This window comes from Vidua chalybeata, chromosome 14, assembly GCF_026979565.1.
Source record: "Vidua chalybeata isolate OUT-0048 chromosome 14, bVidCha1 merged haplotype, whole genome shotgun sequence".
NCBI lineage: Eukaryota > Metazoa > Chordata > Aves > Passeriformes > Viduidae > Vidua > Vidua chalybeata.
Window position 1 is genome coordinate 3,039,299 of NC_071543.1, and position 55,174 is coordinate 3,094,472.

The window sequence follows — 55,174 nt, forward strand, 5'->3', positions numbered from 1 at the left end:
AAATCCCAGGGAAAGGCAGCAGCAGAGCTCCAGGGGGTGGTGGAGGGATGGAGGAACAGAGGCCCTGGGTAACCTCTCCTTGCTGTACCAGCATAGCAGTTAAAATCTGACACTGAATTATTCAATTCTCCTGCTCTGACCCATTCCTGCACAGGTTATAGGGATGCAAACACAGCAGGATCAGGATCCTCAGCCAGCCAGCAGGCTGGGAGAAGTTAAGGAGTGAAATTCAAGGAAAAACCTCTGGGTGCTGTGGGTTTGATCATAATGACCTTTATTGGAGACAGGTGGGGTCATTTATTATACAGAAGTAACATCACACCATTCTCTTCCCATTTAATTCCTTTTAGTCTCCTTATAAATCTGTAGCAAAAGTGCACTTTGAACAGTTTTTAATCTATAGTATATATCTTTCAATATTATCTCTCAGTCAGGTATTTTATTTGTAAAAAGGTATCACCAGATATACAAAATACATGTCTAGTGTACTACATTGCTTTTTGTATTTACTGTTTAGATTATTTTTACCTCAGTGCTCTTTTTTTTTTTTTCCATTTTTTGCAAGACTCAGTGATGAGAGTCTTCTGATGGCATCACCAAGAGAGGACTCACAGCTTGTGTGTGGAGAAGGGGAGAAGACTCTTAGCCAGGAACAATTGTCACACAACAGGAACAAGATGACAAGTTCTTTTGCTGCTGTTGAATGTGTCTCTTAAAATGACAGTAGTCTGTATAATAAAAAAGAATTAAAAAACCCAATGTCCGTATTTTATCTTCTGGAAGAGATGTGCCAGGAGAATGGAAGCTGTACCCAGCTGGAATAAAATGGCAATGGTTCATTTGCATTTTGAAGGCAGGAGTTAATTGCTAAACATCACCTTTGTGGTCATGAGAGGAAGGAACAGACACAGGCAGCACGAGGAACTGTGAGATGCTGCTTTCCTGAGGACAGTGTTTTGGTAATATATTGAATATCCTGCACAAGCCACAGAATTGCATAAGTTAAAGATCCTCAAGAACAACAAGCACTGGGGACAAATGAGGGGCTGTGACAGCCACACTGAGGACACACAGCTCAGGGACCCAGCAGAACACTCATTCCCACTGGGAGGCTGGAGCCAGCTGTGACAGGCTTTGGCACAGCAAGAGGACTTCTCCAAAAGAAACTTGCACAAGATTTTCTGAGATTTCTCACCAACTTCCTTAGTCTTTTCTTCCTAGTAATCCTTGAGGTTAGAATATATACACATAACAGATAATTGCTTCATTTCAGCCTTCAACAGACCAACCATTTCCCCTGGGAAGCAAGGCCTAGAGAGGTAAAACAATCAGAAGCATTTTATGGGGGGTTATGATTCCCAGATGGAGACAAACATCAGCAACGACTGAACACTGAGCAGGCAACGTCTGCTGGGTTGGTTGGTTGGTTTTTCTTCTCACCTGTTCATTACCCTGAAGACTCAGAACTCCTGGATTCGTTCCCTAAATACCCCTTCCCTTGGCCAGCCCTTCCCAATTAGTGCTGTTTCTGTGGATTAGCATAGATTCAAAATGCAACTTGCATCAGTTTGCTCAGAATTGAGTGAAATGTGGAACAGATCCTGCTTCAGAATGAGGGCACTTTTGGTTTATGCAACAGCTCCAAGAAAGGCTGGAATTCCCAACTTTTCTACAGCAGAGATGGTTTTTGACAGGTCAGGGCTGCTCTGCTCCCCTGGAACCTGCAGCAACGGGGCCTGAAGGCAAAACTGCTGCTTCCAAAGGAAAATGCACAGCAGGAGAGGCTGGATGTGGAGACAGTTCTCTGCCTTCTGCAGGAGAAACAGAACAGCACAAGTAAGAGTACAAAAAGAAGCAGTGCTGTTAGTGTTCTCTAAACCCAAGAGAATGCAGAATGGGGAGGTTTACAATGCTGCAGAGAGAAGGGTTTGTCTGCTTTTTCTTTATAAAAATTACAGACTTGACATTTCCAATACGTCTTAGCTTTGTACTGCTTCTCAAGTCTGAGTCACCAAAAATATCCAGCAACCAGCTGCTGCTCATATCCTAAAATATGCCTTCAGCTGACACTGAATATTGAAATCATTCTGCTAAAATACAGAAAAACGATGGCAGAAACCAAGGTATAGCCTCAGGCCAACTTTAAATGGTAAAAATCCTACAATGCTACTTTGAAATCTCTTCTTGAGTTCATGAAAAAATAAGCAGCCAGGTTTCAAGTAGAGGTAACACAGATTTTGGAAGATAGCACATTAAAAAAAAAAAGCCCAGAAAGAAAACTGGAACAAAAGCTCTTCTTGTTAGGGCAGTTCAGCACTAATCCTCCAAAAAGGGCAGGAGGGAGCTCTCTCCTCCCCCTGGGTCTGTCCTGGTCCTACAGCAACACCGAGGAACTGCTCTGCTGGCACAAACATGTTCCACTCGGACAAAGCTTGATCCCTTTTTCCTTGTGTTCATCCTTTGTGTCTCTTGTCTCAGTCCCTGGACTGGTAGAAGAGGATATATCCAGATTCAGAGTTTTTGGAAATGTCTGATGTTAACCCATAGAATTCTTCAATGGCCTGGGCGTCAATTTTCTGAAAATTAATGGAAGTTTCAATTAGCTTCAGTCACAACACCACCCTAAAAGCCTTTTCCCAGATAAACCATTCTTCCCAGTTCATGGAGGTGATCTGGAAAGCCAAGCAGTGTTGACATGGTGACACTTCAACATCACTCAATCCAACAAAACATTTTTTCCCAATTAATAAGTTACTGACTATTGAAAAAACAGGAAATGAGGATGAAATAACAAACTTCTCAGAAGGGGTGCAGTCCTGTGCTGGACTACAAAACAAGTGATCCATGAAAATGTATCCTTAAAGGACTACATGACATTTTTATACTTGCTTTTCTCATGCTGGTGGTACCTTGCCTGAGTATTTTATAATTAAATTCTTTTATAAATTAAAAAAAAAGCAGTCACTAATCAGGCAAGCAATTTTTGTACAGTTGTGCATGTCATGTAGATTGAAAATTCAGCTAAAATAAGTCCAGATTTCAAAGTTATTGTGAACCTTTCAAGGACAAAAGTCCTGCAAGTGCTTCATGAGTTCTTTGGGTCTCATCTAATTATGATCTTTGGCCATGAAGAGCTTTCCTACCAAGCAAAGCCTTCTGGAGTATTATCACAAGGTTTGTGTCTTAAGAAAAATTATGATTTGCTGTATTAATAGTATTAAAATCTGCTTATATTTCAAGTTGTGATCTATGTGCAGTAAAGCTGCTTTGCTCTCATACTCCAACCAGCAACTGGAGGGAATTTTAAAGGGTTTTTAAAGATGCAGGTTCCACATATCCTGAGCACAACTGGCTTCCCATCAGTGAGCTGGATCCTGCAGCCCAGAGACTGGAATAAAACATTTCCAGGCACCTGTGCTGCTCAGCACTCCACTGGGATGGAGTTTTTAATCCCTTTAGGACTCTGGATCCACAGAAATGAGAGGCTGAGGAGATGAGTCTCAAGTTTCCTTTTATTCCCAAGGAATAAAATTGAAGAAGAAATGTTCCAAACCCAAGAAGCTCTGGGTTGAACACCTGCCCTGCTCAGGAGGAGCAGAGACCAACCTGTGATTACACCTTAAATGAAAGGGACCCTTCCTCAGCTGCAGAACCCACTTGGAGAATGTGAAATCTCTGCTCCCCGAGCAGATTTTGGCATCACCACCAGCTCAGCAGCACTGGCTTCTCCATGTGGCACTGCCAAACAGCAGTGAGCTGGGAGCAGCCTTTTCCCAGCACAAGAGAAAACAGACAGAAGATGCATCAACTGCAGAAATTCTCTCTTGAAGAGTTTTGTAAAGCACCTTCTCTTAAAAAATAGAGAAGAGGGGGAAAAACCCCCCAAACAGATGTTTTGTCTTTTCTCCAGTCAAGGAGTGAGGGGAAGCTGAAATCCCCTGCTGAGGCTGCTGCATTTTCACACCATTTATTAACATAACATTACTACAGACTGTTAGAGGCACATTTTAACAGAAATATAGTGAAAGAACACTCCTCAGCTCCTGCAGTATATTTAGCAGACAAGTCAAGCATGTTTTATTTTAAGTGCCAACTCACTTGCCATGCAATCAAGCCTATTTCCACTACTCATTCTGAATGCAACTCAAACATTTGATCCATATTAATTCATGCCTCAGATATTTTTAGTTTCAGCACAGCAAAACTGACTTCCTTCTTTAATTTCGCTATCCACAGAAAACGGAGCGGAACTGAAAGGGGATTATATAGATTCTGTTCTTCCCATTCTTATTGACCAGATACAGTTTAACCCAGTTGTAACTGCAGAGTAATAACCAGTGAATGGCTGTTACTCTAAAGCTACAACTTTTAGGATTCTGCAACTTCACCTGGCATTAAAGATGATGTTTCTTATGAACTGAGATTTGCTAATTTCCAGACATCTATTCTGGTTCTCCAAACCAAATCCAGTTCTGCAATCCCACTGCCAGCATTCAAATCCCTGAGGTATTTTTTAAGCAGAGCCATTCTGTGCCTGCCCTCAGTGAGGAGAGCTCCATGGATGGATAAACTCCATGGAGTTTACCTGGAGCTTCCAGGTAAACTCTGGCACTGGGATGCATCCCCTGGCTGCTCTGGTGACAAGTGTCAAACTCAAATCAGCCATTGGCTCAGGTTTCTCAATCCATTTTGCTTGGCTCAGGATCCCCCTTGGACTGATTTGTCCCCTGAATTTGTTGCTTTCCCCATATGCTACAGGATGTTTGGGGATCATCAATCTCCAATTTAATTGAGAGTTGGCCCTCCCATGAAATCCTAACAGACAAATAAATCTGCCTTCCCCACTGCTGACATTTAGTGGGTAATGAGGACAAACTCCTTCCTATTTTCAGTTTGGAGCTGTTCACTCACATCACTTGCCAAAAAAGCAATAAAGCTTTTTGTATTTCAGGGGAAAAACCTTTTCCTGGGCTTTCAGCTGCAATATCTGTGAACAAGAGCTTTGCACTCACCTTTTCAAACCTGTTTTGTTAGGTGGCCACACCTAGAATGCAAACCCTCCAAAGAGCGTGGTTTTTACAGCATTTTAAATAAATTCTATAGAAGATGAACATGAAAACAAAAGCAAGCCAGAATTAAAGCTAGAAAAGCAACATAAATGAAAAAAATTGTGGGTTTTTTTCCAGAAGAGAGAAACTACATGACAGCTCCTTGGATTTACTGCCCAATAACAGACAGCAGACATTTAAAAGCCATTTTTGGCACATCTGTAACAGTGTAAACAGTGTTTGCAGATAAACAGAAATTTGGTTTTGCCCTAAAAGTGAAGATTCAACATAGAAGTGACTGATAGAAAACAAATACAGAATAAGAGGATGGTTATTTTCCATCTTTTAAAATGTGAAGTTCATCTACTGGATGGAAAAGACTGAGAATACCTGCATTTTAAAATATTGGGGTGAACACTACTTCCAAATTAGGTGAGACAATTCTGTAGTTGGACTATGACAGAAACAGAGGAAAATCACCCCAAAAATATGAAAATGGGAAAAAGGGAACTGTTGACAGCCACACACACTGGGAAGCCACCCTTGATGCTCAAAGCTATGCAAAGATAAAAAAAAATTCAAAATGTGGAATGTCCTACATTTTTATTTCAACACAAGCACGGATTTTGCTATTTAGACACTTAATCAGTGCCTTGACCACGGCATCCCTGAGACAAACAAAGCATTTTCATCTTTACAAAAAGCAGCTCTGCTGTGGCATTTGTTCTGCTGTTTGATATTTGCTTAATAATTAAGTGAAATCCAAGGATGTATAAATATTGTGGATATCAGCCTTTACAGATACGTTGGCAGAAAAGGAAAAATTTGTCTGAGCTGTTTCAACATCATCACTAAAATTAATTTTTTCCTACAATTGGTTGCTGAAATGTAACCCAAAAAAAAAGTGAGAAGCTCTTAAGTGCAGCAATGAAATGCAAGTTAGCAATGGAAAGGAGCCTAAAAATGGGCTGAAATCAGAGTTTCTGGGTGTTTTGTTGTGCCTTACCCACCTCTACAATGTCATCATCAAACAGCAGCCAGAAGCCGTGGCTCTTCACGATGGTGATGTAATGCCCACGGTTTGGGCCACTGCAGGAAAAGGGATTGCAAATTTATTATCCAGGAGCCACTGCCCTCCCCAAAATCACCTCTGGCTTTCTCAGCTCCACTCCCAGCTTTTCCCTGATGAGGTTTTTTGATTTTTGCCAAATTGCTTCAGTTAAAATGTTGCCGTTGGATGCTTGAAAATACAAAATATTCAAAACACACAACGCCATAAATATTTCATATCATCACTCATAGATTTTAAAGACCAAAATTAAAAATATTTCAATCTCTGTTGTGGTGCATTCACCACTGCTGAGTATTTTGACCACTGTGAAGTTTTGATTTAAATCCGCTCTGAAATATTTTATTTCACAGCAGGAATTCCTTTAGTTTTCAGTGTGGTTTAACCTGACTACAGACAGATCTTCTGTGAGAGCTCTTCCCCCTTTTCTGGTGGAAGTTGCCAATTCAGAGAATGGAATTCCTTTGTTTAGGGCAACTAAATAAAATTAAATTTAGACCTAATTTAAATTTAAACCGAAGTTAAACCCTATGTGCAAAATATTTCAAACAAGTTCTGAGAACTCAAAATATTCAGAAAATCTCATTTATCTCAAGCCTTTGGTAAATTCCCAGTAAGAATTGAGAGCAGGTGAGTTACAGGAATCCTAAAAGCCCCACATAGGAAAAAAGGTTTGAGGAAAAAAAGGAAAACCATTTAATAATCTGAATTATTAATCAGCATTATCCAAACATGTAAGTGTAGGCAGAGGTATGGCAAATAAAAACTACACAAGAAAATACATTGCATGAGATCCTAAAATGGTAAAATTACATATGACTATAACTGCACCACAACAAAAATCGTCTAGAATCATATGAAGTTTATTTATACTAAATCTATGCATTATTAGCATTTTTTTCCTCACAAAGATATTTCAAAACAGTTATGTGCTGTAATAACTGGTTACTTTAAAACTCACACTTCCTGAAGGCAGTTAGAAATACTTTTTCCCTTCCATGAGGGCTTTTTTTCCTAAAATGCTTTGAAGTTTTTTCCTCTTTGCTTTTAAATCAGAACTGAAGCCGCTAAAACTAAAATTTAATGGAAGAAAATAAGGATATTTTTCAAACCAGCAGTGCACAGTTTATTCCACATGATGGCACCAGCTCCTAAAGAAATTTCAAGGGTTTAGGCAGCAGCAAGATGAAAACCATAATTTAATTCTATTTTAGTAGGTGTTTTTCCAAGATTACTTTTTCTTCCCTTTAGATTTCCTGGAAAGCAGGATTAAGGGTGGGGTTTTTTGTTGTTTTGGAGTTTTTTAATGATTGCTCTTTGCTACAGCTCAAAGAAAGAACTTGTCTGATGTGCCACTGTGCTAATGACACAAATGACACAAAATGACAGAAAATGACAAATCTTAGGCTGTAAAGTACAATTTAAAACAGCAGAAATTTCAAGTAAAATTTTAAATAGCAAAAAAAAAAAAAAAACCTAGTAAAAAAGACAGACATTTTTTTAAAAAAAATCAAAATACTTCCAGCCAACCAGCTCTGACAGTGCACCTGCATTACCAAGCAGCATTATAGAACAGCACAGGGATGAGAGATTCCTTCAAAATCCCAAGGGAAGGCAGGGAATGTGCAGAAGTACCTGCCACAGTGAACCACCACGGCCACCAGGTCGTACATCCTGTCGGGGTTGGTGGCATCCCCCGAGGTGTTGAAGAGCCGCAGCTCCAAGGGGAACACCACCCTGTAGGACAGCTTGGTGTAGCGGTGCAGCTGGTCCATGTACTTGAACCTCTTCAAGTGCAGAGCCAGGATCATGGGCAGCTTCTTCACCCTCATTCTGGAGCACAGAAATATGTGAAATAAAGGGTACGGATTAGCAAATCACCCCAAACAAAGATTTGTTCAAGAATGGCTTTGTTATGAGGAAGCGTCGTAAAAGGTGTCCAAAATATTGGTAGGATAAAAAAAAATCCTTTTTTTTTTTCTCTCTTAGTGAGATCAGGCAATATTTATTCCAAATTATTAACAGCACAACTGGCATCTGAATGCAAGACAACTGCAGGACAACATCAATTTTTCACCCATCAGTGGGAAGAAAGAGCTGGAATAAATCTCTGCTGCTGCTCTGGCTGTGACCAAGTCTGAGGGGAGAAATGAGATTTTTTTGTACCCAGAGCTCACAGACAAAGCAGATGGGATATTTTCCAGTGGCTTTAAGCTGATTAATGCTAACTGGGGAAAATGTGGATGTCTGGAAGCACCAGATAGAAACTCTTCTGGGATAAACACAGAATGGATCTCCTCATGATGAGGCTGCCATGAAGTCACTTGGCCTCTCCACTTCTCCTTTACCAAACACAGACCCAGACAACCTCACCTTTTCTTTGCCTGAATTCACCAGGTGCATTTGCCCAGAAATTTTAAGAGAACATCTGCCTCAGCCTGAATATTTGGCCCTTACCTCTTCTGTGCCTCCTGTTTGCTGCGGCACTGCTCACAATAGTATTTGTATTCACTGCATAGAGTTTCAGTGTTACTAAATCCCCTGTGGAAATCAGAGAGTGGCATAAGCAGGGATATTCCAGAGCATCCAGGCTGAAAATGCTGAAAAAAACCCCAAATAACACACAGAGGATGAAGCTCCTTTCATTCATGGTGCTCCCAGGCCCATTTGATGTGTATTTGTCTCATTCCTGGGATTCAGCGTCAATGTTCAGCTGGAAAAATCTGGAATTTATACTATTAACTGCCTATTTTCTGGCTAGGAAAGGTAATAAACAGCAAGAGGTGATTGAGTTTCGTTTCCATCAGTAGCCATTCCATGTTTTCTTTAGTGGCAGAAATTAAATGTTCACATCTCCAGCCATTAAGTAGCAAAGTCTGGATGATCCTTCAGCTCCCAGCAATTACAGATCCATTATCAGATATTAAATAGCCAGATGCTGGATGCAAATTAGATATCCAAGCAGCTGATAAGCCTTGGATCCAGCAGACAAACACATGGAGCAAATGTTTACCAGGAAAAACCAAACTGACCCTTAACATCAGGGCCAGGCAACTGAAATTCAGTAAGAATATGAAAATAATCAAGAATTTATTGCAAAACCAAACACTGCATATTTGTTTTTTGATAAAGCCTGACTGTGTGATATAACAAATTCAAATCCCCATAAAAAAAAAGTGAAAATCAATCTTATCTACCACTAGTATTTATTAACTATGAAAATCCACTAAGAAGCCTTCCAAAACTCACAGTATTTTACCTCATGTCAAAGCCTACAGAGAATAACTAATCCAGGCTCTTTCCTTCTGACCAGGGCAGGTATTTTTTCCATTCCCAAAGAATTCTGTTTACCTTAGACAATGTGTAATTGATGTATTTTGTTCCACATCAACCGAGAGGTCCAGAAAGTCCTCATCTTTGCTACTAACCTTGAAAAAAAAATAATAAGAAGAGATATTTGGTAACAATTTAGAGCTAGCAGATTTCTTTTAACCAATTCTATAGTGGTGCAATGTGATTAAAAATAAATGTACATGCACATAAAGAGGCCTTTTCTTGAGGTAAACTAAAAGGGATTAAATAATCGGATGTGGTGTTAAAATCTGAAGAGGAGCATTAAAAAAAAAAGCAACAATAACAAAACAAAACCAAAAACCCATGGAAAAAAGCACAAAACCCCAAACACTTTCTCATGAAACATCTCTCCCCCTTGAGACTTCAAAGCACTTCTGATTATTTCACTGGCAAACCCAGGTTTAACCACTCAGAGCTCTCACTGGAGAGGTTTTAACCACATTCCGTTTTCTCTGCAGCCTGATGCAGCTTTCTGCTGCATTTCTGGGTGTAACAGTCAATACTCAGAGGCAAGGCAGAAACAGGCAGATGGCTCCTCAATTAAATGGGTTAGCAGGGAAGAAAACCATCTTTCCATTTGTGGAACAGTCACATTTCATTGCAAAAACCTTGAGACAGAATCCTATTAATGTCATTTTTAGAGCTTCTCCTCACCACATAGCCATAACTTTAGATTTTAAATGCCAAGAACAGTCTTTTCTGTTGTAATCACTTCTTGTGTTTTTTTATTTCTCTCCCCATCTGGGTTTTCATTTTTTTTAGCACTATTAAATCAGAGCATATGACAAACTACAAATCCCTGGTCTGAAGGTGGTGTGGCTCTAATTCTAGACTTCATGCCACTTTTCTTGCTCTCAAATAGAGTGGCCAAGGATCAGCACCGAGCACAGAATCCCAGTTCAAGCAACTCAGTTCATGCCAGAGTTAAATTAACAGCAACTCTCATCTAGGAACACAACATAAACTCTCAATCACTGACACAGGGAATAACATGGAGACAAAAAGGCAGCTTGGATCAGCCAGGTGCAGCTGCCTTGATGGAAACAGAGAGGAGAAACAGGGAAAACAGTGGGCTTTTTTGGGGCAACATACCTTAATGAGCATTGGTTTGAGCATAGAGTCCTAAAATAGCCTATGCTCCATATTTTAATAGAGACAGTGCAATTTCATCTACCCTAATGAATGAAAAAGGGTGCTCAGTGTTAGGGAAACTAATCCAGAAGCTGGGAGAAAGCTAAAGAGGAGTGGTTTGGTGGTGCACGTACAGCCTCACAGTTAAGACATCTGGTTTCATTGGTTAGTGTTCCTTGGAAGATTTCATGGACCCACGTCAGATCAGGCTTGTCTCCTTCTTCACTCTCAATGCTGCCATTCTGGAGCTTCCCATTCTGCTTCTCCTGCTTTTTCTCCTCTTGCAGTAAGTCAGCAATAGTGTTCAGTAGGTAGTTTAGGAATTCGTGTGCATCCTGCTGCATGTAATTATCAAATAACTCTGGAAATGAAGACAGGGAGGAGAATGAACAACTGTAGACACTTCCCAACACCAGGTCACTGTGGCTTTTCCCTTCCCTCCTCTCCCCTGTTACACAGCTCTGGTGGTACTGGTGAGTTTGGGAAGAAATGCACTTTGTTGTTCTCTCAATGATTATCCTCTGGTTGCAAGAAACAAACAGCTGAAAACTGCCACTAAGGAAACTTAGTTTGGCCATTTCTCAGAACTGAAGAATTGGTTTGGGGCTTTTTGTAGTTTTTTTCTTCTTTTCTTTGGAGAGGGAAAAAAATAAAGAAATTCAGATGTGTTGCCTTGGGTCACTAGTTCATTAAGTCCAGCACCAAGGGGCAAAAATCCCCTACTGGAAGTTTGTTATCTTTTCAAGTTCAAGCAGAGAGGACAAATCAACAGCCAGAACCTTTGCTCACCAAACAGCCCTGGGAAATAACCACCAGTTCTGATCCTAAGGAATTCATCCTACCACAAATGCAAGAGAACAGGCTGTGAGTGGCTGGGCCTCCTGTGAGAGCTCATGAGAGCCTGGGGCAAGGACCTGGAGTGTGCTTTGTTCCTCTGGGGAACACCATGCCAGCGTGGAATATCTGGATATGTGCAAGTCTGGAAACACAGACACTGAGATAAGGACAACTCACAGGACAAGCACACAGGTGGTGAACTTCACACCACAAAAATCTTCAAGAAACCTGTTAAGACTTGACAATTCAGACTCCAAAAGAAACCTGAAATTAACATTTTACATCCTTAAAAATGCATTAAAAATCATTTATTAATTTACCATTTTCCTTCCTTAAGCGGGAAATAAATTTCTTGGGTGGGATGACTCCCACCTTCTTCTTTTGTGTGGCAATACTGTTGAAGAGATCAGAGAGGCAGGTCAGGAGGCTTTCCTTCTTTCGAGGCTGCACCTTGTATGCCAAAACTTTTTCCCGAAATGGCCGACAAAAATAAAGTGCCTGTAAGACTGAGTTGCAGTAGCAGGTATTGCCGAACTGGTCAAAAAAACAGAACAGAGGGAAAACAAAGGGCTTTGGATTAGGGCTGCCAAAAAGGAATGACAGGAAGAGAGTGCATTAAGAATGTCACACAGTGAAACTGGAGGAGTCACCTGGCAGAGCTCATTGAATGGGGAAACAGTGCTTGGGATGGAGGAAACAGTGCTTGGAATGGGGGAAACAGTGCTTGGAATGGGGGAAACAGTGCTTGGAATGGGGGAAACAGTGCTTGGAATGGGGGGAACTCTGCTTGGGATGGGGGAAACGCTGCTTGGGATGGGGGAAACGCTGCTTGGGATGGGGGAAACGCTGCTTGGGATGAGGTAAAGGCTGAGCCTTGTGACAGCAAAGGAAGGGAGAGGAGACAACACCCACAGGATACTGGGAATACACAGAAGAAGTAATTAAGGGTTCAGCAAAGAATCAAAATTTTTGGAGACACACAGCACTACTCATCATCCTGAGAGGGAAGATGTAGCAAGGACACTAAATAAATAAATAGTAAATTTCACAGAATATTTTACATTGGGAGGGATCCACGAGGATCATTGAGTCCAACTCCAAAGTCAACAACCCAAAGAGGGATCAAACCCACAGCCTTGGCATTACCAGCACCCTGCTCTGACCAACTGAGCCAATCCCAGTGGCAAAATGGATTATAAACTAATAACAAAACCAGTATTTCCTGCTTATAATGGAATGTTTTGAGCAGCACACGATGCAGGGCCATGCACAGAGCAGCTGGTTTGCATCTGGCCTGTGTGCAGGCAGTGTCAGAGCACAGATAAGGCCTTGCAGAGGCTGCTCCCCATGGCTGAGCAAGGAGGACACCAGGATATCAGCTTATCACCCACAACATACCACGGCTTCAGAGCTGCTGCTCTGCAATTCACTGTGCTGCTGCTTCAAAAAAGGGACACAAATTCTGGGTTTCCAGTCCCCAGATATTCTGGTAATGAGGTTCTCCACCCCTAGAGCAACATGTTTTAAATAAACTAAAAAAGCAGAAAAATCTGTCTGCAGAGCAGATTGGTTTTAGGTGATACACTGAGACGTGGCCACTGTTCACCCAAATTTGGTGTGATTACTGCAGCAGAATGGTTTCAAGGTAATAATCACTTTGACTGAAACAGAAAATGAACAGCTTAATTCATACAGCTGAAAAGGTCACAGATTATAGCTACAGTAACATTGACTTACACCATATGCAAACAACAGGGAACAACAGTTAAAACTTATTGACACAAGGAAAATAAATATGGAAACTAAACAAACACATGAATGAGGAGAGAGAATCACTCACATGCTTGTTAGTGACCTAGGAAAACAAAGAAGCATCATGCTAAATAAATCTGCACACAACACAAAATAGGCATCCTAAGTCTGAAAGCTCATTTGAAGATAGGAGCTTCTTAAAATGAAAATTGAGATGAAATTCTGGAATGACACCATTGTTCCATCCCTCTTGAGCTTTAGTAAATATAAACTATTTTAACAGTTTCCCACATATTCTGCAGTGGCTTTAGACACAGTTTAACAGTCAGGTTGCTTTAGCTCACTGATCCAAAAATTAAATTATTCAACCCAAAGTTTTGACCTCCATTGCCCACGAGTTCAACACCTGATTGTATTTGCAGTGCAATCACACATTTAACAGTACTGATGCTGAAGCCATGAAACTGTCCTCTTTAAAATGCTCCAATTAATTCCAAATCATGAAAGAACCAGAAATAACTTCAGAAAAAGCTCAGTAGAACAACGGTGTGAAAACACTACCCTTAAGAAACCAGTTGCAAGAAATGAAGCACAACAGTGTTTTGTCCTTCAAAACAGAGAATGGATGGGGTTCTAACAATTCTGGTTATTTTCAGGATGCTGTTTTTCCTCCTCATACCATTCAGTGCTCTGCTATTTCTGTTACAATTCCATTTTTGCCATTACGGTGCAAACCTCAGCAGCTTTGGAATGGCCACCAATTCTGGGTGTTTGGATAGCTGTGTGTCTGAAATATAAACTGCTAGAAACCCACACAGTGTCAATTAACTGGGTCTCTAATGAGCTCAATAAATACTGTTTAGTTGGCCATACTTGGTGTGTGAAGACATGGAGCATGTCCCAGCTCTCAACACAACCTTGACGACCAGAACACAGAAATAATTGTTTCTAGTGAGTTCTGCCAAAATTGCATTTTCCCATCATAAATAGGATGCCACAGAACCACTGCTGCTCTGAACTAAGCAGGACTAATATCCTCTGCACAGTTAATGCTGGCACACAAATCTGCTGCCCCACAGCCACACAAACTGCAGAAATTCAGCTTTTTGGAGGGTTCATGGCTACACCAAAAATCCAGAAGGAGTATTACGACATGAAGGAATTATCCACCCAGTCCATGTCATTCATCCCCTGCACAAAACTTCCACTCCTCCCACGAGAGGGGTGTTTTTAGAACTAAAAAGTAACACATTTTTATTTTAAAACCTCCCCTGCACTGCAGCATCAGTGGAAAATCTTGTCTGGAGCAGCATATGAACAATGGACACACTTTATTTTTTCCAATTTTCCAGCTAAATATTAAAACCTTAGAAGTAGAAATGTACTGGAGGAGGAAGAGTTCTCTCAGAGACTTTACAAGAAATAAATTTATTTCTCTGTGTTTCAGATGAAATGCTATCTTGGTTAATAAGCACACTGCAGGATGTGGTGTCTGTGCTCAGTCCCACTCGAAGTGAGAAGTCTCATCAATCAAGTTCTCTGAGAATCCTGCTAAGCTCCAAATTAGGATGTGAATTAAACCCCAACATTTTAAGCACAGAAAATTCACTTACATTGACCAAGCCAAAGTAATGCTCATTCACAGGGAACTGCTCAGGACCAATCTCTTTCTCCAAAGCAGAGGCATTGGCGCCCTAAAAAAAACAATATATATATTAGAGAAAATAGAAATTTCCTAAAAAACCCCAAAGCTTAGGAAATAATTAACTTCCATTGAAAATCAGCATTTTGTGTTTGCTGTGTTCTTCAGAATTAAATGAATATGATGCTTTATTATCATAAATGTACCAAGGTCTCATTTAAAATCTCAACTCCCTCAGCCAAAATTAGGAATCTGATCTAACAGAAGGGTTTTCTACATTTGAGTTTATTTGGAAATTACCACAATCAACTGTTCTCCCTTAAAACACCAGGTTGGCCACAGTGATCTTGAAACAGCAACTGAATTTAGTCAAGAATGCACTGTAAAAATAACGAAACTTACCCTGTATTTTTCTAGCTTTGTTTTGCAAAATATTATGGACAGGTAAAGTTTTTGATGACAAACCCCCAGAAGAATGGAAGGAAGAGTTTGATCACATCTCAGATCACCTGAAAGTGCTTTGGCTTTGCTACTTTTCATTTCAGGGGGATGTATGAAGCTCACAGTGCATTTTGACACATCCTTGAGTTTCCAGCAGTACAATGAGGATGGAATTTGCTCTTTTAGACACAACTGCTCTTATTTGGCACATTAAGCAACAACTAAAGCATTCCAATGCTTTATTTTGAATTTCAACTTGGTCCACTTCATATTCAAAGTGGTTTCTTCATCTCTTTCCATTTTCAACCCACCAACACCTTATGGATGGGAATATCTCGGGGTTTGGTACCTTCCCTCATTCCTCTCCACCTTGCTCTTTAATGCTTCTTGCTGATGCTCCAACATTCCTGAGCTCCTTTGTGCAAAATCCAAACACTTTGGATTCCTAATTCTGTTTTAAATGCCCAAGTGACTCCAAGTCTAAACTTGCCCAAACAGAAATCCACCTGCACAGGTGAGCCACCTTCAGACACCTCAGAAAAGCATTCAACCAAACATTACAGTCCAGCAAAACCCAATTGATTTATTCCCTTGAATCTACCAATGCTTTTTAATCACTGAGCAAACATTTTCATCACTTCCCTATTAATTAGAGACTGTAAGGACAGTTCCATCCAGATTGTCTTTAACAGAGAAATAACTAAAAATTTCCTAAAAAAAACCAGGAAAGAAACCAAGAAATAATCTACTTTAACAGCTGTAGTTGGATGTCCCCCATCAGATTTACAGCGAGTTACATTTCTCAAAGCAGATAAAACAAGGCAGGCTCAGAACTGGGTACTCCAAACCCCACAAAACATTCACAGGGTGCTGACAGATTTACAAGCAGAGCTCTGCTCAAGCAGCAATCACACACAACATTTTTGAGGCATCAGTGCCAGTTCAGGCAGCTCCTTTCATTTGTTTCCTTGCAGCCATTCCCTGCTTCCAAGGAGCTCTTTTTCCTCCAATATCTCCCCCCAAAAAGCCCAAACCAAACCTAAAATAAAGGAGAACCACCAGCAAGGAGGATTTGCTGACAGGGGTTTCTCCTGGGCTACCTCAGCTCTCCACTTGCACTGCTCTGATCCACACTGCCTATGGGAAATGCTGTAACTGGAGATGAGCATCAAAATTCAGAAATGCACAAGAGGGAAAAATTCCAGAATTTTCAGCCTGGAAATCAGAACTGGCTCCTGCTGAGGTAGTTTTGCTCTTCCAGGCTGCATGTTTGGAGATTAGGAAAGGAGGATTTGTAAATCCTGTCAGCTTGTGAAGTGCAGTTTCAATCTCCCTTGAGTTTCCTCACCCTCTCCATGATCTCCAGTATTTTATCAGGCAAACACTGGAGAAAAGCTCATTAAAGGAGGTACCAAACCTCACAGAACCAGTGACACTTGACAGCCCAAATGCTCCAGCTGGAAAGCAACAAATGGAATAAATACCTGAACAAATAAAAAACCATAAGAACTGTAATTTTTAATAAAGCTGTGATATAAAGAATTGAATAACCTACCTTAAACCAGGCTTGTCAGCCAAGCCACCAACCTGTATCCATTGAACCTGACAGGTTACAGGTGAATTTTTTCCCAAGTATTTCCTTGTATTTATTGCCCAAACTTTATACATTTGGGTAAATTAACTGCAGAGGCAGATTAAAAAAAATAGGTTTCCTTAATAAATTTGATTATATTTAATGTATTATTTACAACTGAAGTTGTAGATGCCTCATCTCTGGGAGTGTTCAAGGCCAGGCTGGAGCAACCTGGGATAGTGAAAGGTGTCCCTGCCCATGGAATGGGATGAGCTTTGAGGTCCCTTCCAACCCAAATCACTCTGGGATTCTGTGATGATTCAAAAGTTTTTTTTGACAGAGAATATTTTAAATGCATAAAATCATAAAAATCCCAAAACAGGACTCAAAGTACTTGTGGAAGGAATCAAAAAAAAAATCACAGATTAATCATAAATAGTTCTGAAGATGCAAACTTGCAAATTAAATAGTGCTCCAGGAAATGCAATGCCCAACATTCCATGGAAAAAGAGCTCCCTTGCAGAAGCACAGATGATTCACCATGGAGTCAATGTCCAGGAGAATTGCACTAAACAAGGATATGGGATATGGGGGGGGAAATCCACTCTATGGTGAGGGCACCACTTGGCCTCAGTCATGTTTTGGGGTAAGGTCTAGAACTGCAAAGTCCAGCTCCTCCCAATCAGTGATCTCTGCAACTCATTTACAATTAGCCAATTAACCCAGTGCAGCTGAAATCTGGTCGAGCCTGAGCCATGTCCTGCTGCAATGAGGCTTTGCTGTCACACTGACAGGTGTCACACACCTTTGCCCACCCCAGCTAAAAGATTTTTCCATCTTCCACAGATCAGAGGAATATTTCCTCACAGGAAACAATCCAGACTTCATCATTTTGGAAATATAAAAGTCACATCTTGTCTAGAGTTAAAAATCTAACCAAAGTGGCAAGTGTACAAAATATGAAATTTTATTTTATTATTTGGGGAATTAAGAAATGCACCTCTTTGGGGTGCCAGAGCCAAAGTGTTCTGCATCTTGTGGTACTTTGCACACCTAAAACCATCAGAAAATCAATACAGTTTTGTTAACTATGTGTCACATTGTGGGAGCAACAAGAAATGCCATGAAAAAATCCCTCATCCATAGCAATTGAGTCTACTTGGCATAAAACAGCTAAGCAAAACCACTAAAACCTAAAATACAGCTGAATGTAAAGATTAATGACTTCTCACTGCTAGTGTAAAGGAAATAAATGAATGTTTTAACAACCCCAGAGTACATCCTTGGCTTCTGGGAGGTGCAACGAAATGCCCTCTCTGCTGCTCTGCTTCAGGACCATCAACCTCAGAGCTGTGAGCAGGAATAAACCCAGATTTCTACAACACACACCTACCCCAGGAGGAAAACTTCCCCTCATTTAACCACGTGGTGATAGTGATTGACTTACATAATGAGATGTGAATTTAGTGTCTCACAGTGGTGGGGGAGGTGACAATGGAAGTTTCGGCACTTGTAAGCAGAATTTTCCATTTTCTGGAAATTCCTGGGACTTCAAGTGTTGTCTCAGAGCTCCCCTTTTCTGCTCACACCCCACTCACAGAACTGGCTGTACTTCCACAGTTCTGGAATTATCAGTCAAACAGGAAAATGAAAAACTGCCTGGCTCATCTCAACTATCACCACCTCAGCAGGAATGCACACAGCTAAAAACAGCCAAGAAAACCCCCAAAGAACAACAATAAAATATTTCCTGTCACAGCTGCAGTCATTTTACTTTATGCACATCAGCTAATTAAAAGAAGGGTCTACCCAGCATGTCTGAAAAGACAAAGAACACCCTTAAAAAAACCTAATATACCAAATATTAAAGTATCAAACAACAGCAGAGGGAATTGTTAATATTCAAGTTTTCCTCACTTTTTCATACCAACACAGTGAGGGACATCTCACCAATATCTTGACTTAGAAATGTAAGAAAAGGCTGGATGTGGCACTCAGTGCTCTGGGCTGGTGACAAGGTGGGGATTGTCATGTTGGACTCGATGATCCTGAAGGCCTTTCCCAAACTAGAAGATTCTGGAATTCTATTCCATGCTCAGAGCTGGATGAGATATAGAGAAAATAGCACTGGGGTAAACTAGTATCTACCCAGAGAACAGTCAAGGCAAGTTTGGTTGGATTTTTTAAAGAAAAGGGATGTGAAAAGAGCAGTTTGAAACCCCCTTACCTGAGGGAGCTGTCTAACCAAGCCGTACCGAGGCAGTGATCCCACAGTACTCCTGAAATTTTAACTGAATAACCCATCAAAACCAGAAGAGAGATCTATCAACTCTTCCAGCTTGTAAGCTCTGAGTGATTTTTACTCACTGGAGAAGTCTTAAAGATTTATCTCCAGTTCAATGCACCATGCGAGTGGAATAAATAGCAGTAGACTTTTGTTTCTCACCCAGCTCACTGCAGCACCAAAAGGAGAGCACAGAGAAGGATAATTAGGCATTATTGCCTCTTCTTAACGAAAAAAAAAAAAAAAAATCCTATTTCTGCAAAGAAAATGAGTATTTTGCATAGCCTAGATTTAATTGATGTCAGAAACTGAAAATGTATCAATTTTCCAGGGGCTTCAATACTTAGTGACCTTAAACTTACTGGATTTGTAATTATTCTTACAGACAAAAGCTCATAGTCTGCATTCATTTATCTGACAGGAATCAGAGGAGTGCTCAGTTCTGTCTGTATTATATTTAATTAGCTTTATGTTAGAAATTACAATTGGGCTCTGAGTTGAAGAGTTTTGGTGAAGCTGTGGATGAATAAAAGCTGGGAGTGATTATGAACAACCCCACAGCTCAGAACAGGAGCTGCTGTCAGCTGAGAATTCCACATTTCCAGCATCCTCGTGGTTCCTGCTTCAAGTTACAACCTCTTTCCTTTTCAGCAATATGAGTTTTACTGAGTTTCAGTGAAATCCTGAACAACCACAAGCCTTGGCTGACAAATTAGTGGACTGTTAATACAGACTACCCATTTTTTTCCCCTGAACTAACACTTTCCCACTTGGCTGGAATCTCCATTTCCATTCCCAAATATCTGCTTTCTGCTGCTCTGGAGGTAACTCTGCACATGTGAGGATGGTTAGAAAAGCAGAAAGAAGGGTGTGAAGAGACCAGAGCATGGAGCAGCTGCTGCTGCAGCTCCAGGGAAGAAAAGGACCAAAATTAGCACAACTCTGGGTCAGGACCCTCACTGTTATTCTGAGCTCTTGTCAAAATAATCAGGTCAGTGCTGTGCTGCTGCTCAGCAAACAGTGAGTACTGGAGCTGGAAAATGAAGGAAAAACCCACAAAGCAGGGAAGGATTCACAAGTGGGGAGATCCCACTGCCCTGAGAGTTCATGGCATTCACCCCTGACAAGTTCTATGGGGCTCTAATTACACAGGTTTTGAATTGCCACTGGGTTTAGAACGATTCCATAACCACCACTAGCTCAATGTCATGACAAAAAATACTCAAGATTTCTTTGGTGTCATCGACAGACACAGAAATTCAGAAAGACTTGCCAAACAAATGCTTCATGAGGTTTTAATTGATGGTTTCTAACAGGGATGAAGCAACTGCTTAAAGTACAAGGGAATTAAGTAAAATGATGAAGTCCTTACAATCTTTTCAAACATACAACTATAAACTTACAGTTTGGTCTTTTTTCAAAATGGATCCTGCCAAAATCTACAAGAAGTCTTTTTTTTTTTTCTTTTTGGTTAAAGTTGGCTATGCTTATTTTGGGCACTCCACCACTTTAGATGGACACACATAAATATACACACGCCAACAGATGCTCCACTTACAGTTCATTTGTGGACAGTTGCAGACTGTCAGAAGAGAACTTTTAAAATCTGGATGTGTCTCCCAAAATTCCAGAAAACTTTCTATCTGTTCATTGTATCCTGTTGAAACTGTAGGTCTCTATGCTTGCCTCCACCCTTCAGCTGCTTCAGGCCTGTCTAAAACACACCCAGACCAATCAATTCCATTAGCTCATCTTCAACAATCAGTTAATTTAAAGCCCTCTCCATACAGCCCATGCAAATTGGAAGATTCAGCCTCTCTTTAAGGATAATTACTGTTGTTTTAGCTCAGTACAAAATATTCAACATTACTTGATTTTTATGCATTTCTCTTTGCAATGAATCTAATTCAGTTCGAGTGAAGGAATTAAAGGCTCATAACTCAGGGGATCTCTAACCTTTCCCTGCAGCTGGATGCACACCCAGGAGCTGTGTAGCATCACTGGAGTAAAAACCTGATGAAGTAAAATCCCTGAGGATATTTGGCTTGGACTCCACACCATCCTAACTCCTGGACTGGAACCAGCTGCTTGCAACTGAGCACCTGCCTGCAAAAGACATTTCCCTTAAAGAAAGGCAAAAAAAGGGAAAAAAAAAACCCTACAGGATTTCAGTGTCCAGAACGTGCCTGGTGCACAAGTCTTGCTCTCTAATTACTCATTTGGCTTTGAACAAAATGAGAGTAGCAGAAGATTCAAGGTTTAAACCAAGCTGGGAAGCAGCTTCCAGGTTGTCCAGAAAGGCTCCCAGGGACACCATCATGCAGCACTCCAGATTACAGGAGCTGCTTAAACCCACTGCTGAGGAGTTGTTTTAAGAGTGAATAAACAAATCAAAACAAAAAAGGGGGGGGAAAGAACAAGTAGGCCAAGCCAAAGCTACTTAAAACCTGTCAGGAAAGAAATCTGCATAAGCTGATGCAGAAGTCTGCCTGCACTTGCTGTGTTTGCTAAGATAATAGTTCCAGCTTCAGGACTATTAAAATTACCCTGGGGGAAGTGGAAATGGAGCAGATTGGGGTTGTATTGCTGCAAGTTTATAGAACACACTGTCATGGTTTTGTAAACACAGATTAGATGTTGCTTTCCCCATCCTTTAAAACTCCTTGGCTGTGTGGAGCACTGAAGTCAGATAAAAAGAGTTGTCAGCTGGGGGTTTGAAAGGATCCCTTTTCATGGATCTGGGAAGGCTGTCTGTGTTCCAGGCATAACAAATTACTGTAAATTGAGCCCTGGATTGCAGCACTTTGCCTGCATAAGCACTCCAAACAAACTGATAATCCTGAAAGGAGCAGTGTCACAGACTATCCAAGGCTCCATGCTTCCTAAAGCCACAGAATCTTCCTCCTGGAAAGGCTGTGCCCATTTCCAGTGGGGAGGAGAGCTCACAGAGCACCCTGACTGCTGCCATGGCACCCAGAGAAACTCCAAAGTGCCGTATTTCCACAGGAGTTTTCTCCTATGAAGCCTTAATTGGAGTGGTTTTAAATCAATGAATGCAGGCTGCTTTGTAAACTCCTCCAAGCACATGTTTATTCTGTGAGGAGCTGGTCCTGCAAGGTGCACAGGATCCACACCTCCCAGAGGCAAAGCAGGGCCCACACTCCTGTGAAACCCTCTCATTTTATGCTCTTTAAGTGAGATGGCAAAGCTGGGCTCCAGTGAAAAGAACATGTGGAAAGGATGCTGGAGAAAGGGCAGGAGAAACAGAACCTTTGTCAGCAGCTCCTTCCCCTCCTCAGCCACTGCCTCCCACATCACCACTGCTCCCAGTCCATCCCAGTTCATTCCAGTCTCCTCAGCCACTGCTTCCATATCAGCACTGCTCCCAGTCCATCCCAGTTCATTCCAGTCTCCTCAGCCACTGCCTCCCACATCAGCACTGCTCCCAGCTCATCCCCCTGATTTCTCCACCCACAAGACTCGTGACCTTGTGCTTCTCCCAGTGACCCAGTAACACACATAGGAGTGGAGTGGAGGCTTTGCCAGCTCAGCTCTCAGGGATTCTGCAGCTCTCTAAGAGAACAAACACAAACAGCTCCCAGCTGTGCAAGGCCCAGTGTTTACCAGCATTGTTCTTTTGTGAGCTGGCAGTGAGATTTTATCAGGAGCCTCACACATCAAACAGTGCAGGGACAATGCTGTGGAGAGTGAGGAAGTGGATGCTGAGGGAGGGTGAAGATTTATAAATAGGTTTATATTTCATTTGTAACTTCAGACATTTTACAGAGCAGTAAAACTCAGCTGTGGGGCCAATCAATGGGTTTGAATGGGGAGATATATTCACAACTCAGTGCATGAGAGTTTAAGTGGATAAATCATGGAATAGTTTAGGTTGGAAGGAACCTTAAAGCTCATCCAGTGCCACCCCCTGCCAGGGTGGGACACCTTCCACTATTCCAGGCTGCTCCAAGCCCTGTCCAGCCTGGCCTTGGACACTGCCAGGGATCCAGGGGCAGACACAGCTTCTTTGGACACCCTGTGCCAGTGCTTTACCACCCTTAATGGAAAAAATTCCTTCCTTTCTAGTCTAAATTAACCCACTTTTAGTTTAAAACCATTCTCTCTTGTCCTTTCACAACAAAGCTTATCCCCATCTGTTTTACAAGCCCACTTTAAGTATTCACTATAAAAGGAGCTGAAAATAGAAAATACAAACAAACCATAATGATGCACAATGCTGCCCTTTATTTTGGCAGCAAGTGCAGGAATCCCCCAAACTGACATCTGCTGGAGCAAGCACTGAAAGCCATTTCTTTTTTAATAGCAACAAGACAGCAAGTGATGTGCATGTAAACAGATGAATTCCAAGGCAATAACAGCATTTCTCTAAATCCTGATTAAAGGACCAAACAACAGAGATTCAATAACAGAGCACATCTTGAACAAGCTACACTCTGTTATTTTAGCATCCTTCCCCAGGTATTCACACTTCATTTTTAAATGGTAGCAGCTCTGAAGTAGAAGCCCTCTAATATAATCAGTGTCTACTTGGAACAAATGAACCATGGAGTGCCCAGCATCCTCAACTCCATGGCACAACACAGCTGGGACTCTCATGATCTCTCACTTTCCTGAGGACAACTAAAGCTTGAAATTTTAAAAGTTTATAGACAATCAAAGCAGACACCAGAACAGCACAAAAGCTCATTCATGCTTTCAGGATTCCTGTAAAATCCTGCAGCTTGCTCCAAGGGAAGCTGTGTAGTCCACCTGAACTGCAGGCTGGCTTAGCTTCCAGCCCCAAACTGTCCGAAGCCCCAGATCTGCAGCAATAAACACCCATCACACACAGCATTAAACCAGAACACAGCATGTGGGAAAACCTTGAAGTGACCTCCTCTCTGCTTTGCAAAGGGTTATGTATTTCTTTTCCCCCCAAAACAATTATTCTCAGTTGTTCTCAGACTGGGTTTCAAGTGCAAAGATTAATATTTGGATTCTTTCAGCTTAACAAGTCAGTCAAGAAGCAGAGCACTGCTAGAGACAGAAATCTGCTTAGCCAGCTCTACTTCCACCCTCCCTTCCTGCAGTGATAAAAATAAATGCTATAAATGTTAATTCTCTGATAAAGCCAAACCAAAGTCCTACAGCTACAGGTGACAGCAGGGAGGTGACATTACACACCAGGGACACCACAGCTCTGCTTGAGCTGCCCAGTGTGAATTATTCAGGTGGCAAATGGAAATGTGGGACTTACAAATGCTGCAGCCACCTCCCCTCCAGCACTGAAGTCAATAATTATGTCCTGATTCAGAGTATGTAAGACTACCCTCAATTTGTAGCCTGGATTGGAGTTCTTCAGGCATGTCCTACTGGTTTAACCAACAATTAGGCATGAATCTAGAGGAAGTGGCCCTAATTGCCTACAAGAAACAATATTCTGCTCACAGCTTACTACAGACTCCTCACAAGCTGCCAGAGAGGAAAAGCCCAGCTCTGGGCTTTGCACCTTGCTCCCGTCTCAAGTTCTGGTCTCCTCTTCTAAAAGTTCTGTCAATTCAACAAAATCCTCAAGTTCTGACTCAGAAACTCAGTTCTACAACTGCCTGAGAGCACAGAAAACACGTCCTGGGTCAGAGGATTCAGTCAGACCCAAGGAATTCTGCCCTCCTCACTCTCCTCAGCCAAAGGAGGATTCCCACCTGTCCACCCCAGACCCACAGATCTCCCCTTTAAACACTTCTGAAACAGCAACTGTAGATTTTTTTTTATGCAAAATGCCTCAGCAGTGCTCTCTGCTTCCATCCCTGTTGCCATTTCCCTCAATCCTGCAGCTGCCTGCAAGCAGAAGGAAAAACCCCCAAAGCCCAGAGCAAAGGGAAGGGCTGGGACACAAAGCTGGTGCCAGGGAAGCAGAGCTGGGGCAGTGGCTCCTGGCCATGGCTGTGCTTTCCACGTGGTGTCAGCAGCCTCCCCAGGCAATGAATCACATCCAAATGAACAATCCCTGCTCCCTCCCAGCTCCCAGTCCTGGCCAGGCTGGATGTGATGGAACTGATGCCTTGTGAAGGCTGCCCAGAGCAGAGGCTGGATGGAGCTAAAGAATAAAGCAGGGATTTATTAAAAGGATCTCCTCCATGGATCCACCTTGGGCAGCACAAGAGCCCAGCCAGGGCTGCACCCAAGATTAATCAAAATGGTCACAAAATGCACGACCACTCTTGGGGGCTCTCACTGTGATCAGTTCTGCTCCATTTGCACCTTGGAGTTCATTGTCCGATTCCAGCTCCAGCCCAGGCACTCCCATCCTGCTTGTTTTTCTCTCTTCAGCCCACGTTGTTTGTGCTCTTGGGCCTGAGATTTGGATCATTTGTCCTTGGTCCCCAGCTGGAGAAGGAATTGTTTTGTCTCCCTGCTCTGTGAAGAGAGCTCACCATCCCCTCATATGAAGCTCAGAACTACACACTAAAGCAGCACAGAATCTGAAAAACAGAAAAGCTGAAACCTGAGGCATCAAAATCCTGGAAAAGGGATGGTGCTCACACCAAGGAAATGCCACCACCCTGAGGCACAGGAGAGCTGATCCACAGGCAAGTTATTTTAGGGAGGGGGAGATGATTCAAGTTCAACCTCATTACTGGCTGCTAATGAGCTCAAGCTTAGAATTTCATTTTTAAAGAGATACTGGAGAGGAATGGAGTGGCTGAGAAGCAGTCAGGAACAGCAGTCCCTGTGATGCTGAAGGGTCTGACAATGTCACAAACCTGGGTTTCATTTTTCCAGCCTGGAGGACAGATGATGACTGGAAATGCTGGTAAAAACTGCATATTTTACTAAAAAAAAATATGTAAAGTCCTGTAGAATCACTACAGATTAGCATAATCCTGAAGAAAGCAGCTCCCAAAGGGACTTTGTTCATGTATTTCAATGTTTTTATAAAGAAGGCTCAGGTTTTTCATCTACCTTTATGACAAACCAAACAGTATTTTTACTTGCTGAACATGCAAATAAACTGATCCAGTTTTAAAATACAGCACCCAAACCTTAATTTCCTGGGCCAGATGAGGGAATAAATGTTAATATTGACATTAACTTTAGCCAAGCTACACATGCACCTAAAACACTGATGCTGACAAATTCCACAGCATTTGATTAAACGACTAATTAAGAAATGTGGAAGCCAATTTCATGCCATTATTTAGTACTACCAGCACTGTTCTACGATTTCTGCACAGAGCTGAAGCAGCAAATTCTCCACTTGAAACACAATGGGGAGAATCTGCCTCCCCAGAGCTGCAGCAGTTCTTGGAAAAGAACAGACCCAGAACTTCAGGAGAGGAATGGGAGGAACCTGCCCAGCTTCCATCCACCATCCCAACCAAAATCCAGGCAGGCACAGGAGCAAAAATGCCAAAATCCCACTGGGATGTGCTCAGGCCTGGCTGCACAGTCCCAGGGAAATGCTCTGCCTTCCCTCTGCCCTCTCAGTCCAACACTCAGCCAGCTGCTCTCAGGAATGCATCCAAAATATTCCAGGGACTGAGTCAATCTCTGCCTCTGGGGTGCAGAACTCCTCAGCAAATTTGTGACTCACCTCTCACGGCCTTCATCTCACCTGTGTCTGTGATGGCAATTAAAAAATACAAATTATCTAGGGAAAAAACCCATTTAGTGAGATTAGGGAAGGAGAAAGTCCTGGGAAGTCTTCTCCAAAAGACTTCCAGGGAGGTCTCCATGGCCAGGGATTTGAAAAGCAAAGATTAATGTCTCTTGTTAGGGGTGTGAAACTGCAAATGCCCAGTTTGTACTGGCTCAGTTCAGCTGGGAGTCAGCACCTGCATGGAAAAGTAGGGAAATCCTGTTCCTTTCCCAGCCAGGTGAAAACAGAGCCAGAAAAGGGGCGTGCAACAGCCCCTGCTGAGGCTGCAGAAGGGAGAGGGAAAGCTGAGCAGTGAAAGGCTGGGACGGTGAAAACCAAACTGCTCCACGTGGGCAGCCCCAGCCCGATCCCCTGCCGGGCTCAGAGCAGGGAACTCCTCCCAGAAGGTTCTCGGGGCGCAGCTCTGGTGTCTCACGGCCAGGCTGAGATCTCCCCGTGAGTCAGCTGTGCCCAGCGCCAGCCCAGTCACCCCGGCCTCTCTTTACACGGCAGCGGAACTTCATTAAAAATTCTGCATAATCATGCAATTACCAGCCTGCCTCTCTCCCTGGCGGCAGGGACGGTGCCGGTACACGCATGCACGTGCAGCGACTGCAGAGCTTTGACAAACGAGTAGAACGAGCTTTAAAATTATCTCAGTTATCGCAACAACCCACTACGACCTGGGCACAAGGCCAATTAATGCTCGATGATTCCTTTTCTCTCCGAAAGGCAGCACCCACCGGCCCGCAGAACATTTCAGGGCACAGGCGGCGGCAGACACACCCACCGGGAGCGCCGAGTTCGCGTTTCTGCCGAGCCTCCAGCACCTTGCCCACCGGATTTCAGCCTCATTATCCCAAATCCCTGCGAGCTCCCCGCGCTCCCCCCGCCCTGCCCCGGCACATCCGCTCCGCCCCGGCCCCTCAGACACCCGGTGCCGGCGGCGGGGCCTCCCGCAGCGATGGGTCCGAACCGCTTCTGCTGCCCGCACGGCGCCGGGGCGCGGAGGGCGGGCCCTCCCCGCCGCTCAGCGCGCGGCACAAGGCCGGGAGCCCCTGAGGAGCGGCCGTACAGGCCGGGCGGCCGCGAGGGCTCTCACCATGGTACAGACGGCGGCGAGTCTCCGCACCGTCACCAGCGCCTCCATCCGCCCCCGGCCGCCGCCATCTTGGGCTGCGACTGACAGCGCCAGCTGCGCACCCGCTAACCGGCCCGGCCCGTGCGCCGCCGAAACGGCGCCGCCCGCGCCGCGCAACCACCGTTCCGAGGCGTTCTCGGTCCGGGGAGATCGGGAATGGGGAATTGGGAATGGAATGGGGAATGGGAACGGGAATGGGAATGGGAATGGGATCGAGAATGAGGAATGGGAATGGGGAATGGGAATGGGGAATGGGATTGGGATCGGGAATGGGAATGGGAATGTGAATGGGATTGGGGATGGCATTGGGAACGGGAATGGGGAATGGGATCGAGAATGGGGAATGGGAACAGGACTGGGATTGGGAATGGGAATGGGATCAGGAATGGGGAATGGGAACGGGAATGGGATTGGGAATGGGAATCAGGAATGGAAATTGGAACAGGATCAGGAACAGGAATGGGAATGGGATTGGGGATGGGAACAGGACTGAGATGGGAACAGGACCAGGATGGGAACAGGACCAAGATGGGAAAAGGATCAGGATGGGAACAGGAACAGGACTGGGATGGGATTGGGATTGGTGTGGGGAACAGTTTTCCCAGAGCAGCTGTGGCTGCCCCTGGATCCCTGGCAGTGCCCAAGGCCAGGTTGGACACTGGGGCTTGGAGCAGCCTGGCACAGTGGAAGGTATCCCTGCCATAGCAGGGGTGGCACTGGGTGGGCTTTAGGGCCCTCCCAACCCGTAACATTCCGTGAGTCTGCGGTTCCGTGATCCCTGTGGGCCCCTTCCCCCTGAGGCCATCCCGTGGTTCCCGGGGCTCCGGGAGGAGGCTGGAGGCCCCACTGGGATGGGCACTGCGAGGTCGCTGTGACACTGGAGGAAGGCACTGTCCCCACAGGGCTGGGAACTGGGGCATGTCACCAAAACCCCACCAAGGGACACCGCGGCCACCCCAGAGCACCGGAACCCTCGGAGGTGCCCGCTGGAACTCTGTGGTTCCCAAGACTCCTTGCAGAGGTTGTGGGCAGCGGGATTTTGGGTTGGGGTGGGACAGTGGTGCTGCCCAGGGATCCTCTGCTGTTCCACAGCGCACGTCCCACCCAGCACGGTGACAAAAGGGCTCTTTGAGAGCTCAGCACCCTGAATGACAGCAGTGCCCACGGTAAATCCTGAGGGAGAAGGAGTGGGAAGCGTTCCTGAGACACCACAGGGCTCATCCTGCAGGGCACAGTGACAGCAAACACATCTCAGAAGGAACAGCCCTGGGAAACAGCAAGGAATAGGCAGAAATTCGGGATGGGGCTGATCCTGACCCAGAGCTGTGCCCAGCAGGAGAAGGGAGGTCATTCTGCCCCTGTACCTGGCACTGGTGAGGGCACACCTCGAGTGTGACCTCACCAGTTCTGGCCCCTCAGTTTGGGAAGGACGTTGAGGACCTGGAGCGTGTCCAGAGGGGGCAACGAGGCTGGAGAGGGGCTGGGAACACAAACCCTGTGAGGAACCACTGAGGGAGCTGGGGGGGTTCAGCCTGGAGAAAAGGAGACTCAGGGGTGACCTCAGCACTCTCCACAGCTCCTGAAAGGTGCCTGTGCTCAGGTGGGGTTGGGCTCTTTCTCCAGGCAGCACTGACAGAACCAGAGCACACAGCCTCAAGTCTCAAGGGAAATACAGGTTGGATATTAGGAAAATTTTTTGATGGAAAGAGTGATAAAGTTCTGGAATGGCTGCCCGGGGAGGTGGTGGAGTCACCATCCCTGTGTGTGTTTAACAAAGCCTGGATGTGGCACTGGGTGCCAGGATTTAGTTGAGGTGTTGGGGCTGGGTTGGACTCCATGATCTTGAAGGTCTCTTCAGACCCAGGGATTCTGTGAATTCTGTGAATGACAGCAGTGCCCATAGTAAATCCTGTGGGAGAAGGAGTGGGAAGCATTCCTGAGACACCACCTGAGAGCTTGTCCTGCAGGGCACAGTGACAGCAAACACATGTCAGAAGGAACAGCCCTGGGAAACAGCGAGGAACGGGCAGAAATTCGGGATGGGGCTGATCCTGACCCAGAGCTGTGCCCAGCCTGGAGGCTCCGGCCTCTCCTCATCCCACAAGCTGTGGAAGTGCTGGTGAGGGCACTGGGAGCTCCCTGCTCACAGTCCCAGCTGTGCCAGGGCTGTTTCCACACTCCAGCCCTGACCTTGTGGGAATATCTGTGGGGAAGGGAGGACGGTCCTGTTTCCAAAGCAGAGACTTTTTTATGAGGCCAAGATGTTTCCATTCCATTTGAGCTGCTGGCCTGCTGAGATGTTCTCCTACACACGTTGGGCTTCCCACGTCATCTGCCACGGGCTCCCCAGGGACAGGCCTCAGGAACACAAAAACCCCAACCCTTACCAAATATCCCAAAAGTTAAAAGGGACACGTGCTCCTTACAGGGTTGCCATGAATGGCAGTGCTTTAAAATTTGGGGCAGGAAATGCAGAAATTGTGGAAGCTGTACAGTGTTTGACCAGATTGAAGTGTGTATTTAAATGTTCATCTCTCTTACATCCCAAAATAGAAACAAAGATGATTTATCACAGCTGCTGCAGCAGCATCTGAGGACATTTCCTTGCCCTTTGGCCTCAGGATCAGAACAACTTGGTGCTGAGTAGAATTACAGGGCTAAAATCGTGGTCTTGTCCCCAGATATCTTCAGAGGTCACTGCTGGAGCACAGAGATGCACTTTTAATTCATCTAAACTCAGCAAGGTGGAATTCTGAGCACACAGGCCAAGGCTGGCTCCCCAAGCACACCACACTCATCTTTGATCCTTTCTTATCTCCTCCTTTGCCTTTCCCAGCTTTGAGGTATTCAGTTCCTGGGAGCAGAAAGGTGATTCAAAGACAATTTCTCTTGAGTGCAGTGTCAGAAGTGACCTTTGGGCCCCAACAAAGTGGGGCAGAGAGAGCTGCAGGGATCAGTTCTGGTTGGTTGGAGTCAATCCAGGGCTGTGTGCACGAGCTGCCAGCCACGAGTTCTGTCTCAGCATCTGCCACAGCCCCTGGCACTTCCCCACAGGCACATTTCCCATTTCTGCTCCAAACCCAGCCCTGTTTCTCCTTCCAAGTCCCCCTAACATCAATATATTCTCTGAAAGATGTACCAGAGGCAAATGTAATGGTTACAAATGGACTTCTGGAGGAAAAATCCTTTCTGCCAGAGCTAGGAAGAAGGAGAAACATTTTCCCAACATGCTGGGACCTCAGCAAGGTCTCTCTGGCTCTGCTAATCTCTTACTCCTTTTTTACAATGCATGAGGAATAATTACAACCAGTTTTAAGGCACTCTGACATCCTCTTGTGACGGGCACTATGGTCATGGCAAATTCTTTTATTTTTAGCAAGCTCCGTCTCTGAAAATGTGTAGGAGGGCCAACAACAATATAAATAGAAAATCTTCTAACAAACAGAGCCAAAAGCAACACAGGGCAGTAAATAAATCTGTAAAAAATTTGGTGTGGAAATAACAATCTCTGTGCACCATGCAAAGGCACAGATCTTTGCATGAGCAGCCCAAGGGGTGGTAAAGTGAAACCTCCAGAACCATCCAAATGTTTCCAGAGTCACTCTCAGTTCTGCAAACATTCCCCCTCTAATTTAAGCTATTGTTTTTCCAAGAGAATTTGGATTTAAAACATGGGTTTCTTAGCTAAATATAAGTCCATTGTGCACAAACAATGAATATCTCCTTTAAAAACAATTGTTACGCCACATGCCAAGGGTTACACAATCTCAAAGAGTGTGAATCCTTCTGCGTGGCTTCACTCCCTGAAAAGGCTGCTCTGGCAATCTCGAAAATCAGACAAGGACCGTGTTTGAAAACCCCTGGGTTTGATCCTGTATTTTATTTGAATCCTTTCAGAATTAAAGCCTCAAAGCTGAGAGGAGAGGGGAGCTTGAGAGTGGATGGAAAACTTTGTAAGAATGCACAGCTTTTTTATTTGTACTAAAAGCCCTTCTCTCTGCACAGATTCCTGCACGTGGTGGAACCAGCCTTGGGAGAAGCACAAGAAGCCAGGCTGGTGCACAAGAAACTCAAACTGAACCATATCAGCAAAGGAACTCGAACTCCACTGCTCTGCTTCCAACATGCAGCCTGAAACTGCTTTCACATTTGTTTTAAGCAACCAGAAGCCCTCGGAGCTGCCAAAAGCAGCAGTTTGACATTTCCTGCAGCATTGCTGTCTCATTCCTGCCCCCACACATCCCCTCTCCTGTGTCAGCAGCAGATCCAGCCCTGCAAGCACATGGAGCAGCTTCCCTGCCCCTCCTCACGCAGCAGCTGCTCCATGCCTGTGCTTGGCACTCCTGATTTTCAAGTGCCACATCCTAGCTCAGCATCCTTTGAGCACAGTTTGCATTCTTTGTGGCATTCATCCAGGCCAAAGCTCACCCTCCATGTGCTTCTGACTCCCTTTTGTGTTCCTCAGCACCACATTTGGTTACCCAAAACGATTTTGACTTTTTTCTTTTTTTCAGTTGAATGTGCCTCCCTCTTGGAGCAAGCCAGCAGAGCTGTTTTCTTCTAGGAATGTCTTTGCTTGTATAGAATATTCTCCATGGTCTTTCTGAACTTATCTGGCTTTTTTTTCCTGGGCTGGAGCTCTTCTGGCCACCTAGAAGCTGACAGATCTATGACTGTTTGGTTTTGGAGGAGGACTATTGTGATGAATGGTTTTATATTACTCACTAACATATGCTTTTAATAGCAAATGGGAACAAAGGTTCCAGCACTCAGAGAGGCAGACAGTGACTTACTGCAGCTAACTAATCCCAAATTTATCACTGTCCTGCTCAATAACACATTTCAAAGTACTGCCCTATTAATTGACCACAAGATTTTGAGCTTTTTTCCTATTCCTCCTCTCCTTTTGCCTCTTATAAAACTTGTGTGAAATGAAAGCACCCCGGTAAAGAAATTTACTGGAAAAGATTTTTTTTTCCCCAGTGTTTGGGGTTTTGCAAAAATCTGGAAGCAAATTGATACTGGAAGATTTGCAAACCATTCCCACAGGAGCCATGTCCCAAAAGACACAGGATCCAGCAGCTCCCTCCCAGTTCCATGAGCTGCATCAGCCTCCAGACCTTTCTTCCTCCTCTTCATCAGCTGCCAGGATGGTCAAAGGAACAACGCTGGGAGCTTGCAGAGCATCACTGCACAAAGACTGCTGCACAATGAGGTTTTAGAGGGGAAACAGAACCTTGGAAAAGGGGCTTATCCATAAATCTTGGTATTCTTGTGCTGATTTCACTGCTCTGCTGAGCCCCAGAGCTGGGTTTTCCTCAGGGCAGCTTGCAGTTCACACTCAGCACATGCTGTGAAGTGTTGGGTGTGGAAGCTGGGATGGGTGTTTTGGGAAGGGGCAGTGATCCAGAGCCCTGCCCTGATTCCCCATCCCCTGGGAGCCCAGCCTGGCTCTGGACCCTGCTGGGGAAAGCTCAGGTGTGTGCTGTGGGTCAGAGCTGAGCTGTGAGAGCTGCTGGGCACAGAGAGCCTTTTTGGTGGCTGCAGCCTCTGCAGAGTGAGCCAAGCCCATCTCCTGCCTGCAGAAAATCTGCATGCCCAGGTCCCCATGAGCTGTGGGAGGATTACCTTGCTCTCCATTCCCATTCACATCTCTCACACAGCCTGACAGAGTCCACGTCCCAGTCTTGCCTCTGCTCCCTTCCGAGGAGTTTTCCAAAGATGAATGCTCCAACTACATTATTTTTTAAAGTTTAATTTACATCTGTTTTGTATTATTTGCAGTTCTGCTTTATCTGTGTCACTCCCTCCCCAGTGTTCTTCCCTCCCTGTTATCCCAGAGAGCTGAGAGCTGATTGTAGCCAGTGTTCAGTTCCAGGCTGTCATCCCACAGACCCTGCCAGCTCTCCTAAAACCCCACTCAGTTTTCCTAGGGAAGCCATTCTCTCCTCATTCCCTCTGAAAGCCACCCAGCCCTTCCTCATCTCCCCAAGTCTGTCACCAGCCCTAAATTCCCTTCCCCACGTTTGGAGAGCCTGCAGTGTCCCACCCCAGCGCTGCCCCACGTTCCAGCGGCCCTTTAGGACTCACAGCACGCACGAAGCCGCAGATCAAATGTATCCCGGAGCATTCACGGGATGTCAGCTGGGATTTTGGACTATCCCACAGCTGCCCGAGAGCTCTGAACGGGGGGTGGAGCCGCGTTTGTCACCCTGAAGAGCGGGGTGCCATCAGCTGCGGGGCTCAGGAGGGGCAGCACACAATGAGTGGAGAGGGAGAACAGCGGAGCGGGGCTGGAGCCATTGACAGGCACAACCGGATTATGCACAGCCGAGCACGGCCGTGACTGCCCCGCGCTCAAAGCGCTCCCGTGACGGCTGTAAAGCCCCAAAATCCGGTTTTTAGCAGCCAGCCAAGGGCCAGCACATAGAGCAGGCCGCGGGGAGGGATGGATGCAGGCGCAGCTCGCTCGGTGCCCGGCTGCAGGAATGTCCCGGTCCCCTCGTGATTGGCTGCGGAATACTGGAGTCAGTTTTCACGGGGGCTGATCAAAAAGTTCCCTTCGGCTCTCCAAAGTCGCTGTCTGAGCAGAGGCATCGGCTGGAGCAGGCCGGGCGCTCCCGCATTCCTCGGGAGAACGTCTGGGATGAGAGGGCTTCTCCCTGCCGGGAAAGGCAGGCGAGGACGGGCGCCGCGGAGCCGCGCTCCTGCTTTTCTCCCCCAGCCCGGGCTGGACGGCCATCCCTTCTGGCATGCTTCTCATCCCTGAGGATACGATGTCTCAGTACTCCACGAACTTCCTGCTGCTGCCCATCCCGGAGTACCCCGCGCTGGACTGCGCGCCCAACAAAATCATCAAGCTGGTGGTGCTGGGCGGCAGCAGCGTGGGCAAGACAGGTAAGTCACAGGTGTGTGCCCTGCTTTTCCTTCCCAGCTCCTTCGCTGCCAGACACACCCAGACTAGTGAAATTTACTGCAGCTTAACTATTTCAATTTGCCTTTTTTAATATTTTTTTTTTTTTAGTAAGAAAAGGCACAGGAGAATTTGTGAGGCAGATTTGCTGTGGATGCATGAGAAGCCAACATGAGCCATCAGCGAGTTTTGTACTCACAAATGCTTCTACCTAGTCTTGTACAAATTATTTAACTGTAGCTAAATTTCCACACCCCAAAAAGCAGCTTTTATCCTCCTGCTGTAAGTGTTTTATGCTCTGCAGACAAATCACAGCATACAAGATGTGCCTTTATTATTCTCCAAAGGAGAGGGGAAGAGGGTAAAGAGAGCATTAGTGCATTTGAATATCTGGTCCACGATTTCAGGAATTACAAAAAGCAGATTGATTTATTGCATCTGTGGTTCTACAGTATTCAGCAAAATGTTTGATTGTTTTGGCTTTGAAGGAGCCACATCTTCATATTATTTTTAAATAGTTTCTTGAAGATAGCTGCACAGGCAATTTCATCTAAAGGTGCTAAAGGATGACCCAGTATCACTGTGAGAAAAAATATTGCTTGAAATGAAATCTATTATAAAATAATGTTGCATGCAGAATAAGATATTTTATTTAACTCTTAAGTGGTTTTGCAAATTACTAGGAATCTACTGAGATCAAAGCACTGCAAGAATATAAGTTACTGTTGCCACAATGGGATTTAAATGTTTTTTACAGAAAAAGGAAAACGTTCTTATCAAAGAGTTTAAGAAAGCAGCTCAGGTTAAGGTGAATAAGAAGGCCCAGGGTGCTCCAGCATGACCCAAGGTGCAGAGCACATGGAGTTTGTTTGCTGGGTGTGATTAGATATCACTAATGGGTTTTGTGAGAGGTTTTAAGGCTGGAAAGAACCATTCCATCCATCAGCCTCACTTCTTGCATGACAGAAAATGCTTAAATTTGGATTAGCTGCAGTCTACTGGCTTGTTACTCTACTCCTAAATTATTTCAGAGCAAAGGACAGATTGTTTTACCTGCAATCACAAGGAAACAACCTCCCTAACCCATGCTGAGCTGCCACCCTGAATCTCAGGGCTCATTTCCAACACAAGCTGTGAAAAACTCTGTGTTAGGTATCCCAGGCTGGCCCCGGATCTTTGTCTGGGAATGTTGAGAGTTGAGAGCAGCACTTGCAGAACATGTGAGCAATCCAGAGATTACCCTGGTTTTGTGTGAGACTCCTTCCTGCAGGAAGATGTCACACGAGCTGTGCCAAGGCGGATCAGGGCTCTCACTAAGGACCCATCTCTCTGTCGTTGTTTTGCAGCCCTGGTTGTGCGCTTTCTCACAAAGAGATTTATTGGGGACTACGAAGCCAACACTGGTGAGTTCTGCTCTCCCCAGCAGCACTGCAGAGAGCTGGAAAAGAAATCCATTCTGTTTTGTGACTGGTGCACGTTACAGGGAAGCCAAGTGGTGTTAGATGTCCATAAGGTGCATATTTTCAGTTAATAGCCTCGAGCTATGAAAGTAATAAATCAAAGGCTCATTATTTATGATCCTTTCAGCTGTTTTTTTCCTCCAAATTGATGGAAAAGGATCAGAGTAAAAGGTTTGCTTGGGGACATACCTATACTGAAACAAAGGCTCAAGGAACAACCTACACATCAACTAAACCACGGAAACCCAATGCTGCTCCCCCTGCAACCCCAGGGAAGACAGAGGAATTCTGAGGAGTGTAAATGCAGTTCAGAACCTTTTCTGTGCATTCCCTTTATTTCAGGGGCTATTATAACCAGGGAAACCTTGAAATTGAAACCTCTTCATAAGACAAGCAAAGCAACCATTCATTTCTTGTTTAATCCAGAGGGTGTGTTCATGTGAACTGTTCCAGGAAAACACTGACTGATTTGGTCAGTGTTGTAGGATGGATGCATGTACCCCCTGTGCTGACCCCTACTGCACATCCCATACATTGGCCACCTCGCAGTTTTGGGGTGAGGGTGGCAGAATTCAGAAAATGCTTCACTTTGGAGATGCTTGCTGAGCTCAGGATGAGGAGGGAGCGGCACAAGACACCTTTGATCTGAGGAAATGCACTCTGAAAGCTCCTCCTTCCAGCTCCCCCTTCCTGACCCCGAGTAACCCTGATGGTTGGCTGCACTTTTGCTCCTTCTCTTCTGTCACCTCTTCTCTGGGAGGTTGTACATCAAGTGAGAGCTGGAAGCTGTGCAGGGATTGCTGCCAGAGCAGTGCTGGGAGCCACATGCTTTTCCCATTAAGCTCCCAGGCCCACGGCCATGCTGCAGGAGAGGTGAATATTCCAGCAATAAGGCACAGGTGGCAGTGCCCTTGGGATCACTCAGCCCTGCTTATCCTTGTGCCAGGCATCGTTGGGCAGAGCAGGGGCAGTGCCTGGCAGCAGCACCTGCTCTTTGTTCTGCAGGGCATCATGGAATGGGAACACGGGGTTGTTTGGTTCATGAGTGCAGTGCCTTTTCATAAAACCATCTTTAGAGCTTTAAATCAGGTCTGTTTTTAAATACAAACCAAATCCCACCAGGGCTGGAACTCCTCACAGTATTAAACCACGATATGATAATGTGGGATTCAGTGCTAAATTTCCTTGTGTTGAAATGCTTTATGAGCTCAGGCTCTTTTCCACTGGAATAAAATCACTTGTTTCCTTGAAACAAAGCTGATTTTCAGAAGTGAGGGCATTACTGTCACTAGCTGGGCTCCCTGTTAATCTGAATTCCTTGCTCTCCAGTGGGTGGATTTCTCCACGTTTGACATTGTTCTGGAGGCAGCAGTGACAATTGTACTGGGGCAAGACAGAAGGGCTGTACACAACAGCTGTGGATTAGCATTTCCTCACAGCCCCACGTGACTCCTGTTAAGTTCTAAAGAAAAATGATGATGACATCAACCTCTGAAACTGTCCTTATCACAACCACAGAGAGTTCATAACATCAATACCTTAATTTTCATTGTCATTTAACTCAGCTGCACTAACAAATTAAAGTTCAAGCCCAGGATAGCACTGGTTAGATCAGAGCTAGATCAGGCCTAGGTGGGTAGAACTGCACCTGGCTGTGAAAACGTGTCCTCCAGATTAACCAAAGTCAGGTTTAAAGTGTCCAGCCTTTGGGGATTTCAACCAAACTCTGCTAAAATCACACAAACCCCAAAGAGCACCTGGGGGATTTGTATACAGTCAGTCACTCTGTGTCCAAAACTGGAGCACTTTCCTTTTTTAAAGGCATTCAGAAAAATGCAGCAGGAAACAATCACTCCTTTCACCAACCACACCTGGATGTCTTCATTTGTGATTATAAAAAGTGAAGTGCACTTCCATTTAAAGTTGACAATATGGACTGGAAACCTGAGTGGGATTTATGTGCCCACTTTGAGTCTGTGACTCAGTCCTGAGTGGCCCCTTCCCAGCCCCCAGGCTGGCTGTACATTCAGAACATGTCCCCACACAGCAAACAGCGCCCCACTCTGCTGAGCAAACAGCCACACAAACAGGGGCTGCAGGGCCAGTCACTTTTCCACAGGCAGCTCCACATCCTAAACCTCAAAGCTCTGGATTCCAACAGTCCCATTTACCTTTCCCTTGTGATTTTGGTTCTCTGGTACAGTCCCTGACTAACATCTTCCTTCTCCCCCAGGTGCTTTGTATTCCAGGAAGTTCACCATAGATGGGGAGCAGATCTCTCTGCAGGTGCAGGATACTCCCTTTGTCTCATTGGAGGTAAAACAACTGCTCTGTGCTTTTCAGCACACTTCTGTCTTATGTTTATTGCTGGCACTTCCATCTGTAATTAACTCTGCTTAGCAGCAGCAAAATACCTGGGCTCAAACCCAAGACTAATCAAGATACCTTAAACTCCACCAAATGAGCTCTTGAAGGTGTTAAATCAGGCTCCTTTAGGAGGAAGTCAAAAATTAAAACAATTTTATTTCCAACACATTACTAAACAGCAATAAAATCACAATCTGGTTCCCTCCTGCCAACAGCTTGTTTTATTTTCTGTCAAGTGGTTTCTGTCCCTGCATGACAGAAAACTCACCTGCCCAGAGGCCCAGCTGGCTCAGCTTGGACCTTCCTCCACAGTCAAAGTCTCTCAGATTTAGAGAAGTGTTTCTTTCCAAGGGGCCAGGCTTCACAGCAGCTGTCATTTCCAGCTATGGTGTTTTGCCCTGCTTTCCTTACTCTGGTTTTAAATGTCATTAATTCATTCTTTTTAAGGTGTTAGCATTTATCAGACTCCTTTTTCTATCAGTGTTCTGAACAGTGGGACTCAATGAAATTAAAGACCTTCTCCAATCTTAATGATTCTATAATTCTATTGTGATATTAAAGACCTTTTCCAATCTTCATGATTTGATGATTCTATTATATTCTAGATTTAATATTCTACCAGGAAACTCTTTCTAGAAATATTTTTCCAAGCAGGATTTATGCTGTCTCTCCTTGAAGATCTGCTTCACATGCAGAACAAGAGGATGAAAATAGTGTCAAAGCAACAGGAGATGTAATGAAATTTGGGGTTATATGAATGGTGGAAATCTCATGAGTTCCTACAGAACAGCAGAGATTTTTACAGAACAGCAGAGATTTTTACAGAACAGCAGAGATTTCATGATAAAATCAAATATTCTCATTGCACCACTAAGCTTAAACTTCTAGGTGTGGCCTTAACCTCAGACCAAACTTAGATTTGGCCAATATATGCTGGGATGGGAGCACCACCATCTCTCCTCGTGTGTCAGGCTGCCCTGGACAGCTCTGCACCCCTTGTTTTACCTGCACAGAGACACGTGTGCATATCTGTGCCATGGGACTCTGCCACCCTGAATTCACAGAAGGGAATAAGCAAAGCTCCCTCAGTTCCCATTTCCAGTTTCTCTGACTGGAAGTGGGTTGAAGGGGAAAGCTTTGATGCAATCCCACTCTGCTGTGCTGGGGTGCACAGAGCAGAGGGCAGGAGCCCCCATCTGCTCTGGACACTCAGAAGCAAACAAAAGCTGCAGTGGAAGCTCTCCAAATATTCAAATGGGATTTACCAGCACAAAGGCCTTTGCCAGCTTGCCCTGCAGAGAGGAGCTGGGGGGGTCACTGGGCACCACTGGGATTGCCTGATAAACACTTAACAAAGGGAATCCCCTCTCTCTTCTGTGCCATGGAGAAAAGAGGGATTGGAATAATTGAACTCCTGTTTTCAGACCACATAGATACTATTTTAAATTAATGCTGTGTCCTACAGTCCAGTGACTCCGGAGCTGCACAAAATTGAGTCAAGCCTACAGCTGAGGTGGCTTAGTCAGAAATTACTTAAAATTAGTTAGGAAGGAGTTTCATTTTCTTTGTCCCAGTCCAAGGTCTGTGCTGTTCCAAGATCTCCCACAGACACCCTTATCTCACCCTGTGTCTGTGTGCTTCAAATTATATATCTGCAATAATTGAAGGGTCTGTGACAGAACAGGTTAAGACTGAGAAAAGGCTGCATTTTTTATTAAAATCCTTAAGGAAGAGCGTTTCCTGCACTCTGCAGGCTGAGTACAGTGTTCCAGGAGGAAACCATGTGGAAACCCTCAGGATTCAAGCCCCCAGAAATGTGAAATTGTAAGAGAGAAACAGAAGCAGATGAGTGATTTTGTTGTGTGATTCATTGCTGTTTGGCCTATACACTGCAAAAGCCTCTGTGTTTCAAAATTCATTCTGGAGCAGAGATTTCCATTTAAAAAGTAGCCCATTAACCTTTGATTTCCTGAATAAAGCATTCCACTTGGGATTATCCATCCATCCATCTCACTACTGGGTGGGCCTAAATGGAGTAAGGGAGAATTTCTTCTCTTAAGGCTCTCTGAATGTGCACCTTCTCCAAACCCATTTTCAAAGCTTGCCAGTGTAATTAGTTCTTTTTTTTTTTTTTTTTTTTTTTTTTTTTTTTTTTTTTTTTTTTTTGCCATGAAAGGGTTTTGCTGGTGAAAAGAGGCTTCCAGGACATGGAGAGTGGGTAATTTATCCCCAGACTGGCTACAACCCAGACCCCAACAGTGCAAATTGCCCTTCTTCCCACAGCCTGCCCTGGCCTGGCTGCAGTTCACTCTCATTAACCTTTCCAGCAAGGCTGCTGGGGAGGATCCCTCTTCATCATTCTGGTTTGGGGTTTGAGGGGTTTGGGGAGGAGTGATAAGAGCATCTGATAACCAGTGTCACTGCTCACAGGATTTAGCTGTGAGCTGCCAAGGGCAAAGAACCTCAAGGTGTGGTGAGCCAGTGTCTCTGAGGGCAATAATGAAATATTTACAAAGAGCACTTGGCTGGCAGAACTCCCGAGGAAAGTTTTAAGCCTAATTTACACTCTGACCCTTCAGACCCTCCTCATCACAGAAAAGCTTATCAGTAGTTCTTCTTTCACTGTCTGATCTACCATAAGAAAACTGATCAGTTTTACTCATTCTTTTCCACCTCTGCTCTCTGAAGTTAGGCTTTATTATTCATATTTAGGTCTAAATAAAAGTGATCTGTTTGGGGAGAGTGCTGAGCACTAAATTCTGTTAGAATTAATGTGAATGGCAGATATGTATTCTAGAGATTAATAGATAATGGAATATGTTTTCTATTAGTCTTACTTAAGTTGATGAAAATTTCTTGGGTAGAATTTAGCAACAATAATAAATTGAGCACTGTATTTGTGATGCTGAACTCCCCTTAAAATATGCAATTTCTATCAGCTTCATGAAGAGCTGTACACAGAATATGCTTGTTATATAAAATATAACATAAATAAGGGATATTAAAAAAGGATAGAATAATGGATATTTAAAAAATTACAATGTTGCCAAAGTGTAATATTGACAGGAGTGTCAGTTCTTCCAAAGCAAGCAGGCTGCAGCAGGGATCTCCCTCTCTGGCTGGGTTATCCCTATCCCAGCAGGGATAACAAAGAGGAGAGGATTAGCTGATCTCTTTTCAAGCCCACAGTGCTGTATTCAGCTTTGTATTCCCAGAGCTGGTAGTTGTTGGGGCTCTAAATAGGAGTAGTGATGGTCTCAAGAATTGTATGACCAGAAAAAAAGGATATAAACCCATCACTGCTCCACAAATTACCAATGAGATTTCAGCTGATTTTCAGTTCCAGTCATTGGTTCTTGGTAACAAATTGCTTTTTTTCAAAAGAACTTTGACTATCTGGAGACCTGCAAGGCAGGAAAGCCTGGCAGGCTTCACCAGAGTTACTGAGAGCTGCTGTCCATGGAGACACTGAATAAAGAATTGGAAAAAGCCCTAAAAGTGACCTGAGGAGACAACTGTTCACTTGTCATGCTGTGACAAATCTGATGGATTTTTAATGCTCTTACTGTGCCCATCACTGTTTTATCCACCGTAAGAGTGTGAGTTTCTGACTGGTTGGGTACAAGAGAATACAGAACTAACTTTTCAAAGCGGTATTTTGACTTTTCTCTTCAACCAATTTGCTCTGGCCCCTCTCCACTCCACGTTACAGCTTTCCTGCAGTATGGGATGAGAGAATCAGGGAATCAGTGATGTTGGAAAAGATGTCCAGGACTGAAGAGTCCAAGCCATGACTGATCCCCACCTTGCACTGAGTGCCACATCCAGTCATTCCTTGGACACCTCCAGGGATGGGCACTCCAAACCTCTCTGGGTAGTCCCTGCCAATGCCTGACCACCCTTTCCATGGAGAAACTCCTCCTGATATCCAACCTAAACCTCCCCCAGTACAGCTTGAGGTGTTTCCTCTTGTCCTGTCCCTGGGAGCAGAGCCTGGCCCACACTTGGCTCCAATGACCAGGTCCTCCCAGAATCTCCTTTCCTCCAGGCTGCACAACCTGGCACAGTGCTACCAACACCAGGAATTTCCCTAGTACCTCAGAGAGGCTTCTGGGAGTACATTAACAAACAGGCCCGTGTTCAAACCCAGCTCTGGCTGGGGCTGATTGCTGATGTGCAAATCCTGTTGTTTTGCAGGATGACATGGACAGCATCTGCTGCCAGGAGCAGATAAACCGCTCGATCTACTGGGCCGACGGCTTCGTGTTCGTTTACTCCATCACGGACTACGAGAGCTTCCGTGTGCTGCGGCCGCTGCACCAGCACATCCGCAGGATCCACCCCAACGCCAACATCCCCCTGCTGCTCATGGCCAACAAGGGCGACCTGCTGCGGGCCAGGCAGGTGTCCTCCAAGGAAGGGCTGCAGCTGGCCACCGAGCTGGGCGGCACCTACTGTGAGGTGTCGGCGCGGGAGAACTGCGAGGGCGTGCATGAGGCCTTCCAGCAGCTGTGCCAGGAGCTCAGCCGGAGCAGCGGCAGCTGCAACGGGGAGAAGAGGAGAGGTCTCCACCTGGTGCGGCCCAAGTCGCCCAACATGCAGGACTTGAAAAGGCGTTTGAAGCAGGCTCTGACTTCCAAAGGCAAATCTGCCACCACGCTTTGATGCGGCCGCCCAGGAGTTGTGTTCCGGAGCCCTGGATAAAAAGGCAACAAGCTGGGAAAAAGGGGCATCAATTCAACCATCGAATTGTGTGAGAGAATCTCAGGTCCTGTGGGAGACTCTTTTTTTGGTCTTCACATCTTCCTCCAAAAGTCCCTTCTCGTTCAGCAAAGGAACTTGCAGAATTTACTTTCTGGGGCAGGGATTTCAAAACTGTGGTTTAAAAAAAGAGATTGTCCCAAATTCATTCTATCTTGGGTTTTTTTAGAAAGGGGTGCAGTCAAATGTCTTGGTGTTAAAAAGTGGGTTTTGTTAATGAAAATAATGAAATCCTGCTCTTAAGAGATATGACTTGCCTTGGGAATGGTTGTGTTCCCAAACACAGGCAGTGAACTGCAGCAGGACATGAGGAGAGCAACGGGAGCTGTACTGAGCAAGAATAATGGACAAGACCTGCTTGACTGCAAGACTGGAAAATAAATTAATTCATTCATTTAAATGAAGAGCATAAATAGTGAAAAGAATTAATTGAAAGAATGAGTTCTGAGCAATGAGGAGAGATTTGTACATATGCGAACTTAAGCCTTACAGTGGCTCTCTAAAGGGAGATTTTTTTTTTAATCACTATTTTTTCAGATTATTTTTGTTTAAAAGCACAGTGACTGCTTCTGGAAGTGATTATTTTGGCAAAATACAAACTTGTGGCAGCGTTTTGTTGTCAGTTTCTCCATGGCATTTCTCATTTTTCTGAAGGTTTCTTACATGGCAAAAGGGAAAAATAGATCAGAGTGATTTAAAACCTGCCAAAAAATGGACTTCACTGATCAAAAGCAAGGAAGTCACCTAAAACTCTTCATCTTTTTTTCCCCAAACCAGTTAGACTTCAAGTTCAAAATGCTTTTAAAGAAACAAAGCCTTCACATGAAACATATTTACATCATTAGGTCTGGGGGTTTTTTAAGAAGAAAAGGTTTTATGATGCCTGAAATTTTTGGCTTTGGGAATTCATTATTTTCTTGTTTGAGTGTTTGTTGTTAAACCCAGACTTCCCTTAACAGCTCCCAGAGCATCCCAGCCTGTCAGGACACTTCCCAGTGGCAGCATCTGCTTGTGCCTCAGCACGTCCAAGGATTTGGGGCTGCATCCCATGAACTGATTTATGGAACCAATAACAACACTACAGAGCTCCCAGCACTCTGTTCTCAGTGAGAGTGGGGAGGAACAGGCTTGGACCGTGTAAAATTCATGATACACCAACCTCTTCTTCAAACAGAGCAGATGAGCAATGCAAGCACCATGAAATGAAGTCAAGCTCAGTGATTTATACTCAGGGACACTGGAGGGAAACCCGAGTTTGGTGGAGATGGAAAAACACTCCCAGCTGCAGTTTCATCCGGCAAGACTGAGCTAAATCAACCTTTTCCTCATTAGGAGCAACAAAAATGGAAATGGAGTCTGATGAGTATTTGTATAGCTCAGGGCTTTAAAATGTACTTTGCATTTTTCATTTCCCTATATTAGACAGCTCTAGCCATGATTTTATCACCTGGATTTGCCTTATCTCCAGCTCACTTTCTGTTTTATTTATTGTTTTCCACAGCTGCTCATCTGAGAATGTCTTGTGTTCTGATTCATTTAAGAGTCTTTCATTCCCACAAATGCTCTGCACCTGGTTTTAAATTCAGTTTCAAGTGGTTTAGGAGGGGAAAAGTTGGATCATCCAAAAAGGGACTCAAATTATATCAGGGAATTTTTACTTTGGCCTATGCTTAATTAACAGTTCGGTGTTTGAGCAGTGTCATTAATCATCCCAGGCACTTTGGTATTTATGGTATGAAATTTCAATGTTTTAAATTAATAATAGCACAGCTCAAATAGTGAATGTGAAAATTCAATAACTCAAATATTGAATCTAGAGATTCAATGGCTCAAATATTGAGTCTAAAGATTCAATCACAAGGAGTAGAGCAGTTTGCAAGACACAAAGAAACTGAAGTATTTTTGTGTTGGAAAAATGATCACCAATTTTGAATAGCAATTAACAATTTTGCCACTCCAGTACTGTATAAAAAGGGCTAAATTTGCTGAAGACATTTTGCTGATATTGATTTTTTTGCAACTTCCTTCAGCTCAAATCCTTTCTAATTTGGGAAGAAATGTCACCAAAATTCAAACCTGTCAATGTTTTAGTTTCGTTAGTGACTAATAAAAACATGCAAGGTCTTCCCTAAGTAGTGAATAAAATGGCTTCTTTATGTGTCACATATTTAAATATTCTTTGTTTACACTATTGTTTTCCCTTCTTGCAACCTAAGACACCCTGCTTTGGAAATATTCCTTATGTAAGGAAATACTCCTTATGCAAATAAGTATTCCCGCTTCCTGTGGGGGGTGGGAAAAAAAAATCTACATTTTGGCTAAAGCCAAAAAAGATTGAAACATTTAAGTCTTCTCTTAGGTACTAACATGTGGCAAACATTTATTCTGCTACAGAAACTTTAGTATTTCTTTTGTTCATTGACCAGGAGTACAAATACTGGTTTAAAGCCAGGACTAACCATCAACAGAAGGCAATAAAGCTCAGTATTTTTATTTGGGGTGCAGCAGCTGAGCCCCAGGACACCTCACTGTGCCCCAGAGGCAAGGCTGAATGGCAGCACAAAAAGCAGGGTGAAAAGAATGCTATAGAATTAAGTGCCTAAAAATAATCCTGCACAAGATCAAAGTTTAGTCATGCAGAACCTGATCCTGAATTAGAAACTTCAGGCTGTCAGGGAAAAACATGTATTCTACTGAAGCTTTAAAATTAACCCTCTAGAGAGAAAGTACTGCCATAAAGCCAAGAGGGGAGAGGGAAAACAAAGATTTGAGAGTGTGGGGTGATTTTTGGATATCAAAGAAAATTCTCCTCTCAGTTCTATTGATTTAGTCCAGATTAACTCCACTGGAATCAATACCAACAGCAGTGAACTGTAGAATTCCTTCTTTTAATTTTTTTTCTTATCCCTCATCATTCTCCTGGGCATTTTAAATCTTTGTGCACCATCTGGTTTTCAAGATGGTTTTACAGCTGGGTTTACTTGGGCACAAAGCAGTTGAGTGATTTGCCCCAAGGTTACACAGCTGAGCAAGTACTTGAGAGGAACTCCAACCCTGTGTCCTTTGTAATTAATTCCCAACTCTCTACAACAGCTCTCAGACCTTACACCTCCCTCAAGGTATGCACAAAGCACAGTTGTATTGCACAGGAATGTAATTAAAAGTTGGGAAAAGTCCCTTAAATTTCACCTGTGTTAGGGACTGAGCAAAGTCTCATTGAGAGGCTAGCACCTCACAATTACACCAAGACAGGCTGGGGAGCCACTGAAGATATTTGTTAATGGTTATTTCTGTGTTTGTGTCAGCTGCATCTTGGCCAGATCCCTTAATCTGAGTTACTCTGCCCATAGGTCACAGATAGCTGTCATACACTTCAGCATACCTGGGATAGAATCACCAAGGAGAAATAAAGGAATTGCCTCCATTTGCATAGGGATGGCTGAAATATTTACATCTGCACTCACATCTTGCTTCTGCATTCCTTCATTGTTGTTTGGATCCCAAATTTTCACAGAGGATAAAACCAGGAAATTCAGGTCCTGATTTCAGGGAACTGCTCAGACAGAAATATTTGTATTCAGGGTACCTGGCTGCTCCCAGGATTTGTGTCAGGTGTACAAATGAAGAAGGAATAATTTTTGAGACATCAAAAGAAACTTGCTCTGTACCAGAAAACAGTTGTCTAATTGTTTTCCAAGGCAAGCTGGGTGGCTGCCAGCTGATTGTTACTGCTGGATTTCCCTCTGCCCACTGGCAAAGTAGATTTGGGGTCAGAATCCACTGCTGTGTTTGCAGAGCCTGCACATGGCCCTGAGGCAGCAGAACACAATGAAATATTTGCTAATATTTTATGTTCATGGGTTCTCAGAGGTCTGCTTAACTGTGCCTGTCTCCTCTGGGGCTCACACAGGAAAACCACAGAATTAAAGTTAAAAAATCTCTAGTTTCACTTTGAAAGCTCAAAAGCAGGGACAATGGGGTAGAGAGGATGATCCAATCTATCACTAATGGAGACAAAGCAAGACTCTTCCTTTGATAATTTCTCACTGGCTCTGCCCTCCTTGCCCCTTTCCATTCATGCCTTTGTTCTCATTTCACTTAGCAAGCAAAAACTTCTGCATTTCTTCTTCCTTTGCCTTAGAAACATACTTTTGCTGGCTAGTTTAAAATTTATTTCCAAATATTTGAACTCTAAACAGGTTTTATAACAAAAGAAGAGTGTCTACTTAGTCTTTTGACCTTATTTACCTAAAGCATTTTAAAGCACAGCTACAACTCTGAGCTTTGAATTCCTGCCACTTCTCCCCAAGAGCTCTCACTGGCTTAGCCCAATATTTCCTCCCCTTTTTTGTGCTTACAATGTTGGGCTTATTCATGTTGCAGAGTCATTGCTTACTTAAACCTGTTCAGTTCTTAAATTTTGCTGCTCTCCTCTGAAATCCCTTCCATTTAATCAGACAGATTCTCTTTCTAAGCAGCTGTGCAACTGGAAAAGGAGCTTAGAACAGCTGGTGATTTTCTGCTCTGTCAGATTTTAGCCCATTATTGAAGATTTTGGAATAAACAGGAGCATGGAAAATGATGCAGCAAACCCACTTCTTGTCTCCCTTCATCTGTATCTGGTGCAATAATTTTATCTGCCATGAAGTGGACAAAGTTCATCCTAAATGATAATGCTTTTTCCTACAGATGGAAAAATACCAAATATGAAGCAGAGAGCTGAGCTGATGGACTGTAAACCCTGGGATCCAATTCATTCAGGAGCTGTCACACCAATCTTCTCTTCTTTAGAAGATACATTTTTTACATTTTCCCTCTTATCCAAAAGGGTTTCGAGACAGAGCCTCTGCATCTCATCACACAGACACTTCCCATCCCCTCCAGCAGGTCAGGGGAAGCTGCACATTTTCCAGGGATGATGGGTGAAAATATGCATGTCTGTGCTGTTATGAGGGATGATTGTGGAGACTGTTCCTAAGGACGTTTTTCTTCTCTCTGGCCAGTAATGCAGAACACTCACAATCAGTGACCGGTCATTTGGAAAAGATATGAGGGGGGTTTGTGCTGAATCTGGAGACACTCTGTACCTTCTCTGATGGTTAGAAAGCTCACCAGATAAGCAGAGGTTGGGTTCTTTCTGAGGCTGCCTTTGAACTCTCACAGAGAGAGCTGAATTATTTCACTTTTGATTGTGATCCAGGTTTCCAGATGCTTGCAGAGGCCACCACTCTTTGCTGTTCTGCACTGTATTTCACTTCAAAACCCAGTATTTTCCTTTGCCATGATGAAAAAGCTAATTTGGAATCTCGCATTAATAATGTAACAACCTATTCTCTTGATTCCCTGTTTTTGATGAAGGTCATGGCTTTGCATTTGTTGGGGACCTGAACTCAAACTCATGCTCTTCAGCAAAGGTGTTTGGCCAGTTTACCCAGAGAAGCTGTGGCTGCCCCTGGATCCCTGGCTGTGTCCCAGGCCAGGCTGGACAGGACTTGGAGCAACCTGTGATAGTGGGAGCTGTCCCTGCCAAGGGCAGGGGGTGGGACTGGATGGGATTTAAGGTCCCTTCCAACCCGAACCATTCCATGACTCTGTGGTTTTGAATGAACAAGACTCTTCATTCTTTACCCAGCAGGACAAGGCACACCCCAGCAGTTCTGTGACTGTCAGCAAAGAGCACTGGAATGAGGGAATAAACGAGGAATCCAATCTTTGAATTAGTCTCCCTTATTTTCCATAAGGGAGACTGACTCTCCCTCAAGCTCTGGAAAAGGTGAGGGGCTGGTTGTGCCCCTGGATGTAGAGGAAGTGATGGTGGCAATTCTGCCTCTGCAGTCTGTGTTCCAATCCCTCCATCTGGGAATGGTGGCAAAGGTCAGCATCTGTAGGAACCTCCCAAATGCCCAAAGGAAGGTTACTGGGAACTATCAGCTCTCTGAGGCTGAACCAAAGTGTTGTTTCTGTGAACTACGCATCTGGAGATGCTTTGCTGAAAAGGAAACCCAGAACCCAAGCCTGGGAGAGCCATGAGTGTTTCCCATCCACATCCCTTGGGAGCAGTGGTGAAAACCTGACGTCTTCATCACCTTCCAGCCCATGTGGTTCCACCAGGCCAATGTCAAAGTCACTTCTGCTCCTGAAGGACTGCCATGGTGCTGCTGTTCCCAGTGCAAACACTGGGAATGGAGGGTTGGAGTTGCCCTTCTCATCCACCCTTTCAGCTGCCAAGACCACCTATGAAGTGCAGAACCCTAGAGCTAGCACCAGATACCATATATATCTGACAAGTGTTCATCAGTCTGTGCTGGAGAGGAGGAGCTGGCTCTCAGGAGAGCCCTAAACTGCCAAAAGAGCAGCTTTTAAAGCCCAGAATACATATTTGTGTCAGGCCTGTGAAATGATACATTTTACACGTAAGTGCTATTCTGTGGGAGTTTTTTATTAGGCAGCTTTAAAGAAAGCAAGAAATTTTGTTTCTAAATCCTGAGTGCCAATCATTGAAAGTCCTCATTTTATCTGTTTTTGTAGCTTTAATTTTAGCCATTTGCACTTCTGAACCTCAAACTGTGGAATGAAGTGAAACACATGGAGCCAGAGGTTCATCTCTTTATACATTTGGAAATGCACATTTTCACTACACTGCAAATACATCTCAGTATGGGAAGAATCAAAAATCTTGAGTAGGGCTGAGAGAATATGTTCAGTTTGCCAAGTCCAGACACTGCTGAATTCCACTGCTGTGGCTTCTGGGAAGAGCCACCGGTGAGACAAGAACAGACATTTAAAAACCATCAATGCTCATCACCCACTTACACATAGTTTGCAAGGAGTTTGAAAGCCAAGGCATCCCAGGATGAGGGGAAAGGCTCTCAAAGGGTTAAATGCTTCCTGCCTTTAATCTAGAATCACGTAATGTGGAATGAATGCTTCAGCTCAAACTGTTTCCTCACTCTGACAGTTTCATGGTGTGAGGTCAAAGTGTGGGAGAGATGGGAGAGGAGAGGGGGAGCATGGAGTGGTGAGCTGCTAAATCCAGAGAGACACATCCAGAGAAATAAAAAAGATGGATTCTCCAGCAGCCTCAGCCCAGCTGGGATGGCTATGATGGAGCCATGGGTAAATGTGTGGGACTTTAAGGACTTCCTGCTCTGGGCTCCCTCTGCTTCTCCCTTGTGTTCCTGCTCAGCTCTGGGCACTGTTCCCACGCCACGCTGCAAAATGTGCCTCGAGTTTCTCACAGTGGCTCTGCCTGGACACAAAGTGCAGCTCCAGTCCTTCCTGCACCCTGCACATGCAGGAGATGGGATTCCTTTGGGGATACTGCTGGCTGTATTTATTTTCCCTTCCTGTGCGGACGTTTCCTATGCAACCAGGTCCGTTCTGTGCACCAAAGCGCTCTACCCAGTGCAGAAAAGTTCAGTGCAGAATTTAAAGCAGATTTCAAATTAATTTGATTTTTTTGGACCGACCATCACTTCTTACACCAAGAGTGGTCTGGTTTGATTTCACTTGCAGGCCCTCCTACAAGGACAAAACACTCAGTCATGGCTGTCTCCATGTCAAAATGCATTTCTACAGATAAGTGCACCACGTTTGTCTTTTTCCTTGTAGTTTTCACCTACTCTGCCAGGGGCAAAAGTTTTCCTTTGGAGAATTATTGAAGTTTTTGCCCATCAACATAAACTTCTAATCACTGATACAAGGATTGAGAGTAAAAGAAAACATAAACAATTACACAAACACTTAATTAAATGCATTACAGGCCCTCACTCTTAAGCCAAGGACAACAGTCTTGACCTCCCTGTTTTCACCCCGGGTTACTCAGCCCACCCCAAATCCTTGTTTTTCTTCCTTAAACATATCTGAGCAAGGGCACCACGTGCTCCTTTGTGGGACTGATGTTTTGGCATGTGATGGGGTGTGACAGGAACATGGTCTCCCCCAGTGGTCACCTCTGCAGCCCCCAGCTGCACTAACTGGCTGCTTGCACATCAGTGCAGTGACCCCACAATTTATGCCCAATCCATTCCTCCCAAGGAGTAAAGGTAAGGACATCCCCTCCCCAACCCATGGTAGGAACACAGAGACATTCAGTAATCAGCCTGCTGCTGAGAATAGTAAATTCTGCATCTTCCCACCAAATGATAACAAATGTCTGAAGGGAATCAGCTGACAAATCCTCTTGCTCAACACCACTCGTCCCTAAGCTGCGTGAAAAAAACAAACTCCTTTCATGGCAGGAAATCCTCAGGCCAGTTTGTCACCAGGATTCAGACAGATTTAAATAAGAGACCTGCCAGCAGTGGATTTTGAGTGGTGAATGATACAGCCAGAAAAGCTGGACAGCAAGCATTTCTGTGGGCTGAGAGGTACAAATCCTATTTTTAAGATAGACATGGGTTCTAATGCTTTCAGGATAAAGATGGAGGCTAAAGATGCAGTAGGATTCTAGAACTCTTTTTAGGAGTGATTTAAGAAAAGGTCAAGCTCCTGCCCACCGCTCCAAACATTCTATTTCTAAAATGGGCCACATAAAAATTCCCTAGGCCAGACCTGCCCGTTTTCAGCATCCGGCTTCAGCCTTTGAACAGAACTGGAAGATCCTAATTTAAATCTCTTTTTTAGTGCTTCTCTGTGTATTTTGGAATGTCCTTTATGGGACACTAGCAGTTTCTCTGATCCCATGTCTTCACATTCCCTGTGTGTTGGGCATGTTTTCCTGCTGGTACAGTGTAATCCGAGGGGCCAGGAGCACTGCAGAATGGTTGTCCCACCCCTGTGCTTCAGTTCCAGTGAAATTAAAATTATTTTTTCCTTCCTTTGCAAAGTGTTTTGAGATCTATTGATCAAAACCCCTGTGTGCAAGCCAGGTGTCAGAGTGTTTTTAATATTCAATTGCTGCTCCCTTGTGCAGGAGAAGAGCTGATGGTTTGTTATTAATAGGGCAGGAAGTAGGGATTAAACTTTGCTCTCTAATTACAAACAAAGGCTATAAGAGCTCTGTAGCTTCTGGATAAACCTAGGAATGAGCAACTGTTTCTAAGGCAAGTGAATCCCAGAAGCAGAAACCCAGATTGATGTCTCGCAGGGAGCTGAATTAAAACAAGGTCGGGTTGGCAGGCTGCCTCCTCTTCACCTTGTGAATATTCTCCAAGGGAGGGATCTGGAATATAACTGCTCTGATGCAGGGTTTCCTATTGCAAATGCTCTCTGCAGCCAGGGATTTTTTTCAATATGTGCCTAAGCCACATTTTTGAGTGGTGTAAATTGCCATAGCATCACAAGAGTTTTGGGGATCAAAAGAAATCCTGGCTTTTGTTAGCTGAAGGTTTAACCCAGACTGAAAATCATCCCTAGCAAAAGCCATCTCTGAGGCTGGGGAGGCAGTTCCACCCATCTCCCAAAACCCAGAGTACAACTGCAATTGCAGGGAGAGCTGTGCAGGGCAGCCTTGGAATCTTCTGGGTGTCTCCATGAAATCACACGGAAAAAGTTTCAGAGCTGTGTAAACAAAACTCTGCCCGTTCAGTGGCCTCGCTGATTTGCTTTAAACTCCTCGTGCATATTTTGCATTCACTTTCCAGGAATAGCCCAGTGAGATTCACTCTGGCCCAAGAATTCCTGGCCACTGGGATTGATGTCTTTGGGATATCCAGTTCCCTTTTGTGCAGCGCCAGATGGCTACAAGGGATGTGGGAGCCCTGATCCACCTGTGGGCCATGGGACTATCACATAACAAATCTGATACTGCAGCAACAGCCAAATGGATTATTTATAGGTGCATATAGGTTCTATATGGTACAGAAGGTCGTGGGGTCCTGCTGGTACATCCAGAGAGAGCAGCCATGCCAGGCCCAGCCCTGCAAGCTGCAGAGATCCCTTAGCAGAAAGCTGCATTCTAATTAACAATTCCGGCTGCAAAATGCAGCCCTGTGCTAACACAGCCCTGCTGCTCCCAGTCTGGGAGCTGGTTTGGTCAGAATTCCCTGGGGACTCACTGCCCCACGCTCCATTGTGTGATGTGGCCGTGCCCTTGGAGCTGCACAGCTGGGAATTTGCTCTGGAAAGGCTGCACACTCACCCGCCTGCCGCAGCAACAATGCAATGGGATTTTTCTCTAAGTGCTCATAATTAACAAAGCACAACCCATGTAATCACCCAGCCCTGCTCAACATCAATGGAAAAATACACAGACCAAGAATTACCTCCCCACTGCTTTTGAATGGCACAATAAAGTAAATAATCTGACCACAAGAATTCAGGGAGCGAAACAAAGCCTGAACCCAGCAGCAGCAGCATCTCCCTGCCTTTAAAGCTCGAGCAGGGTTTAAAAGATGCTCTCTGCTATGAGCAGCTTTCCAAGTGCTGCACACTTGCTGTGCCATGAGCAGGAGATGTGGCAGTGTCCTGGGATCATCCCAGCTCACCAAACATCTTCATTTATTGCAACATCAGTGATGGCAGGAGCTGTGCCTGCCCAGAAATCCAGGCCTCAGAAAGAGCTCTCACATAAAAATAAACAGGACTCTCTTGGGCTGTTACTTAGCAGGGCATAAAAGCAACTGAGGAGATACTGATTAAACTGGTCATGGAAAATTTGGGTCATACTATTTAAATTCAGTTTTCTGGTTATGTTCCTTCTTTGGTGTGCCTCCCTCCCTCTGCTGTTTCAGATGCTGAAGGCAACTACATAAGCACCAAGATCTATGAGTGCTCTTCTGACTCTTCACACCAAATTTACCTCTCAATCTTGCAGTGAGTCCAGATACTCCAAAAAGAGATCATCACTACCTGTAAAGAAAAGAGCTGGAAATAAAATGAACTATAAGGAGCCACTTGGCCCAATCCATCATGGCATCCAAACATTTTAAAAACATGAACTTACTACCATCATATTTCAAGCAATTATAAAGAAAAGAATCCAAAAAAGACAAAAAGAACCTTGCCAGTGTCAACCTGTTTTTCTATTAGTACTTCTGTGTGCATGAGATTTCTTGAATAAATTTTTGCCTTGAAATTCCACCCTCTTTTAAAAAAGATAATTTAACTTGAATTCTAAGAAGTAGAAAAGAGGAGTTAGAACACTGTCTGGTGCTACAGTTGTGGTTCCCAGATCACTGATGTTTTACAGGGCCATGAGAAAAGACCTGCAGCTGCCCTGCAGAACCACACTGTCTTTTTCAATCTTTCAGCTGAAAATGCTGGGCAGGTGCATGGCAGTCCTTTCTTTCTGGCTAAAAGCATTCTATAGCCTCCCAAATCTGAGCATTGGTAGTTTAGGCTAAATTAGGCTTTAAAAGAAGGATAACAGCAAGTTAGTTTTGCATTCTATTAAGTCAATTGTAATATAAGTGATTATTCTTAGTTCTTAATTTGTACCTCATTTCTGTAACATCCTCCCTTCATTTTCCATAAAAGATTTTCTGTGTCACTGAACACTCAGTTTTATGTTGTGCCACTTGTGAGGGACAGAAGGGCTGTGTGAAGGGGGGTTCTTTATACCAGACTTTAGGGCCAACTTTTTCCACTACCAAAGTCCCAAACTGTGTGCTTTGACTGCTCCCACTCAGGCATCCAAACAAGCAACTGGGGATGGAATGGAAGGGAATGGCAGTTCACCTGATGTCCACGGGTGTGTAATTGATCCATGTAGACATCAGGGCACAATTTGGCAAAATATCAGCTGGGACATCACAGTTAAACCACAGAAAACAAGGCTTGCTGTAAGAATTTTGCTGTAGATAGAAAACTAATTAAAATAT

General features: G+C 44.3%; 2 protein-coding genes and 1 long non-coding RNA gene across 5 annotated transcripts; 2 read left to right on the forward strand and 1 right to left on the reverse strand.

The window, feature by feature from the left end:
* Nucleotides 1-257: 257 nt before the first annotated feature.
* On the reverse strand, nt 258-28,038 carry LOC128795072 (ubiquitin carboxyl-terminal hydrolase 12-like). 2 transcript variants are annotated; one of them, XM_053955522.1, is made up of 9 exons: nt 27,873-28,038; nt 14,805-14,885; nt 11,760-11,973; nt 10,737-10,963; nt 9,469-9,545; nt 8,575-8,658; nt 7,753-7,950; nt 6,059-6,137; nt 258-2,576 (listed from the first exon to the last, which is right to left on the reverse strand). In XM_053955522.1, exons 1-9 carry the CDS (start codon nt 27,918-27,920, stop codon nt 2,475-2,477), a joined length of 1,110 nt encoding a protein of 369 aa, XP_053811497.1. In that variant the 5' UTR covers nt 27,921-28,038; the 3' UTR covers nt 258-2,474. The 2 variants fall into 2 exon arrangements, with proteins under 2 accessions (XP_053811497.1, XP_053811498.1); XM_053955523.1 differs by lacking the exon at nt 8,575-8,658.
* Nucleotides 28,039-28,341: 303 nt separating this feature from the next.
* Nucleotides 28,342-33,668, forward strand: LOC128795073 (uncharacterized). Of its 2 annotated transcripts, XR_008433384.1 has the most exons (3): nt 28,342-28,601; nt 28,814-28,932; nt 31,917-33,668. It is a non-coding gene; the product is annotated as an uncharacterized LOC128795073 (long non-coding RNA). The 2 variants fall into 2 exon arrangements; XR_008433385.1 differs by lacking the exons at nt 28,342-28,601; nt 28,814-28,932 and adding an exon at nt 29,488-29,586.
* An 871-nt stretch (nt 33,669-34,539) lies between these two features.
* On the forward strand, nt 34,540-45,555 carry LOC128795160 (ras-like protein family member 11A-like). Its single transcript, XM_053955718.1, has 4 exons — nt 34,540-34,808; nt 36,171-36,227; nt 38,518-38,600; nt 42,849-45,555. Exons 1-4 carry the CDS (start codon nt 34,664-34,666, stop codon nt 43,314-43,316), a joined length of 753 nt encoding a protein of 250 aa, XP_053811693.1. The 5' UTR covers nt 34,540-34,663; the 3' UTR covers nt 43,317-45,555.
* Nucleotides 45,556-55,174: the final 9,619 nt, after the last annotated feature.

Coding starts and splice junctions, on each gene's coding strand:
- LOC128795072 (XM_053955522.1), bottom strand. CDS start 27,920: ATGGAGGCGCTGGTGACGGTGCGGAGACTCGCCGCCGTCTGTACCATG. Junction 14,886..27,872: donor TCGCCGCCGTCTGTACCATG/GTGAGAGCCCTC, acceptor TGTTTTTTTTAG/GGCGCCAATGCCTCTGCTTT. Junction 2,577..6,058: donor TTGATGATGACATTGTAGAG/GTGGGTAAGGCA, acceptor ATTAATTTTCAG/AAAATTGACGCCCAGGCCAT.
- LOC128795160 (XM_053955718.1), top strand. CDS start 34,664: ATGCTTCTCATCCCTGAGGATACGATGTCTCAGTACTCCACGAACTTC. Junction 36,228..38,517: donor GGACTACGAAGCCAACACTG/GTGAGTTCTGCT, acceptor CTTCTCCCCCAG/GTGCTTTGTATTCCAGGAAG. Junction 38,601..42,848: donor CTCCCTTTGTCTCATTGGAG/GTAAAACAACTG, acceptor GTTGTTTTGCAG/GATGACATGGACAGCATCTG.